The sequence below is a fragment of the Malus sylvestris genome, chromosome 3 (genome assembly GCF_916048215.2).
Source record: "Malus sylvestris chromosome 3, drMalSylv7.2, whole genome shotgun sequence".
NCBI classification, from domain to species: domain Eukaryota; kingdom Viridiplantae; phylum Streptophyta; class Magnoliopsida; order Rosales; family Rosaceae; genus Malus; species Malus sylvestris.
Window position 1 is genome coordinate 27,963,396 of NC_062262.1, and position 67,838 is coordinate 28,031,233.

At 38.6% G+C, this 67,838-nt stretch overlaps 6 protein-coding genes across 6 annotated transcripts; 2 read left to right on the plus strand and 4 right to left on the minus strand.

Moving 5' to 3' along the window:
- Nucleotides 1–4,038: 4,038 nt before the first annotated feature.
- On the minus strand, nucleotides 4,039–5,870 carry LOC126615923 (disease resistance protein At4g27190-like). The gene is made up of 2 exons (XM_050283849.1): nucleotides 4,421–5,870; nucleotides 4,039–4,226 (listed from the first exon to the last, which is right to left on the minus strand). Exon 1 carries the CDS (start codon nucleotides 5,343–5,345, stop codon nucleotides 4,425–4,427), a length of 921 nt encoding a protein of 306 aa, XP_050139806.1. The 5' UTR covers nucleotides 5,346–5,870; the 3' UTR covers nucleotides 4,039–4,226; nucleotides 4,421–4,424.
- A 21,540-nt stretch (nucleotides 5,871–27,410) lies between these two features.
- Nucleotides 27,411–32,999, plus strand: LOC126615920 (probable galacturonosyltransferase 12). The gene is made up of 6 exons (XM_050283845.1): nucleotides 27,411–27,822; nucleotides 30,922–30,974; nucleotides 31,067–31,222; nucleotides 31,396–31,986; nucleotides 32,116–32,418; nucleotides 32,533–32,999. Exons 1-6 carry the CDS (start codon nucleotides 27,612–27,614, stop codon nucleotides 32,815–32,817), a joined length of 1,599 nt encoding a protein of 532 aa, XP_050139802.1. The 5' UTR covers nucleotides 27,411–27,611; the 3' UTR covers nucleotides 32,818–32,999.
- A 2,503-nt stretch (nucleotides 33,000–35,502) lies between these two features.
- Nucleotides 35,503–38,564, minus strand: LOC126615924 (transcription factor ILR3-like). The gene is made up of 5 exons (XM_050283850.1): nucleotides 38,246–38,564; nucleotides 36,992–37,054; nucleotides 36,453–36,530; nucleotides 36,194–36,356; nucleotides 35,503–36,016 (listed from the first exon to the last, which is right to left on the minus strand). The coding sequence occupies exons 1-5, from the start codon at nucleotides 38,362–38,364 to the stop codon at nucleotides 35,750–35,752; spliced, it is 690 nt and encodes a 229-aa protein (XP_050139807.1). The 5' UTR covers nucleotides 38,365–38,564; the 3' UTR covers nucleotides 35,503–35,749.
- A 9,322-nt stretch (nucleotides 38,565–47,886) lies between these two features.
- LOC126615918 (protein SUPPRESSOR OF GENE SILENCING 3-like) lies at nucleotides 47,887–51,375 on the minus strand. Its single transcript, XM_050283844.1, has 6 exons — nucleotides 51,197–51,375; nucleotides 49,777–50,740; nucleotides 49,350–49,644; nucleotides 48,913–49,157; nucleotides 48,503–48,660; nucleotides 47,887–48,367 (listed from the first exon to the last, which is right to left on the minus strand). Exons 2-6 carry the CDS (start codon nucleotides 50,710–50,712, stop codon nucleotides 48,148–48,150), a joined length of 1,854 nt encoding a protein of 617 aa, XP_050139801.1. The 5' UTR covers nucleotides 50,713–50,740; nucleotides 51,197–51,375; the 3' UTR covers nucleotides 47,887–48,147.
- Nucleotides 51,376–54,094: 2,719 nt separating this feature from the next.
- Nucleotides 54,095–55,155, plus strand: LOC126615925 (photosynthetic NDH subunit of lumenal location 3, chloroplastic-like). The gene is made up of 3 exons (XM_050283851.1): nucleotides 54,095–54,485; nucleotides 54,564–54,850; nucleotides 54,936–55,155. Exons 1-3 carry the CDS (start codon nucleotides 54,209–54,211, stop codon nucleotides 55,032–55,034), a joined length of 663 nt encoding a protein of 220 aa, XP_050139808.1. The 5' UTR covers nucleotides 54,095–54,208; the 3' UTR covers nucleotides 55,035–55,155.
- Nucleotides 55,156–55,235: 80 nt separating this feature from the next.
- Nucleotides 55,236–60,481, minus strand: LOC126615917 (kinesin-like protein KIN-14N). The gene is made up of 16 exons (XM_050283843.1): nucleotides 59,810–60,481; nucleotides 59,517–59,661; nucleotides 59,330–59,439; nucleotides 59,127–59,246; nucleotides 58,837–59,019; nucleotides 58,347–58,556; nucleotides 58,185–58,259; nucleotides 57,903–58,049; nucleotides 57,694–57,832; nucleotides 57,495–57,604; nucleotides 56,815–56,976; nucleotides 56,471–56,685; nucleotides 56,132–56,213; nucleotides 55,907–56,011; nucleotides 55,718–55,822; nucleotides 55,236–55,629 (listed from the first exon to the last, which is right to left on the minus strand). The coding sequence occupies exons 1-16, from the start codon at nucleotides 59,999–60,001 to the stop codon at nucleotides 55,450–55,452; spliced, it is 2,280 nt and encodes a 759-aa protein (XP_050139800.1). The 5' UTR covers nucleotides 60,002–60,481; the 3' UTR covers nucleotides 55,236–55,449.
- Nucleotides 60,482–67,838: the final 7,357 nt, after the last annotated feature.

A 67,838-nucleotide genomic window follows, 5' to 3' on the forward strand; every position in this document is an offset into this window, starting at 1 on the left:
AGATTGGGAGGATGATGAGGGTAAAGTGGTTGAACTGACATGAGTGATACCCAAACCTGAACCATTACCAATAATTATTTCATCAGGACCATCATATATAGAGGCACCAGAGAGAGTGTTGACATTGGAGGTAACATGGTGAGAGGCACCGGAATCAAGCAACCATGTTGGAGAAGAGGTGGACCGGCCATGGGTGGTAGGATTGGCCACTAGTGGATTGTGAGGTCCAGATTGGAGTTGAGGGCAGCGTTTGGCACTATGACCTTGAGTGCCACACCATTGACAGAAACCACGATAACCTGTGTTGTTCATGTTGGTAAAGCGGCGACCATTGTTGGTGAAAGATTGTTGGGTGGGCTTGTAGGAACTACGAGAATTGGTGTCAATGGAAGATGTGTGAGGGTGCCCGAAGGAACTACGAGAAGGATTGCGAGAGGCAAATAACCCACGGTTGGAGTTGGAGTTGTGAGAGCGGTAGCCACGGTTTGAGGTGTGGAAGCGAGATGTCTGAGTGACATTGGCAGTGATCACTAGGGCTGCAACAACGGTATCATCACGCTTGAGAACAACTTCATGTTCAACCAGTTTGTCATGCAGGTTTTCAAAAGAGATTGAGGTGTCGCGGGAACGAACTACCGCATCAATTTCCTTGAAGTCAGAGCCAACACCATTAAGAATGTAGAGGAGGAGATCGTCATCAGAGAGGGGGACATCAATGATGGCGAGCTCATCTGTAATAACGTGGACTTCTTGCAGATACTCAGAGACAGGCTTGTTCTCACGGCGCAGGAGAGTAAGGCGTTCTTTGAGACCAAGAACGCAGGCACGGGCTTTGCTAGCAAAGAGATGGAGAAGCTTGTCCCAAGCCTCATTGGATGTCTTGGCAGAGGCAATAAGGGAGATGACCTGCGGTGAGACGGAAGCAAGAATCGCATGAAGGAGGAGTTGATCTTGCCGAATCCAAAAGGTGCGAAGCACGGTTTGAGTGGTTGATGGGCAGAGATTAGAACCATCCACATAACCCATGAGGTCGTAGCCGTAAAGGAGGGCGTTGAACTGAGCACGCTAGGATGGGTAATTGGTGGGTGTGAGTTTCACAGGTAGTTGGGCTGTAGCATTGATTGTGATCAAGGTGGGAGTAGTGGAGTTGAGCTCTGGTAGAGGGTTGGTTGTAGAGGCGTCAGTGGCCATGGATGAAGACAGGGAAGAGAGGGATAAAAAAAAAATTGCTCGTTGGAGTTTTTTGGCTCGTGATACCATATAGAATTGGTATATTTCATTGATTTGTTTATAGGTACAGGTCTGTGATTATATACACTTTGAATACAATCCTTATATGGTAAATACAATCATACTTGAATGACTGAATCAATCCTAATCAAATAGAATAGGAAAGACAGCATAGCATATATCATAGTTGACTTTCATACGGAGGAGCTGATTGTGCGGTTGATGGAGCAGATTGTGTTGTTAACGAACTGATCTCCTTTGATGTAGGAGATTCCTTAACAGTTAAAACTATAGAAGCTACAAAGCACGAAGAAACACTAGTCTAAGGACATACATCTGCACCAAGGAGCTACCAAAAAAACTAAAGACATACATATACATCTTTTTCTTGGACAGATGTCCACACACACCAACCCCCCTCCCCCCACGCGCGACAACAAGAGCAACTTAAATATCATATATAACGCAATGCATGAATAGATGAATTGTCATTAGATCAGTTTAAATTTCAAAACTCGTGTAGCAAATAGATTAAATAATACTCATCTAACAGCTATTAACATGGTGGTGAGCAAAAATGCATTGTAGAACAATTGATCCCAGATTAAGTTTCGTCTTCAAAATGGAGTTTTTAAGTGTTTCTAGTCCATACCTTATTAGAAAAACTAATTCAACCGCTTAGTTGAAACCTGAATTATTTTCAAAGAAGTTGCCCACCCGTTTTTTCTTTGACCTACTACTACGAGAAATTTTTTATTGTGACCGGAATACAGGTGGTACACTACGTCTTTTTATTTAAGGACAACCAAAAGCATATTTCGTTTTGCAGGAGCCAGCAGGCAGCAGCTAGCTACAGTTTCTTTCTTTCAACTTGCTCGAGTGAAATGGAAACAAACTCTATTACAAAGGTTCCATTTGAAGTTTTACTATTCATGCAATCTGTTTTATCGTTTTTGGACAGAGGGCTTTACTGTACGCCACTTGTTCATGCATACATGATAATTTTTTTGTCTTGGATCTCAAGTTCAATTATTGGAGAAGGATTCACATGTGAACTGGAATCTCTAAAAATGCACTTGAAGTTCAAATTTCTTACCTTTTTGTGTAATATGTGATAAATTTTGTTGGTGCAATATAGTCCACCATTAAAACATCATCGATATTGTCTTAACTTAACTATTAATTATTAAGTACTAAATTTTATCACCAAAAACCTCAGCAACCTTCAATAAGCAACTTTGACCCAGAAACTAGATTAGTATTATGAGTCACCATGGACCTTTCTTTTCTTATTTTGATCAAACATGGACCTTGAAGTTGAAATTTCTTATCTTTAGCATGAAAAAGAAGTTCATGATGCTGCTGTCACATAACCAAACATCCTCCTATCAATATCTCTCTCGTTAAGTGATGTTTTATATAATGAGAAAGATACTATGGTTTTCAATAATAGTTTGAGTGAGTGTGATGACTATATATAGAAATTAGGCAACCTGAATTTAATATCTATAATACTACTGCTATATTAGTGTGAGTTCAATATATTAGTACGACATTCATGAGTTTAATATATTAAGTTATATTCACTTTCGGATTAGTTTTCTTTATTAGGCAACCTAAATTTTAGTTTTTTTTTTTTTGGTGTGTATTTAATAAAAAGGGAAATACAGAGGAGAAACGGGCGGTATAAAAAGTGGAGGAAGAATGGTCAAAGATATGAAAAAAAATATATATATAAGAGAACAGATAGAAAAGAAATCTAAAACCAAAAAACTGTTGTAGTTGATATTATTTAATAGTGTGGTTGCGTAAATCAAGAAGTAGAATATCTATAATATCAGGGATCAAATCCCTTCATAACTTGTATCTTGTAAGGAGTCTTAATGAAACACTTATGGTACGGTTTACTTTTAGCGTTAAAGATATTTTTAAACTGAAAAATCATTTTTAATACTATTCACTTACAACACTATTTTGTCATTTTGATTAAAATTAAAATTTTTGAGGATTTTTTATTAGTTTTCCTTATAAATAAAGGCTTGCTACAAAAAAATGCAAGCAATTACAAACCACCTAAGCTCCATTTTTCTCTCTTTTCCCGTTCCCCTCCTACCCTCACTCTCTAAATTTTCCGTCAACCAAAACTATTTTAATTTTTTACTTCGTAAAAGTTATCCTTATTTCTTCTTTATTTCTTACCTCCCTTTCTTTCATAACCCTTCTCCATTCTCATTTTCCTCGTATACTCATATCTTAAGCACAAAAAGGGAAAATAAAAAACTAGTTATCAAACGTACCACATTTGTCTTTCAGACCAACTAATTAGCTAGCTAAACCAACTTCTTCTATTATCTTATTGATAATAACCTTCAAAGTCTTCAAATAATTGTGGAGACTAGTTTGAATAGGCTTGTCTTTTCCCTTATTTAAGTATCACGCTTTAAATGGCCTAAAATAAGCCCTACTAGTAAAGGTGTGATGCTAATTAATCTGGCTTTTAATTAAATTCATGTTCGGTCTAGTCTGTTCAATCAAACACCACCTAAAATTTCTTAATTTATCTGTCCGAGATAAGAACAAGGCTACAAATTAAGTTTGAATTGTCAAAACTATAGTACAATCAAAAGAACTAGTTGATATCATATGTGAGTTAGGCTAATTGATAAAATAGTGTGTCTGCTCTTTTTGCAGCCAAGTTCAAATTCCGATTTTCTTATATTAGAGTAACTAAAAGTGTTGTCTTTTCAACAAATCAAAAATGTAACATATCATCTCAAAAAGTACAACTATGGACAAGGAAAACTCTACCAGAACAAAGTTGTTAGTGTCTTAAAAAGTAAAATGCACCAACAAACAATGGAGTTATTATCTATGCATTACATTACAAACAGCTAACAGACTACTGCTACAAACAAGGAGATGAAACCCATGAACTGTTTCTGGAACTTATTCTTGGACTTGCTCACCACCTTTGTACGTATCTCACATCTTCGTGCCTACAAACAAGCAAATTTCCAAATTACGTTAAGAATCCGACAGAAAATACATTTACTATATAGCAATTTGTGCACATGAATACCATTGCAATTAAAAAAAAAATGGCATGGATTGTTGGATTCGTAGATGAAACTACGTAAACTTGAAAATAAAAAAACTACAAGAGATGATGCTAGGACACAATTATATTTACCTATTTAATCCTCCATCGGCAGCACTGCGGTGTCTGCGCATGCTTGAAATCGTTGCTGAAGACAAATCTTATCTGCATGAACTTGCCATTTAAGACTTCTCCACCACTTTAAATCTCCTCTGATCTCTTTAATAGTCACTGCATCACGGGCTGCGAAGGGAAGCTTCACCACCCTGGGGCAGTTGCTCACCACTATCCTCTCTAGAGCTGACAGTCCTGCTTCCCTTGAACAGATAGTCCTTAAGCTTTCCATATCCCTGACTTCAATGGTTTTCAACTTTGGAAGCGTTTCAAAGAAATCTTTCGTGATAACCTGCTTCATCCTCCTGCACTCACTCACCTTGATTTCTTCGAGGTTTGGAACCAGTCGAAGTATAGCAAAAGATATGAGGTTCTTTAGAAGTCGACATCCCACCACCTTGATGGTCTTTAAATTTCCAAGGCATCCTCTGGGGACTATCGTGTCCAACAAGGTTGCTAAGTTATCCAGGTGACTCAGAGTTCCGTGCTCCAAATTTGGCAATGTGCTCCGAAGAGTTGTTTCGCCGACTAACAATGTAGTTATGCAGTCACAATTTGATATGGTGAGCGACTTCAAGTTTGGCAGGCCACACAAACTCTTGTTAGTAATTATATCAGATAAACTACTTACACCTCCGCACGTGAACAGGTCCAGGGAACTTGCTGTGCACAATAGCCCCTCGAGGCCTCGTTGCAATAGGCCAACTCCTCGAAGGATGACTCTTTTCTCATCATGCTGAGTCGGTAGATAGATTGAATCGCAGCTGCTTGGACCAATCCGTATGGTGTACTCCTTCAACTTCTCAGCAAATCGAGATTGAACCTCTTTTATATCCAGGTCATTTGACACAGGGACCGAAATAACCATATCAAATAACTCTGCCAGAAGTGTCAAGCTGATCATTCAACGTTTTCACCAGCGCAGTCTTCCTAGAACCCCTTCCATAAACAGCAATCCTTGTGATCTCTTTAACAGCCAAAAGTTCCATATGATGCTTTAGGATCTCTGGTGCTTTCTGACCAACAAGAGAAGGCGCCGAAATATGCTCAACCACTATATCACTCGGCTTCCTATCTTCTATAGGTATTGGAAGATTGCATGACTCCTTGGTAACTTTTTTCATCTCATCACGCTTCTTTGCTGCAGTTTTGCTAAGGTGGTACTTGCGGCGCATGTTAGAGTCAAGTATACACCCCGGGCCAAAGGGATCATCAATGGGATCTGCCTCCAAAAGTAGCTGGGTTTCATGTTCAATCCCCTCCACCTCACATTCGATCTTCTCAACCCTTTCAAGCCACTCTATAACCTGGCAAGGGGGTGCTTCCCTTCTAATCTTGATACATCGATATTTTCTGTTATATCATACTTTCGGCGAGAGATCTTCTGCAGCTCTTCCTTCAAAGTTTGGACGTTTTTGTGGAAAAATTTCAGGGTGGCAAACAGTGACAACACGGAGTTGCCTTCACACCTACTAACTTCAACAATGGAAGCGCCCAAGGTTTCCATGGTTTCACAATATTATTACTTGGTTTTTTTTTTTTGGGGGGGGGGGGGGGGGGGGGGGGGGGGGGGGGTTCAGAAGGGACAGGACAATAGAGCGGGTGGGAGGGGATACCCTATTCGAGTTATGGGAGCTCAGATAGTTGCTTTGAGATTTGAAATTAATCGTTGTTAAGCATGTTTTTATAGGAAGCGTTACTTTGGCCATAATGTTTTAGTCTCAGAAACCTACAACCAGCAACATAAAGAAAAACGAAATCATTGAGGGACGAATGAGAAGCAAGGGAAAGAGAAGGAAACAAGAACAAGAAATAAGTTGTTTTTACTGACGTCTGATAACCTTACCTTTTTCCTGACTTCAATATTCGATGCAGTTTGCAAGCCCTGCGCTCGGTGCTCTCTTCTGCATTCAGTGCTATATTCAACCTCTCAGCAATTCGAGATTGAACGTTTTTCATATCCAGGTCATTTGAACAGGGACCCAAATGACGACATTAAATAACTCTCTGCGAGAAGAGTCAGGCCAATAATTCAAGGTTTTCACTAGCGTAATCTTCCCAGAACCGCCCCTTCCATAAACAGCAATCCTTGTGATCTCTTTAACACCCAAAAGTTCCATAAGCTGCTTTAGGATCTCTGGTGCTTTCTGACCAACAAGAGAAGGCGCCGAAATGTGCTCCACCACTATATCACTTGGCTTCCTATCTTCCGGTATTGGAAGATTGCATGACTCCCTGGTAAGTTTTATCACCTCATCACACTTCTTTTCTGCAGTTTTGCTAAGTTGGTAATTACGGCGCATGTTAGAGTCAGGCATACCACGGGCCAAAGGGAACATAAATGGGATCCAGGCTTCATGTACAATCCCCTCCACCTCACGTTCCACTCCATAACTTGCTGAGGGGGGTGCTTCCTTTCTAATCTTGATACATCGATATCTTCTGTTATATCAGCGAGAGAGCTTCTGCAGCTCCTCGTTCAAAGTTTGGATATTTTTTCTGGAAGTTTCTCAGGGTGGCAAACAGTGACGACACGGAGTTGCCTACACACCTACTAACTTCAAGATAGCACCCAAGGTTTCCATGGTTTCACAATATTAGTAGGTTTTTTTGGGGGGTTCAAAAGGGACGAAAGGACAATAGAGCGGGTGGGAGTGGATACCCTATTGGAGTTATGGGACCTCAGATAGTTGGTTTGAGATTAGAAATTAATCGTTGTTAAGCATGGTTTTATAGGCAGCGTTACTTTGGCCATAACTTGTAGTCTCAGAAACCTAAATAAGCAACATAAAGAGAAACGAAAAAAGTCTATGTATGAATAAGAAGCAAGGGAAAGAGAAGGAAACAAGAACAAGAAGAACTTGTTTTTAGTGACATCAAACATAAAGTTCAAAGTGAGGAAAGTGTGATGAAATTTCCAACTTGGCTTCATTAACTTTCCTTAGTTATTTACATCACAATGTGAAGCAGGTCTTCGATTTAGTCGGCCTTCCCGGCTCCCTGATATTCAAACAAGAACAATGCAAAGTATGTAATGACAGTCCATACTATATGGAGTGGGAGATGTGATATGATGTTCCGAGATTGTGACAGAATGATTGGCATTGCATATAAATCGAAAATTTGAGTAATTACACACCAAAATTTTCCAGGTTTCTTGGAGATGACTGAGCCATCATATTTTGAAACTATAGAAGCTACAATCACAAAGAAAGACCAGGTCTTCTTTTGTTGGACATACATCTTTTCTTAAACGGTATAAAAACTGACTGAGAATATCTTACTGAAGCTGACTGACAGTTGAGATAAGTGAGAAACTTGTTCACAGCTGAAACATGTGTTTGTTTATAACTTTTCTTTGCACCTTTTTATTTAAATAGCAGGATAAACATGTCCATCTAATCATATATTTTTTTTCAAGATATTTGAAAAAGAAAGTGTTTGGGTTTTATGGAGGTTTTTTTTTTCCCTTCCTTTTCTCTACGGGAATTTGGATGATGGTATTTTTTTGGGAACTTTAACGAAAAGCATCTGGTACTGTTCACTTTAACGAAAAACCACATTTTTACACTAAAAAGTCAATTTTGGTACTATTCACTTTACCCTTTATTTTGTCCTTATTATTAAAACTCAAAGTTTTCAAGTCTTTTTCATTAGTTTTCCTTATTTTTAGAGGTTAAAAAAATATATCCGGATATTAAAAGTTATACAATTCTATATAACCTAAGAATAATAAAAAGGAACAAATGGTGTAGATAAAACAGGATTGATTAATAAGTTTTAGTACGTCAAAACCATTTCTTGTGATAGTATATAGAGTCATGATATATATTTCAGAAATATTTGAGAAATTTACGTGAAACATGCGTTAGATTTTTGTTTTTTATATTCATCTCTACTAATTAATAAAACCCTTTCTGTCAACCAAAAGAGGGTGAAAAGACAAATTAGTCTTCTATCACACAAAAAAATGATGGGCAATAATGTAATTTTACAGGTTCAAATTTTACTATTTTTTATTGAAGCCTCACATATTAAAAAACCTCTAATATTAAAAAAAAAAACCTCCAACTCCCCTCACGTTCTCTCTCTCTCTCTCTCCTTCTCATTTTCTAAAAAAATGTGTTCATACACACAAGTGTGCAGGCAAATGCTAGTAACTATTAAAAAGGTTTAGTCAAAGTTATTTTTGTTCAACTTTTTGTTTTTTCGTGCTGGATTTTTGTGCTAGATTTTTGCTTTTTCCCCATTTATTCTATCTTTATTTTCCTAACATGTTGTCACAGCCTTCCTTGTGGGGTAAAAGCCTACGAATGTGCGGAGGCATGAATGATAAATGCAGATGGGAACAGGAAGAGAGGTACTTTTGGTTGTCATACTATAAATTAATTAGGAGAATAAGAGAAAAAATTTAAAAGCTTTGTTTATTGAGGAAGTAAAAACAAATAAAATTGTATAAATGCCGTAAAATATGAAAAAAAAACCAAGAAGTATTTGTTCGATAACGAGCGGGATGGGGTACATGGCATATTGGGCCATGAAAAATATATATATTTGGAATTGGAACGAGATTTTGTTGTAGGGAAGTAGATATAAATACGGTCAATTTGTAGAAAAAATATAGAATTTTTCGATCATGTTAAGTATTATATTATGTTTTTTGAAGTAGGGAAATTGGAAAATCCTTAAAAAACCAGGGGCGAGATTTTTTCGACTCCGTAACTTAGAGGACCTTCTAAAAATCATAGACTAAGTAAATTTTTTATTAAAAATGGCACATAACATTGTTTGAAGATTTTCGATGCGTTTCGACATGCATGTTGTGCAATTTGGCATGTCAATGAAGAATCCATGAAAATAGATATGGTTCTAGGAGAACAAACCGACTTGTCGAAATCTATAACTAAGATGGAGCTTACGGCTATCATAGGCCAAGCACCTATGCTTGGCGCCTCGAACACTTATAGCAGTTTTACTATGAAAATAATTCTCAGGGGCTTACTTAATAACCACAGATTCAAGTTCAACTCTCTCTATATATATATGACAACATTGCTAAGAAATGTAGAAAACTTAGGTATGAAGAAAGATAACGAATACCAGAGAGAGAGAGAGAGAGAGAAGACAATCTTTTGCAACAGATTTTTCTATTACTGTTAACTTAATCAATACAATGCAATCCTGCTATTTATACTCATACAAAACAAAACACCCTAGAGACAAAACTCAACAGCCACTAATACAAGGACAAGTGGCATTCTCTACATAACTCAAATGGCTTATATTCTAACAATATATACACTCTTAAAGTCCACACTTATCAGCAAAACTACTTCTACTACTTAGTTGAAACCTGAACTGTTTTCTTTGACCTACTACTGTAACCACTAAGGACACCCAAAAGCATGTTTTCGTTTTGCAGGAGCCCGCACGCAGCAGCTAGCTATAGTTTCTTTCTTTCAACTTGTTCGAGTAAAATGGAAACAAACACTCATAAGCAGCACGCGATAAGCATGTGGGATTAGCCGAAAGTTATACAAATGGACAGATCCGACTTGGGGCTTCAACGAAAGCATCTTCGGACACGGTTAATATATTTGGATCACGGATGGAACCATTTGTTAGGAGGAATGTTACTAGGGGTGTAAATTAGTTGAGGGAAACGGAATATTAAAGTACTCAAGCTCGGCCCAGATTATATTCTTCGTGCGCAAGAAAAAGGCTCGTAACCGCAAGCTTAAGCTCAGCTCGGATAATATTTTCAAGCTCGAGCTTATGTTTAGTTCGACTTAATTTATTGACATGTAATAGAATAAACATAATAAAAAACCGTTGATATTAATATTGTAGTATGTGAACAAAACAATAAGTTAAACACTTTAAAATGATTGCATATCCAACATTTACGAACTAGTCATGAGCTTTGCACTACTACAATATTAGCTTTAGCTGGCGGATGATGATGGCGGATATTAGAAAAATCTTGTCGGATAAATTATATCTGACACATCTTTTAATTTGTGGCGGATATTAGAAAAATCATGTCGGTTATATCCGACATAAATTCCTGGCGGATATTTAGTGGCGGTTATCAAAAAATATTGTCGGTTATAACCGACATAATTTTTTAATACGTTTTTTAAATATTTTTGACATATTCTGGCGGTTTTTAAGTTAATGGTGACGGTTATAACCGACAGAAATGAAAATTTTATTATTTTAAAATATTATATTCATATAAAAATAAATAAATAAATAAACAAATATTTTAAATAAATAAATAAATAGACAACCTAACATACAAAAGCAATGGGGAGGATTTGAGTTCGCAACCCTAGAGACATAGGATTCTGTCCCCTACCTTGAGCCCAGAGCCAAACAGTTCCATACCGCTTCATTTCAAAACCCCTGCTCGGGCAGATAAAGGAAGCTCTAGATTTGCACACTTGTCATGCATCCGAGTATGGAGCTCCTTAGGATTCTAAAATAATAACTAAAATATGCTCCATTTCAGAGTGTTCGTTTAGAAACCCTAAGGCCCCTCTCACATATGGCGCAGCTTTCTCTCTCTCTCTGTTCTCTCAGACCCATTTCTTTCCAAAATGAAAAATAGCTCACTTTCTCTCTATTCTCTCAGACCCTTACCCCTATGCCGCTCAGCCACACACAAGTGCGAGACCTTCTCTCTCCTAGCAACACAACCACACACACTCTCCTTTGCAAGAACCCCAAAACCAACGCCTCTGCCATGGAAATGGTAGCACATTTGAAGCTCAAATCTTCCCACAAAGGTAATCTTCGTCCCTATCCTTGTTTAATAGGTGCATAATTGTTGATTTTTTTTTTCGGAAAATAGGAACATTAACTCATGATGATCTGCTTCCTTTGCGAGGATGTGGGTTCGCCGACGAAACCCAAAGAAAATAAAGAACAACATTCAAACGGCTCAGATCCAAGACAGAAAGGGTAAAATTACTAGTCTCCATAACTGATCTCTCGCTACATGTAATTATAATGGTATGGTATGTGTGCAGAACACTCGGAACCATGACAGATCCGAGAGAAAGAACGCTTAAACTAGAGATCCCCTGGACAGAAGGCAGGACACATCTTAAAGGCCTTGATTTGTCAATTTGGAAGGTATAACCACTTGGAGAGCGAACGGGCGACGGGGATATGGAAAATGCAGAACTATTTTTTGAAATCGAGCTCCGACGAGGGTTTCGGATGGTGAATGCAGGGGATATGGAAAATGCTGAAATATTTTTTTTATTATTAATATATGTTCTGTCGGTTTTATCCGACAATTTTTTTTTTCTTATAATAAATGTTCTGTAGGTTATAGCCGATAGAAGTCCTGGCGGTCTTTTTCTTTCCTGTCGGTTTTGGAGTAGTTTCTGTTGGAAAATTCATTTCCTGACGCTGGCAAATCTGTCGGTTATTATATCTGCCACTGCATTCATTTTCTGACGGATTTTGCTTAAAATCTGATGGTAATATACGTTTTTTGTTTGTTTTTGAACTGCCAGTTATAGATAATTTTGTAGTAGTGTTGTGAGTCAAACATACCAAAGCTTGAGCTCGGTTTTTCTTCAAATGAGCCTATGTTTTGTTTAAGCTCAACTCGTTTAACTTAATAATTGAGCTTGAACGACCTACACAAGACATATGAGCACTATTCTAAAAATCTCCACCTAGCGTCGCCTAGGCACTAGGCGGCTGACCATTACCCCGATTAATGTCTAGGCATTTGAAAATTAAGAAATGGCGCCTATACCGCCTAGCCCTCCTAGACCCGCCTAGGTTGTAACAACCCAACCCAGAATTTAAGAAATAGAGGGGCATTTTGGTATTTTCACTTTGGGTTTGGACAAGGTATAATGTGCTTTTTGGGTCTTAAATGGTGTGCCCAAGGGGGCCCACCCTTGGTTTTGTTCCCCGGCCCAAACCCTTTCTTCCTCTCATTTTTCCCGTGTACAACACTAAGACCTCTCTGTTTTTCTATCTCACTCTCTCATTCTCTCTAACTTTCTCTCCTCTCTTCCCGAGCTCACTCTCACTCTGCAAGCTCTCCCTTTCTTCTCTCAGACTCACCCACAAAACTTCACACAACCCCAAACTCATCTCTTGGACCGAGAAACTTCAAAGATCCCATACCAAATGCCAAGGAACCCCACAGTGACGTTGTCACTGTTCATTGTCTTCCTCGATGTGTTTCATGATTTTCCAATGTTGGTAAGCTTCTAGAAACTCTTGGGATGTGTTTTAGGGTTAGATCGAAGCTTCTTTTAAGTTGTACATATGTGTTAATCGCAGAAAATAGCTCGGAGTAGCTTTTCCCAGTTTTCCGACGAGCACTGCCACTTTTAAGGATTTTTGGACCAAACCATGGCAAGCTAGCCGCCATGCAAGATACAATCCTCCTTGTCTCGTTGAGAAGTATAATTTTTGTTTTTGAATCACTTGATTTCGATGAGTATTGAAGAAGTTATGAGCGTTTAAAGTTTACCCAGTTTTCGACAAGCACCGCTACTTTCGAGGTGTATTCCGGCCAATTCACAGTGAGTTAGCCATCATGCAAAGTATCATTCTCTTCATCTCATTAAGTACTACAACTTTGGTTTTTGAATTACTTGATTTGGTTGAGTCTCGAAGAAGTTATTAGCGTTTGAAGTTGTGCCCAGAAACTGGCCAAACCTTGGCCTGAAACTGGGTCGACCCGACCCGATTACCTTGAAACCTAAATCCAAGATCCAATCTTGCAACCGGCCCAACCCAGACCCTTTGGGCTAGGCTGCTAAGCCCAAGCCTATAATAGTGACATAATTACCCAGCCCAATTGCCCAAGCCTAAACCCACTAAGCCTAAACCCAGGACCCAGACCTATCACTTTGACAAGACTTGTCGACTGACCGTTGACTGGTCAAGGTAGACTTTGGGTTAACTTTTTTAGGTTTCGACGGGAACCTTCATAGACTAATTTCAACGTCCTGATTCCAAATCCGTGCTCTGTTTTCCCAAATTCAATCGTTTTAGTACAATTTTATTAATTGGATCCATTATGTGCTTAGTGCAAATATTCGTGGCATCCCGTATTCACTAGTTTCATGACTCTTCACCAACGGTGTAAGGTGAGTGGACCCCTTCTAAAATGCATATTTACTACTAGAAATGCATACATGAAAAATATGATTTAATGGTTATGTTTTATGAAACGTTTATGAGTAAATTGGATTTACGCTTTATGATATTCATGCTTTATCGATTTTACGTTCTTCGTTGTATATATGATTGATGACTATATACTACGAATAGGTTTTACGATATGACGTTTTAGCTACTGAACACCGATTAAGATATATATATATATATATATATATATTAGCAATATTATGTTAATGTTTTTATGTACTTACTTAGTGGTTACTCATACGATCTGCCTACGGGCAAATGGTCCTGCCTACAGGTGAATGAAATCATTAATTGGCTTTGGTCAGGTGATGTAAGGTTTACAGGCGATTGATATTGCCTATGGGTGAATGATACTTATATTGGCTTCAGCCAGGTGTAGATTGATGGCTTCGGCCAAAAGATACTTATATTAGCTTTTACCAGGAGATGTAGTGCACACGAGCGGAAGATATATGTATGTATATGTGTGTGTGTGTGTGTGTGTGTGTGTGTGTGTGTGTGTGTGTGTGTGTGTGTGTATGCTTTGTGCTACTACTACTAAACACATTATATACGATATATGTTTTATGAAAGGTTTTATGGCATGCTAGGGTTTTCGGAAAAAACCTATTACTTATTATGATATATGAGTTTTCTAAACCTAGGGGTTAGTACTTTAAATATTAATTGTTTTTGTATTACTTATATATATCAACTTTGTCCACTCATGTTTTGTTTTGCACCCCCTCAGGACTTAGATTCGAGGCGTACAATCCCGACGTCAAGGCACTCTCGCATCGGCATCTTCGAGTCATCTCGGTGTAGGACCCATCCTTTTGTTCATTCAATATTTTATTTCATTTTTAGTGTCTCAGATTAGTTGTATGCTCTGAACACGTTCCTCAATTGCATATTCATTATATTTAAATTTTATGAGTTTTATTTATATTCGTATTTCTTCATAGTTCTCATGCATGTTAGTATGGCTTCGTCACCTTCTGGTGTCAACCAGCAGGTGCCTACCCTGGTATCAGAGCGTGGTTTGTTCAGAGCATACTTAGGATCATATCGTACTTTAGTAGTGTGTCAGTCATGACATCATTTGGATGTCACGACTTTCGGATTTCTTGTCATTCGGCATGGTTATGCAACTTTCATTTTGCGTGAATAGTCATATCCTATTGAACAAGAAGAAATTTTGTGTCGGGATTGTGCCTCATCGGTGACGTGGTGGATTATTGGACGACTTTCAACATTAGATCGTTACTCTGCAACATGTGTTCCTTAGGAATTGCGAGCAGAGTCAGTTTTTACAATTGAAGTGACGTGAATTAGAAATCTTAGTTAGAGGAAGTCTGGTTAAGACCAGCTGAAAATCTGAGATGGCGATGCCATTCTGCAACGTGCGTTCCTTAGGAATTGCGGGTAAAGTTGTATTTACACAGGAGTGTGAGGAAACGGAAAAATCTAGGTGGTTCGTGTTTGGGAATCTAAAACAGTGATGTTACTCTGCGACATGTGTTCCCTAAGAAAGGCAGGCATAGTCATATCTTTATGAAAATTATTCGAAACATTTGAAGTTTGTGTTAGAGAAAGAGAGTAAATGCGAGTTGTTACGAAGTTTAGTAAGTGGTAGTTTGGTGGGATCAGATCCATGTCCTCGGACTCGCTTCTGCTAAGGAAATTCATGCGGATCCTTAGAACAATTCTCGGTGATTGTTCTATCAATAACCCTCTTCTCGATAGATTCTTTGGTAGTGGATGTTATTCTCATCAATTTCCAAAAGAGGTTACGACCGTCGGAAATTGAAAATCCTCACATGGTGTTGTGAAATGCGAAATGCCTTTGACCTCGTCAAACCCTATCAACAGTTCTTAACTATTCCTTGTGCTTAGCCCTATTTCTTTTTTGCTAAGAAACCAATCAATGGTGTTATGATGCTGATGGTGAATGAAGTTTCTGACAACGGGGTATTGTCACATTTGATCGCAGATTTTACACTTTTTGAATTTCTATGGTGGTGTACTATTAAATGTCTGGATGCACGCTGATGGGATAGGATCGAGTCACGCGTGTGCCTCTTGACGATTTGAACCGCATGATGTGAACCATTCTATCTTTGACCTAGAGTTGGTAATTATCTTTCTTGCTGTAAAATCTGGTGACGTTTTCCCTACAATAAGAAATTTTACATCCTTTTTTGACCAAAGAGGTTGTAGTGTGTTTCACACATAAATGGCTGAGTTTGAAATGAAAGTGGTGAAATGGAAGCCACCGGGCTTATCTCAATTTCTTTCTATTCCTGTTCAAAGATGGGAATAGATTCCCATGGTTTTCCTTATTGGGTTGTCGAGGACCCACTGGGGATGCGAACGAAAATGGGTGAATGTCACTATAGATTTCCGGTACAAACCATCTTGTACACATGGAGACTGTGATGACGTTTCGGTATTTGTTGATCAACACATTTTTCATATCATCTACCAATCTAAGAGGACTATACTTCGACCGTTTGGCAAAATTCTTCATCCTAGACTTTGTTTGACTGACATCTCGATTGACATTGATTTCAACCGAAACCCCTGTTTCACCTCCTGGTCCTAAAAAACATCCTAGTCAACTTTGGGTTTGTGCTTACCCTACGATACTTCGTGTCATTTCCTTCGTATTGTTTCCAAGCAAACAGACTGTTCAGGAGAACCACTCATATACAAACTTTTGGCCAGAACCATCAGTCATTCAACCACCAATTACATCCTATCGAGTCAATAATTACCACTGGTGTTTGAATATATCTGAGGTTATTGTTGTAACAAGTTGATGTGAATATTAGAATGGGAAAAAGTTTGAGTTCCCGTCTATTAGGGTTCCTGTTGGTACCATATATTGGGCCTAATCTTTAGGCCTCATCCCTAAGCCCATGATTTATGTAAGAATGAAGGAAACCTTTATTCTATAAAAGGGGGGCCTCACCTTCACTAAGGGGGAGCCTCACAGACAGAGAGTCTCACATCTCAGAACCCTCACAACAATAGAGGGTAATACCCTCTCAGCCAAACAGAGAGCAAAATGGTAAGGGCTGCATCTACAGAGAGCTCCCTTGCCGATCTATTGTAATCCATGCATTCATATAGTAAATGGAATCAACATCAGTGTGGACGTAGCCCAAACATTGGGGTGAACCATGCTACATCTTTGTGTTCTTGAGCGTTTGTGTGATTTACGGCCGGATTTATGTTGGTCCAAGATCCTCCAGATTTTGTGCATCAACAGAGTTCTTTAGACTACCACTCAAGTCGAGTCCACACTCAACCATCTCGACTTGCCATCGCAGAATCAAGTTTTGTACTCACACATGTTTTTACTTCAAAGTTACGCTTTCCACCAAGTAATCTTGTACCCTCGACTTGACGGACTTGTTATGACCCTTAAATTCTTGAGTGTTCTTTTAGCCTTTTCGGCATAGCATTTTCGCTGAATCCGAGAGAAATTCTCAATGAATCAACTCACTTAGGTGTTGTGAATTACATTGTTTTGGTTCTCGGTGCATCTTCACTTTTGTACCTTATCGTGATGCATGTTTCACTTCTAAGTTTTTTGAAGTTTTTGTAAAGGTCTTGAGTACTAAGTTGTTTGTCCAGTATCGCATATTTATTTGCAGATTGTGGGACAGTCTTAAACAAACTATCTAGATCTTGAATGACGTGTTGCATTATTTTGATTTGTGGTTTCTGAATGATTTGATTTTGCACCGATCTCTTTTGGAGTAGTTACGACGACAATTCTTTTATTTCCAGTTTGAGTTTGGCACTATTTGAGACTTGATTGGATAGATTCTATTGGCAGCACTAGTTAGACAATAGAGTTTTGCGAAATGGTTTTCGGATGTTTGATTTTATGATTTGAGAAATTGTGTGCTTATGTTTTTGTTGACTTGAGTTTGGACAAATTGGTATGTTTGCACCCTTAGGAAATTACTACTTTCTTATCGAGATAACAATGTGTTGTCGATATCGCGGGTGGCCGACTGTGATATCGATGGCTTATTCGTTGGGTTCGTCAAGCAAGTGGACATGTAGACCCGTCTATGATAGTGAGTACTGTTAGGTTATTATTGGGGCTCGACCAAAAGATGCATCTATTCTCGGAGTACATGACGTTTCGAATGCTTGGGCGAGACCCACTTCCACGTTTGGTTTTGATTTCATTACAAGTATTTTAAATTACCTTATTTTCTCTGTTAAGTTCAGTACGAGTTTTTTGACCTCTATGTTAGTACATATCTATTTTGAAGCTATCGTATTATATGTACATACTTTTGACCTTATGTTACTATACAATTTCGACTTTATATCTTCATAAAGTATGTTGCTAGCGACGGTGTGGCATATTCTCTCTGATGCAACCACTCTGACTTGATTCCTTCTTTATACATATATTCTAACCTATCTTCAAGTATTTATGTATAGTACGTTACTTTAAATTTAGGGACGAAATTTTCTCAACGAGGGTAGATTGTAACAACCCGTCCCAGAATTTACGGAACAGAGAGGCATTTTGGTATTTTCACTTTGGGTTTGGACATGATATTTTGAAATGTGCTTTTGGGTCTTAAATGGTGTGCCCAAGGGGGCCCACCCTTGGTTTTGTTCCCTGGTCCATACCCTCTATTCCTTTTATTTTTCCCGTTTACAATACTAAAACCTCTCTCTCTTTCTATCTCACTCTCTTTTTCTCTCTAACTCTCTACCCTCTCCCCGAGCTCCCTCTCTCTATGCAAGCTCTCCTTCTCTTCTCTAAGACTCACCCACAGAACCTTACACAACCCCAAATTCATCTTCTAGACGAAGAAACTTCGAAGACCCCGTACTAAACGCCAAGGAAACCCACAATGACGTTAACACTGTTCATATTCTTCCTCAATGTGTTTCATAATTTTCCGATGTTGGTAAGCTTCTAAAAACCCTTAGGATGTGTTTTAGGGTTAGATTGAAGCTTGTTTTAAGTTGTACATACGTGTTAATCGCAGAAAATAGCTTGGAGTAGCTTTTCCCAATTTTTCGGCGAGCACCACCACTTTCGAGGTGTTTTTGGGCCAAACCACGGTGAGCTAGCCGTCATTCTCATTCTCTTTGTCTTGTTGAGAAGTATGATTTTTGTTTTTGAATCACTTGATTTTGTTGAGTATTGAAGAAGTTATGAACGTTTAAAGTTTATCTAATTTTCGGCGAGCACTGCCAATTTCGAGGCGTTTTCCGGCCAATCCACAATGAGTTATCCATCGTGCATGGTACCATTCTCATCATCTCGCTGAGTACTACAACTTTGGTTTTAAATCACTCGATTTGATTGAGTATCGAAAAAGTTATGAGCGTTTGAAGTTGTGCCCAGAAACTGGCCAAACCTTGGCTTGAAACTAGGTCTACCCAACCCGATAACCTTGAAACCTAGATCTAAGATCTAATCTTGCAGTCGGCCCAACCCAGAACCGTTGACTTTGACCCGACCTGTTGACTTTGACCGTTGACCGTTGACTTTGATCATTGATTGGTCAACGTTGACTTTGGTTGACTTTTTTGGGTTTCGACTGGGAACCCTCCAAGACTAATTTTGATGTCTTGATTCTAAATCCATGCTCTATTTTCCAAAATTCAATTGTTTTAGTATAGTTTTATTAATTGGATCCTTTATGTTCTTAGGTGTAAATATTTGTGGTGTCTCGTTTTCGCTAGTTTGCACGACTCTTCGCCAACGGTGTAAGGTGAGTGGACCCCTTCTAAAATGGATATTTTACTACTAGAAATGCATACATAAAAAGCATGATTTAATAGTTACATTTTATGAAACATTTATGAGTAAATTGGATTTACGCTTTATGATATTCATGCTTTATCGATTTTATGTTCTTCGTGGTATACATGATTGATGACTATATACTACGAATAGGTTTACGATATGACATTTTAGCTACTGAACTCCGATTAAGATATATATACATATATATACATATATATATATATATTAGAAATATTATGTTAATGTTTTTAAGTACTTAGTGGTTACTCATACGATCTGCCTAATAGCGAATGGTCTTGCCTACGAGCGAATGAAATCATTAATTGGCTTCAGTCGGGTGATGTAGGGCCTACAGATGAATAATACTGCCTACAGACGAATAATACTACATACAGACGAACAGTCCTGCCTACGGGCGAATGATACTACCTACGGGCGAATGATACTTATATTGGCTTCAGTCGGGCGTAGGTTGGTGGCTTCCGCCGAAAGATACTTATATTGGCTTCGGTCAGACATAGGTTTGTGGCTTCAGCCATAAGATACTTATATATTGGCTTCGACCGGGAGATGTAGTGCCTACAGGCGAAAGATATATGTGTGTGTGTGTGTATGTGTGTATGCCTTGTGCTACTACTACTAAGCACATTATATACGATATATGTTTTATGAAAGGTTTTATGGCGTGCTAGGGTTTTCGGAAAAAACCTATTACTTATTATAATATATGAGTTTTCTAAACCTGGTGTTAATACATTAAAGATCAACTGTTTTAGTATTAGTATTACTTATATATATATTAACTTGGTCCACTTATGTTTTACTTTGTGCCCCCTTAGGACTTAGATTCAAGGCGTACAATCTCGGCATCAAGGCACTCCTGCATCAGCATCTTCAAGTCCTCTTGGTGTAGGACCCATCCTTTTGTTCATTCAATATTTTATTTCCTTGTTAGTGTCTCGGATTAGTTGTATGTTCTGAACACGTTTCTCAATTGCATATTCATTATATTTAAATTTTATGAGTTTTATTTATATTCATATTTCTTCATAGTTCTCATGCATGTTAGTATGGCTTCGTCACCTTAGCGTGTCGGCCAGCACGTGCTTACCTTGGTGTTTGGGAGAATATCAGGGTCGGGTGTGTCATAGCTTGCAACTCACTTAGACAAAAAATAGATAACTTTCATTTTGCATTTTATTTTTTTTCAATAAATTGTAAGAGACTTGTTGCATACTTAAATGAACACACATTATATCCTTATTTCACATGTTTTCATTATTTTCCAATACTTTATAATATATATGCATTCTATTTTGTAGTTTATGATGAAATTATATAGATGTTAAGTATAAGTAGACACTTATTTACACAAAATATGATAGATTTACTTAAATCTGCCTAGTCCGCTTAGGCGCCCACCTAAGCCCCGCCTAGCCACCTAAGCGCTAGGCCTCAACCTGTCGTCCGACTAGCGCCAAGCGTCTTTTATAACCTTACATACGAGTCAAAGGTCAAGGTGATTTGTAGACCCATTATGTTACTGACTAGATTGTTAACCTCTATTACAGAGGTAGTCAGCAAGGTAGTTAGTAAATGTAATAAAAAAAACTTTTCATTGAAAAAACGAATTAGAGTTCCAAAAGCACTTGCAGTGCTTCTTGTATGAAGCACTTCAAGTGATTATCCAGGATTCACTTGCATTTTTACTAAAAATTGATCCCAATATTATTACTGTTTATACCATATTTAGGGCCTCCGTATTTAGATCTCGTATAAATACTTGGGGGACTTAAAGGTAATTATGTAATAAAGGAATGGGCAAATATGTAATAAGTGAGGAGTCCTTATTCTATAAAAGGACCCCTCACCCTCACAATTAGGGGAGGCCAATCCTAGGCCCTCTCACCCCCTCTCAAAGCTCTCACTCTCAGAGCTCTCTCTCCCTCACTTCTCAAATAAATAGATAATCAGTGTGGAAGTAGCCCAAACCTTGGGGTGAACCACGATACATCTTGTGTCATTTACATTACTTGCAGATTCACGGTCGGATTTACGTTTTTTCAAGACCTCCGGTTTTGTGCATCAACATTTGGCGCTGTCTGTGGGAAACGACACGAAAAACTATGTCGGTTCTCTTTCATTTTTTCACCTTCGCCGTGAATCTACAAAAACCCACACAGTAACCAAAACAAAAAGAAAACCTCAAAAAGTCTCTCAAACTATCTCCGAGCTTTTGTAGTCCCCCACGTGTCAACAAGTCCAATTATCTTCTTCAAATGTTTGGAGTCACGGTTTCAACCGATTTACAGAAAATAGCATTAACACAACCAAGGCAGAGAGAGAGAAATAGCAGGGGATGAAGATTGAAGGAAAACGGCAAAGACGACAAAGATGAGTCAGAAGGAAGTGAAGAGAAATAGACTGGAAGGAGCACAAAGGCCTCCCAGTCATAACCCCGGCGGTGTTCTTCACCAGTGACGCGGTCTCCTATTTGGCCCTATCACCATGACAGTTACCGGCTTCCTCACTGTCGGCACCATCGGCTACTTCATCTCTCTGCAGCTGAAACAACAAGAAAAACCCAACAACTTAGAGTTTTCCCAGAGATCTGAAACACTCACTCAAACCCTCCATTTCCTCTGGTTTTTTCTCTGCTTCTTTAACCCTGATTTCCTCTCTCCTCTCCGGCAACGCTTCTGTTTCTCTCTCTAGAATCATGCTTCTCAAAGCCTCTGCAGCATTCTCTTACTTGCTCGCTTGCGGGGACGGTTTTGGTCCTCTGTTTCCCTCTGCACCGTACCTTTCGTACTCGTTCTCGCCTCTGAACTCCTCCACATCTGTGTCTTCGATTCTCCGGTTCCCTCCAGTGAAAAATGAAAGTGGGGTCGTCGTCTGCGCGTCGAAGAGTGCGACTAACCAGCCGCTTACAGGTGTGGTTTTCGAGCCATTTGAGGAGGTGAAGAAGGAGCTCGATCTCGTTCCTACTCTCCCCTAATTCTCTCTGGCCCGTCAGAAATACACTGACGAAAGGGAGGTCGTCATTAACGAGCAGATCAATGGTTCTATCTGTATGTTCCAGAACCTCTCATATGCCATCTCCTAAAGGTCAACGATTCCCAGGGGTAGATCCGTCAAAACACGGAGTCAGCCATGGCATTCCCTGCGACGACGTTGTCGAGATCCAGCCGGGGAAGACTCCCGACGAGCAGTCCGTCCTCACCCCGAACTGCCCTGACAAAGCAGGCCTCGGCTGCGACCTCTGCAGAATCATCCTCCAGTTCGGCCTTTTCCATTACGAGCAATAAAGCAGTAGCTCAGGCGTTTTCAGAAGTTCAAAAGATTGAGTCTTTAACGAGAAAAATGGAGAATTTACAGAAGAAAATGACTGGGCCCGTCAAGTCTTCAACTGACGATGGTGGTGGAGGAAGCGAGTCGCTCATCGATTCGAGCGGTGGTGACTCGAGAGAGACTAGCAGTACGAGCCGATCCCAGTCCTCATGATTCTCAGGGCACTAATGAATCATCATCTCAATTTATGGGAAGCGGGACCTTATTTGGAAAAGAATTCAGTGAGTCTATAATCTGTCAACCTAAGTTAGCAGGGACCAAGTCTCGTGAAGAACCAGATCCTGATAATATGGATATTATGGAAAGCAGGGGGCAAGCAAGGAATAATGTGGACGAACCTGATCCTGATGTCGAGGATGCAACAAGCTGATTAGATATGGCTTTTTTTAAATCGTCCAGCTGCTTTTGAAATCTGTGAAAAGAAAAAGTGGTGCAGTCATGGATGGGTCATGTGCTCACAAAGAAGAAAATCAAAAGCACTGACAGAAGCAATGCTATTAGCAGATTTAAATCAAAATCCACTGCGCCTACGCAGAAAAAGAAAAAGAAAGTAAACAAAAGCAAAAGCAGATAATATTAATGGGGTGCATAGTGGGGTGGTGCAGTTTACAACCATGATGATGATAGGCCAACAAGCAGCTCATTCGAATTCAGATCTGACAACAGCTGTTACTCCCAGTCTCTCAAAAACCATCCAAGCCAACGAACGCTACCAACAGAAGCAACCTAGTACGCAGTAGGGGCAGTACGCACCAACGATCTGCAATTGTTGAAACCTTTATTTTTGAATGATGTAATTTATTTTTCGTATCTTTCGGAGATATATGTATAAACCTCATTAGAGGGTAATATGTATAAACCCCATCAGAGGGTAATAAAAAAATGAATAAAAAAATAAAATAAAACGGCAAAGCCCAAAATAAATGGGCTGGAATATTGTGTGGAGAGCGAATGCCCATAAGCCTAAAATAGCACCAACCAGGTCATCAAAAGTACGCCCAGTAATCCAGAATTATTTGGCAGCCCGCCGCTATTACCACCAACCAGGTGATCAAAAGTACGCCCAGTACTCCAAAATTATTCGGCAACCTGCCACTATTACCACCAACCAGGTGATGAAATGTACAACCCGTACTCTAGTATCATTTGGCAACTAGCCATTCATGCCACCAACCAGGTGATGAAATGTACAACCCGTACTCTCCTTCATGATGAAATGTACAACCTGTACTCTTCTTCATGCCACCAACCAGGTGATGAAATGTACAACCCATACTCTCCTTCATGCCACCAACCAGTTGATCAAAAGTACGCCCAGTACTTCAAATTATACATGAGCACTACTCATGTCATTCACACATAAATATTCATGAGCATCACTCATGACAATCATACATAAACATTCATGACCATCATTCATGTCAACATTCATGAGCATCACTTATGTTAACATTCATGAGCATCACTCATGACAACATCCATGAGCATCACTCATTTCAATCAACATAAACATTCATGAGCATCACTCATGTTAATCAACATAAACATTCATGAGCATCACTCATGTCAATCAGCTTCAAAAGCTTCATTTACAAAAGCTCCAGCTTCGAAAGCTCAATTTACAGAGTATACAAATACCGCCTCCGAACAACCATCACTTCGGCCCATACATGGATTCAATTTGAAGTCTTTAGCCAACAAACTTTATTGACCGAAGACTTGGGGGACTACATTATGTACCATATATTGGGCCTCAACTGGGCCTCATAAAAAATACTTGGGGGACTTAGCCCATCACTTATGTATTGAGGAGTGAGCCCTTATTCTATAAAAGGGACTCCCTCACCACCATTAGAGAGCCTCAACTCTAGCCCATCATTTATGTATTGAGAAACGAGCCCTTATTTTATAAAAGGGACTCTCTCACCATCATTAGAGAGCATCGCCGCCAGCTGAGCAACCGCCTCGCCGCGAGTATCAACTTTAACACATTATTCATGTATTGAGGAGCGAGCCCTTATTTTATAAAAGGGACTCCCTCACCATCATTAGAAGAGCATCGCCGCCAGCTGAGCAACCGCCTCGCCGCGAGCATCAACTCTTAGCCCATCACTTATGTATTGAGGAGCGAGCCCTTATTCTATAAAAGGGACTCCCTCACCTTCAACGCCACAAGCCGAGCCAACCAAGGCAACATAAGCCACGAGCCGAGCAGCCTCACAGCATGTGCTATTTCTAGTTAAGCATCATTTCAGATTGGGAACCGCCTCATATCGAGCATCAGTTCTAGACGACATCTAGTTACTTCGGCCCACACATGGACTGAATTTCAAGTCTCCAGCCAAAAGACTCTCTTGACTGAAGACTTGGGGGACTACTGTTTATACCATATTTAGGGCCTCCGTATTTAGACCTTGTATAAATACTCGGGGGACTTAAAGGTAATTATGTAATAAAGGAAGGGGCAAATATGTAATAAGTGAGGAGTCCTTATTCTATAAAAGGACCCCTCACCCTCACAATTGGGGGAAGCCAATTTCTAGGCCCTCTCACCCCCTCTCAAAGCTCTCACTCTCAAAGCTCTCTCTCCCTCACTTCTCAGATAAATAGATAATCAGTGTAGACGTAGCCCAAACCTTGGGATGAACCACGATACATCTTGTGTCATTTACATTACTTGCAGATTCACGGTCGGATTTACGTTGTTCCAAGATCTCCAGTTTTGTGCATCAACAATTACCAAAAGTGCTTTCATCAATTTTAAAAGCATTTCCAAACAAGTCCGTAGTCAACAAGATAATTAGTAAATGTAATACGAAAAAACATATTTCTTTGAAAAACGAATTTAGAGTTCGAAACACGGTTACTTTTCCTAAAGATTCTACATTATATTGAATGTATTTGAAATAATTTGATGTACTACACTTTAAATGCATTTGAAATACCCATTATGTAAGGAATCATTTCAAACCAATTTGTTTTTTAGAAAAATTTATTTGAACTTATATAACATTATTCTTCACCCAATTTAAACTTTAAATATAAATTTTCTTTTTTACCTTACTATATTATTACTATCAAGTACAATATGAAAGTAACAATAAAACAAAAATCTATTATAAACTCACTCAGTAATTAAACTCTTACTATTACACAATTTTTCTCCTGCATTCTATTTTGGCTAAAACCTTATATAAAACAAAAAGTTTTGTACCACATAGATGACCTCATGCAATCTTCCTGGCATTCGCCCTCAGTCTCTTTTCGATTCGCATAGATGATCTGTACCACATTTCCTTGTCTATGTTGAAACATTTGTGAAGCATAATCTTGAACTTGGTTTTGTTGTAATGTCTATAAACTATTGTATCATGATGTTGCCATTTTCTTGACTTCAAAACCTTTCTTTGAATGTAAGATTTCCCAGATCATAGTAAAGGCAAGAGATGTGAGGAATGTTATTGATGGCTTGAGTCCATCCTAATTTCAGCCACTTACATACTAGTATTACTCCTTCAACACAAAAATATTTGTTTCATTATCCAGCGCAACACTGTAGAGGGTGATGAAGACTCCATCAAAGCAAGTGTTTTGGTGTTAGCAGTGTCCTTCAGGCATCCTCCTTTAAACTCAAATGATAAATTAATCCTCTCCAATTCTTACTAATTTCAATTTCGATTTCTATTTCTATTTCTATTAAATAATAAATAATTGAAAGGAGAGACGAGGGACCTATTGAAAGGAGAGAACATATGCATTGATTTTGAGTTTTTATTTTTTAAATGTGCATAAAGATAAATTTACATCTTGAATTGAATTTGTGAGGATAGTGAAGACAAACAATTTAACAAATTTAGTATGTTAACTGGATTTGAAACCACACCACCCTTAACTTCTAGTGAAGGACCAAATATATAGAGTTGTTCAACCCAAGGATATCCCTACTTGGGTTTATTTGTTGTTTTGGGCCTTCTACCCTATATAACAAAAAAAAGCAGGAAAAACAAAAGGAAATAAGCATAAATACATAGCACCAAGTAGGTTTTTCCCCAAAAATTCGCGGGCATTGTCCATGTATAGGATATCATAACAACATACAACAAATACCAACCCAAAAATGTGCATAAATACCATCCATAAATTGAACTCGATATGTCGGGTGCAAATGTAAATACTTTTAACCAAAACTACTGTAGTTGAATTGAAAGTCAAAGTTCAAACAATGACAATTTGCTTGAAAAAAAAATATTAGAATCAAATGTTCCTGCAATTTTACTCCACTACCAAAAGCCCATAGAAAGAGAGAGAGAGAGAGACGAAGAGTCATTTTCCATGTAGAAGCCCTGTTGTGTCAAACACTCTCTCTCTCTTAGTCGAAGCTCTTTGAAACAAGAACCTCCTGTGGAGGCAAAGCCAAGCAAACACCAAACCAAACATTTACTGCATTATTATATTCTAATTTTTTTATTTTTATGAATTTTAATTTTGTTTTTCTCTCATCTCCCTCGTCAACTTCCCTCCTTCAAAACCAAGCCAAACTCCCCAAACCAGAAAAGCAAACATCACCAGTCCCATGTCTCTATCTCTTTAACAACCCCCCTCCTCATCTCTCTCCACATATCATAATATCCTAATACATCTCCTCCTATAGCCCAAAAACTAAGCAAGGTTAGGTAACAGATAGCTACCTTAACACCATCAAAACCCTTCCTTTTACACAACATTTCTTCTTGCAATTCTACTCTGCCCTTGTTTGCCTGATCAGGCTGGAATTTGCCGTTTCCCACCCGAAAATAACATTTTGGGTGTGTATTTGTTAGTTTTGTTGGTGTCCTGAACAAAACAATAAAAATGCAGCTTCACATATCTCCCAGCCTGAGGCATGTGACAGTGTTGCCGGGGAAAGGAGTGAGGGAATTCATCAAGGTGAAAGTTGGGTCGAGGCGGCTTTCATACCGGATGCTCTTCTACTCCATTCTGTTCTTCACTTTTCTTCTCAGGTTCGCGTTTGTGATGACTGCTGTGGACACCATTGATGGGGAAAGCAAGTGCTCCTCACTAGGTACGTGCATGTACTTTCAAACCCAATATTATTGTAGCAACTCTATATAGGTTTCAGATTATCAATGCAGTTTCATATGTTATGTTATCAAATTATTAATCTAGACAAGTGCAGACAGATTCTTGTTTAAATATATACTTTTATCTTAAAAGTTTAACAACATAATATATCGAAGTTATTTGTAATCTTGTAGATAAGAAAAGTAGTTCCTATACAAACGGAAAAGAACAAGAATTGCCAGTGTGAAGATACACACGTGAGAGACTAATCATAGATTGTTCAATATTATCTAGGTTTCATATAAAAGCATGTCGTTTCTGTCTTGACAATATCAATTGCAGGCAAATAATATTACAATAGTGATCAACCAATGAAGAGGTCGCACTTGGTGCGATGGCAAGTGCCTTCGCCCATGAGCGGTAGGTCTCGGGTTCGAGACTTGGGAGCAGCCTCTCCATAAATGGGGGTAAGGCTAGCCGACATTCACCTCTCCCAGACCCTGCGTAAAGCGGGAGCCTTGTGCACTGGGTACGACCTTTTTTTAGTGATCAACCAATGGCTTGATTAATTTATTAATTCTTTGCCAACAAACAATGATCTGCTAGGAAAAGTTGTTCAGATAACAAAAGATTCTAGTCACTGTAAGAACAAGAGGAACTTGTAACATTCAACGTTTTAGTTTTCTTTCATAAAATGGGAAAATTGGTTCTTGAAGAACTAATCTATGAGTATTGGTTCTTAAATCTGCCACAACGTTTATCAATGATCATTTTAAATAACTCAATTATAGTTTTCTTTTAAAATAAAAGAGTTTAATTAAATAAAGGACAAAAATTCTAACGAATGACTCGTTTTGAGGTACTTTTAAAATGACTAAAAATTTTTTTGGTAAAACTGATTTTTGGTTCTAAAAGCACTTTTTAGAAGGTGTACCAGAAGCACTTAAAGTGCTTTTCCGAATCTGCTTGGATTTTTACTAAGGATTAATTTCAAAAACATTTTTACCAAAAACGTTTTCAATCATTTTAAAAACACTTATAAACGAATATGAAGTTATTCAAAATAATTACTACTTCAGTACTTACAAACTTTATTTTAGAAACCACTGTTCTAAAAATCCCCGCCTAGCGCCGCCTAGACCCCAGCTAGGCACTAGGCAGTTGGTCACCGTCTCGATTAATGCCTAGACATTTGAAAATTAAGAAATGGGCCCTAAACCTGCTAAGGTGCCCGCCTAGACAGCTAGGCACCCACCTAGCCCACCCAGACCCGCCTAGGCTACGACTCATTTAGACAGAAAATAGATAATTTTCATTTTGCATTTTATTTTTTTCAATAAATTGTAAGAGACTTGTTGAATACTTATATGAATACACATGTTCCCCATGTTTTTATTATGTTCCAATACTTCCTAATATATATGTCATTCTGTTTTGTAGTTTAATGAAATTATATATATTTTAAGGATAAACATACACTTATTTACACGAAATATAATAGATTTATTTAAATCCGCTTAGGCGCTATGCCCCAGCTCGTTGTCCGACTAACTCCTAGCGTCTTTTAGAATCTTGTTAGAAACCAAAGCTTTGATTGAGCTTTAGTTTAAAAACAATACTCTAATTTCGTTTTTCTTTGCCACTTAGTACTATGGTCTAGTGATATTCATCTTCAAACGTAAGTGAGAGGTCTTAGGTTCGATTCTCGCAAATATGAACCACATTATTGTAAGCCTATTATAAGGCTATGACCATCCCCTACCGCAGATATTATCATTGTCACACCAAAAAAAAGAAAACTTTTTTTTTTTTGGGAACAAAATATATTACCTATTGAGGGTTGAGTTTAGCCTCACAATGCGCTAGCAATAATGTGGTTCAAATTTTCTTTTGGTGAGAATCGAACATAAGATCTCTCACTTATAAGTAAAAATAAATAATAGTAGACCGTAGTACTAAGTGAAGTGAATATGAATGTGAATGTGATATCCAATCATTTGAATTATATAATTAAATATGCTTAATTATTTAAAATGTGTTTTGTCATGTGTCATGTGACATCCCACATTGCCCAGAGGAATGATCCTTAAATGTATATTTCCATCCCTACCTAGCACAAGGCTTTTTGGGAGCTCACTGGCTTCAGGTTTCATCGGAACTCTGAAGTTAAGCAAGTAGCGCACGAGAGCACTCCCATGATGGATGACCCACTGGGAAGTTCTCGTGTGAGTTCCCAGAAACAAAACCGTGAGGGCGTGGTCAGGGCTCAAAGCGGACAATATCGTGCTACGGTGGTGGAGTGGGCCCGGGATGTGGTGGACCCCGGGCCGGGATGTGACAATTTGGTATCAGAGCCTAACCTTGGCCGTGGTGTGCCGACGAGGACGTCGAGCCTTTAAGGGGGTGGATTGTGACATCCCACATCGCACAAGGAAGTGATCCTTAAATGTATATTCTCATTCCTACCTAGCACGAGGCTTTTTGGGAGTTCACTGGCTTCGGGTTTCATCCGAACTCTGAAGTTAAGCGAGTAGCGCACGAGAGCACTCCCATGATGGGTGACCCACTGGGAAGTTCTCATGTGAGTTCCCAGAAACAAAACCGTGAGGGCGTGGTCGGGACCCAAAGCGGACAATATCGTGCTACGGTAGTGGAGCGGACCCGAAATGTGGTGGACCCTGGGCCGGGATGTGACATGTCAAGTGATCCAATGTATTTAAAATCTATTGAATGATATAATTAAATGTGCTTAATTATTTAAAATGTGTTTTGTCATGTGTCAAGGCTCAAAGCTCCTTTCAGGATATGATAAATGGGCTGCTTGTATTAGTTGTCTCTGCAACATCATAATTTATCCCACCATAATTTCTTTTTTTAAAACCATAAATTCTGAACCACCAGATGAATGGCATAGTACAGTAACCTGCACTCATTTTTATTAACTAGTTATAGCTTGAGCGCTTAGTACAAATACATCATTTAATTTTAACAGTTAAATATTGCTAGAAAAAAAAACTAGACGGTAAATTCAGTACAAATAAATATAATTAGACACATTACTTTAGTTATTTGTAACACCTAATTTTTGTTTCAATGGTAGGTTGCTTGGGGAAAAGATTAGGGCCAAAAATATTGGGAAGAAGAGAATCAAGGGTAATTTCTTAATGCCTACTTCTTGTTGATGAGATATTATTTAATTACTTGATTTTATTTTTGTCTATAACAATGTAATTAATTTCTGAAAGGTCCCAGAAGTAATATACCAAATATTAGAAGAACCCATCGGCAAGCATGAATTACAAGGAAGATCTGATATTCCTCAGTCCTTAGACGAGTTTATGGTTGAAATAAAGGACGGAAAATTTGACGCAAGGACTTTCGCTGTCAAGCTTAGAGAAATGGTACTTCTGTTCTCAATGTTTTGGTTTTTTGAAAAGTAATTAATAAGACATTTCTCTAATCGGCAATGAAATTCTGATAACGCCAGGGTCTGCCAAATTTCGGCTCCAAATTATGTCTCATGTATTTGGTGCAAGCGTATTTTGAGTTATAAGACATGGTGCATGTTTTTCAGGTCACACTTCTTGAGCAAAGAACCCGAAATGCCAAAATCCAAGAGTACTTATACCGGCATGTAGCGTCAAGCAGCATACCTAAACAGCTTCACTGCCTAGCCTTGAGGTTAGCCAACGAGCACGCCTCCAACGCGGCTGCACGCCTCCAGCTCCCTTCTGCTGAACTCGTCCCTGCCCTCGTTGACAACTCCTTCTACCACTTTGTCCTCGCCTCAGACAATGTGCTTGCCGCCTCTGTTGTTGCCACATCCCTTGTTCGCAACTCATTGCGCCCTCACAAAGTTGTCCTCCACATTATCACAGACAGGAAGACATTTTATCCGATGCAAGCGTGGTTTTCCCTGCATTCGTTATCACCTGCCATAATTGAGGTCAAGGCGCTGCACCATTTCGATTGGTTTACAAAGGGGAAGGTGCCGGTGTTGGAAGCAATGGAGAAAGACCAAAGGGTGAGGTCGCAATTTAGAGGCGGGTCCTCGGCCATTGTGGCAAATAATACCGAGAAGCCTAATGTTATTGCAGCAAAGTTGCAGGCACTTAGTCCCAAGTACAACTCTCTGATGAACCACATCAGAATACATCTACCAGAGGTAGCATGCTTAACAATGGTTTAATAGCGTTTACGACATCTTATAGTGCTTCCATAAGCCTATTTTGCCTAGACAAATTGCTGCATTTTCTCTGCACTTCGTGCTAATCTACACTAAATCTCAATGCAGCTGTTTCCTAGTCTTAATAAGATAGTGTTCTTGGACGACGACATAGTCGTTCAAACTGATCTTTCACCGCTGTGGGATATCGAAATGAATGGAAAGGTCAATGGAGCAGTTGAGACATGCAAGGGAGAAGATAACTTTGTGATGTCGAAGCGGTATAAGAGTTATCTGAACTTCTCTCATCCTTTGATATCCAAGAATTTCGACCCCAAGACATGTGCCTGGGCTTATGGAATGAACATCTTCGACCTAGATGCTTGGAGAAAAACCAACATAAGCCTTACATACCACCATTGGCTTGAAGAGGTGAAAGAAGTTTAAACTTTATAACTTTCAAAATTTCCCAAAAAGAATTTATCGAGAAAATGCGTTACGGTCTTCTAAAAATCATCCTATCTTATGATCCTTATCTTTATGCAGAACTTGAAATCAGACCTGAGCCTTTGGCAGCTAGGAACGTTGCCCCCCGGCCTAATAGCATTCCACGGGCATGTCCATGTTATCGATCCATTCTGGCACATGTTGGGACTGGGATATCAGGAAAACACAAGTTCTGCCGATGTTAAGAGTGCCGGTGTCATCCATTTCAACGGGAGAGCAAAGCCCTGGCTAGATATTGCATTTCCAAAACTTCGGCCATTTTGGGCAAAATATGTCAATTTCTCAGATAAATTCATCAAGGGCTGTCGTATCATGGCAACCTAAGTTTGGATTTTCAGAGGAATATATCGAAAATGTTGATGATAAGAGTGGATTGTATATGAGGCAAAGGAAAATGAGAGAGAGTTCTTCCCCAATTCACGGCGTTCAATATTTAATGCAAGAAAAAAAACAGCACGGGGCTTCTGATACGCGGAACTCCGCTTCCCTCAGTGCACATTCCTTCACCTATCACTCTGTATTCTTCTTACCTTTACGCCCTTACACGGTGATTAGAACTTCCGATCATACAGTTTTGTTTACCGACTATATGTAGAAGTAGTACATGCAATAAAATACAAGACCACATACTTCATAAGATTCAAATACATGAGACAAAGAGAGGGAAGTTTGTTTCTTTGGACAACAATTAGAAAGAGCACTGAAAGGGTCAGAAATACATTTAACTACGAATTGCTTGCCTACGGTTAATGGAAAGCACGGTGCATTCCCGGTGCCAAGTTAACACGGTGGCTGGGAGGACAGCATCAGGATTCGGGTTGTCCTACCGACTGTTAAATTTATAGAAATCATAACTAGTCCGGCCATTAATGAGTATCGAGACCCTTGAGTGAGGATGGCAGAAAGCGAAACTGCGTAATAAGAGTCTCTCTCCCTCGTACATACTCGAAAAGCAATCATTTTACGAGGACATTTGCCTCTATAGCTTACAATGAAGACAGAGAACATATATAGCAAGATTGAATGATGAATCCATAAACATAAATCCAAATTATTTCCCTTGTAATCAACAAAATACACAACCACGAGCTCAGGACATGTAAAAGTCACACAATTCAACAAACACCTCGTACACATTCAAAAATTATCAATCAGAGAGTATACAAACACAGTCCTGGAAGAAAGCTTACTTGTTTCCAGTCACATTCGACACCAAATCCCTGAAAAACTTGACTGATTTCGTCACCGGCGAATTAATGGCCACCAACTTATTCAAAACATTCTCAACATCTCCGATCGAGGACCGCCATTTAAACGTCGAAACACCTTCAATTCCCCTCCTTCCTCAACAAAAACAGTCCATTTCACTCACCACTCACAACCCCATCTCTCACGCACTTGAAAATCACGCCATTCCTTCTGCTCAAAAGCCCCTTCACCTCCAAACCCACGAACGAAAAAATCACCTCAAACGAACTCACAAACCGGCCGAGCTCTCCCTTCTCCGCCTCCTCCTCGAACGCCCACTTGGGGTTGAAGATCACCACCGGCCACGGAACAACAAATCAGTGTCCCTTTTTGTAACCGCCAGTTGGGTTCCCTCTGGCGCCAAAAACACCGCCACGTCAGCAGAATTCAAATTTCCGGTATTATCGTTGGCGATGGAGGAAATGTCTGAATGCTCAACCGGGGTGGAAGGGCAAGCCCCAAAGGCTTTCAATGCGGTTTCTGCGAAGGCGGCGTTTGACCATACGTTCAAGACGTTGACTTTGGAGGATATTCGTTTGATGGGTAGGTCTTGGAAGAGCTGGAGGGCGAGGTGGGAGAGGGATTCCGGGGAGTCGTCGGCGAGGGTGATTCAAGTCGGAATCGGGGTTGTTTGGGCTTCTTGAGCTTCGTGGTGAGGCGGAGGTTGTTGAGGGGCTAGGAGAGGGTGGTGGGGAGGCAGGTTTTGGCTTGTTTGATGGCGGATTCTTTGGAGGTTGGAGGGGTGGGGAAGGAGGACAAGGAGGAGCAGAGTGCGGATAAAGTGGTAATTTTGGGTTTTGGAAGAGGGTTGAAGGGATGGAGATGTGAGAGTTTTGGTGGTGTTTGAGAAATGGGAATGGGGGGGTTGGTGGTGGGTTTGGAGTTTTGATGGTTTTTGTGTGGATTTTGAGGAGGTTGGAAGCCATTTGAGTGTTTTAACAGAGTAGGCGAAGAAAGCCGAAACAGAAATAGGTAGTTTGCCAGAAGCGCTTCTTCATAAGGTTGCAAAAGCACTTCCACTTTTTGTTACTTTTTAACTTAGGTGTTTTTGCCAATCGTTTGTTGGTTCATATTTGTTTAGTTCATACGACAGCTGTAATATGACTCCTAATTTATAGTTCTCGGAGAACTTCGATGTAACTAGCCAATGCATCGATGGTGTTTCCCTCTTTCTTATAGATAGACTAATTATTTTATTTATATTATTTTTGTATTATTTTTATTAATTTCTCTATTTCTAAATAGAATATACTAAATAGAGTCAAAAAATATATTGATTTATAAATGGATTTTTTTTTCAATTGGAAATTTCCAATAAGAATGATACCTATTAGAATTAGGTACCCGATTTTATGTCAGGTCAGTTGCGAAATATCTCGTTTGTTGAAATACTTCCTAAAAAAAAGTTTTTCCTTTGGACTAAGAAAGTAAAGGAAGAAAGCGGGTTGGAGTGCGAAGTCAATTACGCATCGTTATGTGAGAATGTTAAAATACATAGATGTAACTAGTCAATGCATCAACAGTATTTCAAGTCAATCACGCATCGTTATGTGAGAAAGTTAAAATACGTAGGTAGTGTATAATAGACTTGTGATACCACAACCTTGGCATCACCGGTAAAAGTTGCCCATTCATTTGTAGACGAGCAACGCAGTGTACAGAATTCTGTATTATTGGGCCGCACATTGTGGTGAAGACGTTCCATATAGGTCCGAATCGATAACGTGCATAAGATGATTAACATCTAGAGCATCCTAAAAATTGGGAACGAAAAGTTGCGAGATTAACTTATTAGTTCATACGATTTACATGTAAATACCAGCACACATCCTTCATAAACGTAGCCAGGTTTGCAATTGCAGTTGCAAATACAGTCAATTCACCCACCAAATTCAGTTAGTACATTGTTAAACAAAAATACATGAACAATGACACGATAATAATACATTTGTTTGGGACAAAATGTTATCCCAAATCACCACCCCAATCATTTTAGATTAAGCCGGACTTAAGCAACCGGTGGGCGGAGTACATGATCCTGCGAAGTATCCACAGCGGCAGGTGGCATGAATTGCCACATGGCAACCCCAGGGTAACCAATGAAAGGCACCAACTTGTTGCCGTGAGCTTGGCCTTGAGCCGCAAATGCAGCAGGAATTCCAGGAGGGGGAGGCAAAAAGCCAGGCTGCGCATTCATGGATTTCAGTTGCTGTTCCAACTTCTCTTTCTCCGATTTCAGCCTCTGCTTCTCATCGCGAAGTTCATTCTTCTCTGTCTGCACAAGGGAAAACATGTTTTGCACGTTGTCACATCGGCAGTTTTTTTATGTAAGCCCGTATGCCCTATCAACTTCTACCAGGTAGAATAAAGAGTACAAACCATCTAGAATTTAAGGGTTTTTACACGTGATCCATCCTCAAATTTTGAATCAAAAGAAACAAAGGGTTTTTACCTTCAATTCCTTGATCTTCTCCTGGAGGCCTGAATTTGTGTCCTTCAACTTCTGGGCTTCACCACGTAATTGATTCACCATTCGTACAGCATCAACCAGAATGGCAGCCTTGTCCGTCTTGGGGAGCCTTCCAGGCTCCAAAATAGAGCCCAATTCCACAAACCTATTATTGGTACATGTCAAGCGATAAGACAAGCCTGCCTCAAACAAGAGGGAGAGAAGAGGAGACTAATAAACGAAAGAGAACAATAGAATGTACTTGTCATTTAGCCTGTCCCTTCGCAACTTCTCCCTACATGCCTTCGAGCTTGTTCCACTGCATGATTCAGATCTGACCCTGCAACGAGAAAAAAGCAACACACAGAGGAAGACAGCTGGAATAAGATGAATTAAAACAAACTTACTAGCTTTTGATCAACTCACTTGTAATACTAACATGTAACTTCTAGGTGGTGATTTTCAAGACAACATGATAATTTGTGAAGATATGACATGAGGTGTTTTAAAACCAAATTGAAAGAAAATAAGAAATTAAATCATCCAGGATTGAAAAACCAAAGATAGATGATGACAGTAAGCATGCATGTTAGTGATTGAAGAGATCATTATAAACTTTAGTTAGTATCCTCAACTAAGGCTGCTGTAGCACAAATTCATGATCTCTTGCACAGCAGCACATGCATTAAAGAAAATAGTCAACTATGATAAGGTATAAAGCACATAAAAGAGAATGAGAATATGCTTTTTGAAGTGGTTACACATGGTGATCTCTTTGATGAGAAAGTTCAAAGTTCGTACCTCTTTTTTGAGCCAGATTCCTTAAGTCCCTCAGCATCCCCCAATGAGCCATCAAGTTCAACACTACGAAATGCCACAGAATAAAGAAAATAAATGAGCAACCATACCACACGACCCAATCTGAAAATGAATAAACAATACAAACCCTTGCATACGACAAAGTAAACATTACACAATATAAAGAAAGATCATGATACAAACATCCAAAACATTTCTGAACTCTGTCACCTCCAACCGACCAAAAATATATAAAATTATGACCAAAGCTTTCTGACCTCATACACATAATAGATGATCACATAATGAATCCACAATATAGACCAAGCCCATGAAGCCTTCTGTAAATAGTCGTTCAAAAAATGGTCCAGCAGTCCTTGTAAAGGCCATTGCTTAAATATAACTGTAAAACCTTTATATGGAAATACATGAATATATGCATAATGTGTACCACTTGTCATCAGGAACCCTCATTGCAAAAACAGACTGTCACCCCGTTAAAGTATAAATCCCACCACCAAAGTCATCTTTTTCTCTCAGTAGAAAATAACCTCAGACCCTCACAACTCCAACCACACTAGTACTCAGCAAATCTCATACACTAAAGTTACAATTCATGGAAAAAGGTTTTGAGTGATCAAAACAAACTGACATGTTATCGCTCTCGCAGTGGCTTCCACGAAAACTTAAAGTTAGTGGACAAATTATGCTCGTCCCACAAATGTATTACACTCAAATCCTAGAGCACAAGCAGTTGGTCTGTTAAAGCCATAGATTCCCTAAACTGTTGGAAAAGTCGCTTCTTTGTTCTTAAAAAGCTACTTTTTACTTTTTATTTAGCCAAACACCCTAAAAATGTGATTGTATCGGTTAAATTCGATATTTTTTTCCCACCCGCAAAAGAACACAGTACAATTCAAGCCATTCAATCAGTGACCAGCTTGAATCCAAGCCTCTCTCATCACACATTTCCCAGTCCTAAACAGTCCCAATTAACCAAACACTCACAATCACAACCAACGCCCCAAATAACAGATTGGGAATAAGACAAAAGGATCTTAAAATCAGCAAATTCCAACCATTCAATCCCAACCCACGAACCAAAAACCACCCAATTTCGCAGAGGTTATCCAGAAACCCCAAAATTAAAGCAGAAACGAAAACTCAAAAAACCCTAATTTGTCCCAGTCGGATTAATTGCCCAAAAGCAAGAATTAATTAATCAATAGTACAAAATTACAGAAGAAATGGAAGTACCTGACGCTAGCCGAACCGGCGACGGGCTGAACGGGCCAAGTGAAGTTGCCATCCAGAACAGGGGTATCGTCGATGAGCCCGTAATCGAAGAGCCAGTTGGTGTTTTCCGGGGAGACCATGTTTGGACGCTGCCGGAAAAAAAAAATAGGAAGCGGTTTTCCGGTTGGGGACTAGTCAATCCTAGTAACCAAACAGGGGGCGTCAATTCGCCGTCTTGGGGGGTTGGTGGAGGAGGCGGGTTCGTATGCAAAGAGGGGAAGAATCTGTGTGCTGATGGTCACGTGGGGATTTGATGGCACAGCAAAGGTGGTGCGTGGTGTGTGCTGGGTGTGTGTTTCGTCATTCATCCAACTCTACACATCTCACCCCACACGCTTTTTGCTGGGTTGCTGGGTATGGACCTAGATAATAAGTCATGGGCTTGGGCTTTATCTCATCACGTTTTTATTTATTTTGTATAAAGTAAAGCCAAGTTTGAAACGCTAGCTAGGGCAGCAAAGTCACATATACAAAGATGAGTGATTTGCTATAGAAGATCCTCTTAAACAAATTCAAATTCTTCCTCGTAGTTTAGTTGAATTTAGTGTAAAATATCGTCGGTATCAAGAAAAATAATATATTATATGGATGAAATATGGTCTGATCTTCGAGTTGATATATTAAACAAAGTAGTTGAACGAGTATTTATCAAATATAGCCAAATATTAGCCCCTAATTTTATAAATGTCAGTTTTTATAAAACCTTTCAAATATATCCAAAATATCACTCAAATAGACACAAATACCCTTAATCTTTTAAACCTAATAAATTAAAAAATCAAAACCCGATTAGATTAAGAATTCTCACGACAAAACCTAAAAATGGTGGAGATCTAGTGAAGGCATCGACGGTTGGTGGAGCACCCCTAAACGAAGGTGAGCATAGATGATTAATTTCTTGCATTTTTCCTTGTCTACATTTTCTCTTTACTTTTGTAGTTTTTTCCTTTGTATTTAATTTTCCTCTACAACCTGAAGAAAAAAAAAAGAACATGAGTTTTTATGACGATTGTAACACGGTTTACACTCCATTATATATTTATTTTGAGATTAACATTTGAATAGTCATGAAGTTTGTAAACTTCGTGGTTTGCAATACTCTCCTTGGGAGATTTATCGAGTTTTCCTGCAAGGGCCAATAACAAGGTTGTTTTCCCGCAGCCATGGGGACCAAGAAATTCATGTACTGCATTTAGAAAAAATAGGGTTTACTTTATGATATAAAAAAATGTTTTTTTTTCTTTTAGTCTGCAATTGTCAATTAATTGTACCAATAATTTGGCCAATATTAAATTAATTTTTTCAATATGTATGTCACTTTCTTCTTTGCTTATTGTTTTGCTTATATTTTAGGAAAATGTCTAGTAATGTGCAATCTAATGAACCCAGCCTTAACCGATTAGATGTTCACAAAGGTAAAAATATTGTACATGAATCAGATATAGCGGACCTATGCAATTCAGATAGAGAGATAGTTATATGTCAATTGTACGAGACTAAGGAGGATTTCAAAAAAAAAGTTGGGTATTGATGCTATGAAGAACAATTATGAATTCAAAGTGAAGAGATCAAGCAAAGAAAGGTTTGAAGTTGGTTGTGTCGGCGACGCATGCAAATGGAAATTATGTGCTTCTAAATTACGACAATCATCTTATTTCAAGGTCAAGAAATACACTACTATGCACTCATGCTCATTAGACGTTATCAATCGCCATCATCGACAGGCAAGTAGTTCTTTTATTGGTCAATGCATAAAGTCTAAGTATGAGGGTGTATCATGAGTACATGGACCACGTGACATCATAGAAAATATGCGAAAGGACATGGGTGTGAGTATAAGCTATGTGAAGGCTTGGAGAGCTAAGGAACATGCAATGGAGTTGGTTAAGGGATCACCAGAAGAATCTTACGCGGTACTTCCATCTTATTTTGCTGTATTAGAAGCCAAAAATCCAGGTACGATAACAACTATTGAAACGGATGAGAATAATTGTTTTTTGTACTATTTCATGTCACTTGGACCTTGCATAAGAGGCTTTCGAAGTGCTATTAGGCCTGTAATAGCAGTCGACGGGACGTTTTTAAAGGGTAAATATTTTGGCACTCTATTTGTTGCCACATGCATGGACGACAATAAACAAATATACTCTTTAGCATTCGGAGTTGGAGATTCAGATAATGACGCATCATGGAATTGGTTTTTGACAAAATTACGGGGAGCAATTGGGGAAATTGATGACTTGGTGTTCGTTTCTGACAGACATGAAAAACATTCGAAAGGCTCTCTCAACTGTTTTTTCCCAATGCCCATCGTGGTGCACGCATATTTCATATAAGTCAAAACATTAGGCACAATTTTAAGCATGAGAGAGCACACAAATTGTATTTTACAGCTACTAAGGCATACAGAGTTCCTGAATTTCTTCGTCTCATGACAGAAATATATAAAGTCGACTCTGAGGTGGGTGATTATCTTAATTCAGCTAGATATGAAAAGTGGACTCGTGCGTGCTTTGATGGAAAGCGGTACAACATCATGACAACAAATATTGTTGAATGCCTTAATGCAATCCCTAGAGATGCTCGAAAGCTACCTATCACACGATTTCTTGAGTATTTAAGAATGAATATTCTCCATAAGTGGTTTTATAAGCATCGAACCGAGGCAGCCAAAATGAATACACATTTGACAGATTGGACAGACAAGTTGGTGCGAGAAAATAACAAGCAAAGATTATCATTCCAGGTATTTTACTTTATTCACTTAACAAGAATTTATTTTAATTTCTCTATTTAATTTTGGCACATTTTGATTTGTTCTCAAGTTTTTGAACTATTTTACTGATTCTCATATCAAATAATCTGTAACTTTATCTATCTGTACCATGTTATTCTTTATATGTATGTTTGCAATGCAAGAAAGTAAAGTTAAAAACTTGGGTTTGACCAAAAATGTAACTTCAACGTAATTTTGTTGTAGTTTTATGCAAATTGCTTTTTGTAGTTTTTATACGGATTTTTTTGTTGTTGTTGTTGTTGATTAGTTCTTCTTTTGTTTGAGTAATGTGTGTGTGTGTGTGTGTGTGAATATGTAGGTATCGCCCATAGCAACTTACTAATTTCATATATATACGATAGATTTTGTATTGAAGTTGTGAATTTAGAGGAAAAGAGTTGCACATGCCGGCAATTTTATCTTGACCAGCTACCTTTCTCACATGCTTGTGCTACATGTAGACACCGACAAATTTCATGTTATCCTATATGTTCTCATTATTATACTACAAACTTTTTGATCATTGCATATGCAGAAGCTATATGGCCAGTTCGTGATCAGACCGATTGGATAGTAACTGATGATGTGCGTGAAAGAATTGTCCTATCACCAATTACACAAAGAAGATATGGCAGTGCAAAGAAAAGAGGATCCCATCACGTGGGAAAGAAAAATCAACTCGAAAGTGTTCAAAACGTAGTTCAAATGGCCATTATAAGCAAACTTGTAGGAATCTCGTTCAACTTCATCCTACTTTGTAAAACCCTTTTAAATTTACAGTTTAATGAATACAATTTTCTTTCTATCATTTTATTATTTATATTGGCTGTACAATCCTTTAAATTTGAGACAAGTAAAAGTTAATTTATTTTTGTTTGTTCACTCTGGTATATTGCCTTCTTTATCAACTTCTTCATCTATTCCTGATTATCTTTACCACTACTTGATGTATTGTTCCATCTTCCTTGTTAACTACTAGATTTTCAAAGAGAAACTTATTTGGTTACTATTAGCCGAAAGACTAGTATAAGAGAAAACATCATTTTTAGGTTTTGCCGTGAAAACTCATTCATCTAATAGGGTTTTTTATTTTTTTTTAATGCAACGATATATTTTATTTTTAATTTATTAGGTTTAAAGTTTAAGGGTATTTGTGTCTATTTAAATGATTTTTACATTTAAAAGTTTTTATAAAAACTAACACTTTTGAAATTAGTAGCAAATATTTGACTATATTTGATAAATACTCATAATATATCTCATATCTTGATCTTTGTCACTTTTCTGCGATGTGCAAGAGTTGGCGGGCTGTTCTAGAATGGGTTCAACTGAGTGCAAACTTGCCATCATCACCATGCCTAAATAGTACGTGTGCCCTCTTGGTGCCAAGAGCGATGGTAAAACCGTGAAGGCGTTCTAGCTCTTTGATCTGTCATCCAAACGAACGTATCATCATATTGGAAGCACGCATCTGATAGAAGAAGGGAGAGGACTCATTGCCAATGCTCGACTTCATGCTTCAAAATATGGTTGGTTATTGTTCTCAGCTATAGAAAATTTATCCGGTGGCGCGAGGACAGCATTCTTTTTCTTCAATCCCTTCTGCAATCAGATTCTGGAAATGCCTCCGTTAGATTTGAACACGGGTGAAAAGGTAGGGTTTGCAATCTTTACAACCACTCCAACTTCTCCTGATTGTTTCATCCTTGTCCTAGGCGAAAACATAACATCTTATCCTTGCAGTAAAGGATATAGCTTTATATTTACATATAACTCGACAGAGAAAAGATGGAGAAGTGTACGTGGTAATTATGATTTTAATCTAACTGAAGCCAGTGACATCGCATATTTGGATGGAATTTTGTATGTGCATGGGGAATACTTCTTCATTCGCCTTGGATGCCTTGGATGTTTCACTTCAAGCTTGGAAACAATGAAGAAACTACTACATGCCAAGAGAATCTTTTCTCTACGAACCAGTGGAACGTTATTTAGTTGAGTCTGATAGGGAGCTCTTATTGGCGGTTTATTGTGTCGACAATGATCATATCTGATTAAATTTTGGTATGTTTATCGACTTGATTCTTCTCTAAATTCTTAGAGTAGAGTTGAAAGTTTGGGACATCGAGTGGTGTTTATATTTTGCTCGAGTAAACTGTTCAAAACATCAAAAGCAACTGCAAGTCCAGCAGGGGGGAAATTCCACTAAGTCTTAGCGTATAAAACTTGGTTGTTTAATCCAAAAAACCATTGAAAATGCCACATTTTTTTGTGTGAACATTAGCGAATGGATAGAGAATCAATCCATGAAGAACACACAATTGAGAATAGTCGGGCATGATATATAGATGCACATTTTATTTTATTTTGTTATTGTTAACCTAACATGGATATGTGCATACGCAAGATAATGCAGTCGAGTCGCTGTCGGGGACATTTATGCACGTTGCAGCTGCATCTGGAGCAGTATTAGGGTATTTGGAACAACATCTATCGGAGCATGGTTTACTGATGTCTGTACTTAGGCATGGAATGTCCGACTGCATTGCCTGGCGAATTTCAACTTCTTCCTTTTCTCTCTGGTTCAGTATTAAAGAAAGCTCTACACGCATCAATGACGAATTTAGCAAAGAAACAATTTTGCAATCCAAAATTGACCAAACCACTTTCAAATTTAAGCTAAACAATCATCATATCATCAAAACTATAAAAAAATTAAACATTACCCATTAAAAATAAATCAAAACAATTTTTGGATCCTCATTAGCTCACCCTCCCGTCATAGCCTTTTTGGGCTTCCAAGGACCCAGATCTGACCGACCCAGATGACGCAGACGACGAAGTAATCGTCGGAGATGAAGAAGTTGGTGTGTTCGGCGTCGGAGATAAAGTCATGCCCGAAGCCTTTGTTGTCAAAATCAAAGTCGATGAGGTGAATCTAGTAGGACAATGCGATGTGCCATTGCAATCGAGGTTGAGGAGGTGAATCAAGCAAAACGAAGCGAAGTTCTTAGCTAATCCTATGGTTTTTTGGAGGACTCATGAAGACCTGTTAGCAACGTCTCTAGCCAAAGTGAGTCTTAGTTAATCTTATTAACACTAGCCCCGCAAGGGAACAAACACTAGACTAGACTAATATTCAATTTAGTCTAGTCCAATGAGAGCTAAGGCAATTTCCAACCGAAGGGTCCAGAGGGCCAGAGAGCCGAAAATAGCCCGAAAATCGTCTTCAACCGAAGGCTAGACCAGGGGGCTCGTGGGCCCCACGAAATCTGAAAAGGCCAAATGGCCAAAGGGCTGGCCATAAATTTAAGAATTGACTTCGGATATAACCGAAAGCATCATTATTAATCCTGTCGATTATATCTGACAGCAATTCTTAAACAAGTTTTTGAATCCAACGGCTAGCTAACGTCAGTTAGCCGTTATTTTTGAATTTTTTTTTTTACAGTTTTATTTATTTATTTTATTTACAAAAAAAATTTCCTATAACTTCTATTTTTAAATTCTATTTTTTTCTATAACTTCTATTTTACAAAATTTGTTTCATATTTTTTTGAAATTCTATTTTTTTCCTATAACTTCCTAAACCATTATACAACATTAAATTAAATTAAGTAACATGAAACAACATTAAATAATATTAATGAACATAAAAATTATACAACATAAAACAAACATTTAACAACATGAAACTTAAACAATATTTTTAAAAACATTTAACAACATAAAACTTAAACGCCTACTTCATGCTTCTTTTGGCCCAAAGATGTGCAACAAGATCCTGTTATAGGTACTTGTTTGTGGCATAGGAACGTATCATTCTATAGGACCTCATGTACTCATTTATAGAGATACTACCAGTTCTTGGATTGAAAGACAAATTAGGTCCATCATATATTTTTGCACGAGCCCTTCTTGACCTATTTGGACTTCTTGGTCATCATCGGACTCTCCATCAATATACTCATCTCACTCATTCTCCACTATCATATTGTGTAATATGATGCAAGACATCATGATGGAGTCCAAATTTTCTCGACTCAACCCTCTTGCCGATTCGCTGATGATTTTCTACCATGCTTGTAGAATACCGAAAGCTCTCTCAACATCTTTCCGATATGCCACTTGGTGTAAGGTAAACAACTTTTCCGCGTCATTCTTAGGGTTTGGAATTGCTTGGACAAGTATCGCCCACTTTGGGTAGATGTCATCTGCCAAGTAATACCTCATATTGTATTGACGGTCGTTGATGTAGTAGTCAAGTTGAGGTGTTTTACCTTCCGTCAGGCGATTGAAAAGGGATGAAAGCCCAAGAACTTTAATGTCATTTTGGGATCCAGGGACTCTAAAGAAAGCATGTCAGATCCATGTGTCATATGAGGCAACTGTCTCTAACACAACAGTTGGCTTTCTCGACCTTCCGCTAAAGCCTCCTTGCCATCCAATGGGACAGTTCTTCCAATCCCAATGCATGCAGTCTAATGACCCTATCATGCCTGGAAACCCACGGTCTTTAGTTTTACGAATGAGCTGATTCAGATCTTCTTGATTTGGCTCGCGAAGGTACTCATCTTTGTAAACCTGAACAATTGTGTCACATAATTGTTCAAGAGTATCAAGGCATGTAGACTCAGACATACCATGGGTTTCATTCATCGAATCAGCTGGGGAAGCATAGGCCATCATTCGGAGTGCAACAATAACATTCTGATGAGGTGAGAAACCAGGACATCCTTCTATGTCCCGCTTCTGTCGAAAGTATAGATTGACCTGCTGGACATCACGAAGTAAACACTCGAAGACATGATGCATCATCCGGAAGCAACGTCTGAAATCCTCTTTTGTGTACATCGAGTTAGGGTTGAAGTAGTTGTTCATCAGATTGGCATGCATCATCGCTCTGTCTCGTGTTTGTAAGAGCGACCAGCAATAGAGCCACCCCATTGAGGTTGTTTCTCAGTTGGCTGACACACCATAAATGTTGTTCTGTTTTGTTTGTTGCGCCTTACTTGAACTTCTTTATCAGACTCCTCATCTTCTTGTCTAATTTGTGCCCATTTTTCTTCCAATTTGGAATTGGATGAGGACCCCCAATTGGAATCCGAAGATGATTCAAAGTTGGAATTCATTGCAAACTTGAATTGAAAGAGATTGAATTGAAATAAATTGAATTCAAAGTTGTGTGAATTATAACCCAATATCCACCCTATTTATAGCAAAAAAAAATTCAAATCCAACGGCTAGCTGACGTCACTTAGCCGTTGGATTTGAATTTAAGTTGTAGTTTTTAAATAATAAATTATGTTTGGCCCTTTGGCTCTCGGTTGGAGATGGAAACAAATATGATAATGTACTGTTCATTAAAATATTAATTTCTTGGAGGGTTAGAAGGCATAAGACCGGCAAACAAACGGACTAGGATTCTCTTCCTTCCTCTTTCCATCCCCTTCCGTCCACTCCTCTCACATTCTTTATTTTGTTTTTCTTTTTCTATAAAAAATTAATACAAGATGTTGACGTGACTTAACCGTGGCCGTTCATATAGGAGGGGAGGGAAAAAAAGAGGGAAGAGAATCCTACTCCCAAACAAACGCCCCCTAACATTATTATTTTAGAATAGAAGAAAAACTTACAAATAGTGCTCCATACTTTTGACATTGTCGTTCATGTAGTGTTGTATTTATAGAGTTGAAAGTGGGTAGGTTTAGAGTACAAGTACGGTGGTTAAGTATAAACAGAAATTAGTATCTGAACAAATCCTCTCAAATTAATGTTTGAGTTAGGCTACACGGAAATGTTAAACAAGCATCATCCCCACCAAATGCATTTCAACTTTAAAAAGGAAACGCTGCAAAAACACTGGCCCAAATTTGGTTACAAAAATAGCGACACAAATACAGACTTTGTACTTTGTCTCCTATTAACATTGCCCACTAATACTTGGATTTGTTTCCTATGGACAGACCACCAATTATTGTACCCAGATTTTTAGTAATGAAACGAACACAATCCTCTTCCCCTAAATAAACCCTCCCTTTGGATGATATCATAATTCTGAATTTCTTCTTCTCTTCCGAGCTCTTCTTGTCGAATTCACGGACCGCACCAACACCGACTTAGCAGTTTAGGATCTGGTCCTCTCTCCTTAGAGCATATCCGAAAGAGATATCAAATGTAATATGTTAAAATTTTATCTGATAACTGATGTGATAAATTAAATACAAGTGCTAAATTTTCTTCTTTTCTAATGAATGTGTCCAATATTTATTTAATTAGACCTAGAGTTATATTAACTATTAAAAAATAATCAAAACTAATTTTAGTTTTCATTCTATCAGTTGTTAATGGGAATCATGCATTGAAAAATTAAATTAAATATATTAAACTTCTTTGTTTGATCTAAAAATAGATAGCTAGAAAGTAAAAAGTCAAACTCCTCAACTGACACATCATATATAACATATATATATATATATATTAAAGAACACCTAAATATCTTATAATCATATTTAACATACTTGACATCCCCTTTGAAAATAATCTTAGACTTGTATGATACGGCACTAGCCAAACTGCATTTCTTGCACTAATTCATCCACATTAATTCACCAAAAACTAAGACTCATTTCCGTAATTTATATTCAATTTATCCTCTAGCAAAATTCGTAATTCTACTAAATTCCTGCTCAGAAATTATTTGTGCACACGCTTTTTCAGCTTCCACTCAACCGTTTTATATGATGATATGAAAGATGAGACGTTCAGATTTCATATAATATCAAACTCATTCCTCCCACTTACGAATAAAGAGAAATATCACGAATAAAAAGAAATATCGCTAGTAGCTAATATTAGCAAGCTGAAAACAGCATTTAAACCAAACTGAGATACAAAGAAACTGATGCCAAGTAACGTGACATCTCTAAAATACCACACACTCAAAACGTTTGCTTCTTTGCCTTTTCCTTCCAGGCACAATTCTTGGAATCTATGATTAACCAGACCATGAAAGAGATTAAAATACCCTAAACTTTCAGTGACTTATAGCTCATGTGCCACTCTCACTCTCTTCTAACCTCCAAAGTCATTTAGCAACTTCTTCCGGGAGGTGTGGGGAATACTTCTCCATGAGATGGGTTAATTTGGCATCAAAATCCTTCTCCAGTTCTACCTCTTCCTCCCAATGCCTCCGCTTCATTGCAGCTTTATTGTCTTCATGAGCCTTCATCAGCATGTCCCGCTCTGCCACAAATTCTTCCATCTCTTTTTCTTGAGACTTGATGAAGTTTTCAATTTCCTCCGACCTACGGCCATGAGTATGGAAGAAATATAAATCATTATCAAACCAAACCCAGAAGCACCACATGGCTAAAAGTATTGAACCCACTACTGGGGCCCTAACTTTCTCTAGTCTACGAGTATTCTTTGACACAAATTACCTGTATTTCTGTTCCTCTGCGTTTGAAGGGTTGAGATATGAGTGCTTCACCTTGTCACGTTCCTCCTGCTGCAACCTCTCAAAATTTTCTTCCTTTGCATCCCTTGATTCATGAATTATCTTGATCTGGTCTTTGAAAAATTGTTCTTGCAGATACATCTTTTCACACCAAAAAGACAAACAAACAAACCAATAAACGAAACAAAACAACAGAGCAAGTATATCTGCAAAAAAAAAAAAAACAAACAACAAATACATACGAAATATTTGGCAGCCACAAGGAAAAACAAACGGTGGTAAACCACGCAACATGGTGAAAAATACCAACTGTAGACAAGCCAAACCCTGATGCAAGTGTAAACTAGTTTCTACTCTAATATTGGGGCATAATTATCTGACAGCGAAACTTACCTCTTCTTTGTTCTCTTGGTGCTGCAATTTGGTCCTCTGTCTTACAATACGATTTTCCTCCGTCGTCTTCCTGAGCTTTTCACTCACTATACCCAGAGATTCCTCAAGGGCTTTTGCATGTCTCTGTTCCTTAGCAACCTTGTTCTTAAACCACATAAGCTGTTGGTTGTCCTCACTCATTTGCCTGATTTGGTTCACGACCATCTCCTGGTATGATCTCATCTCAAATTTCAGCTTAGATTTACCTAATTAGTAATGGGAGCATGTCAGACATCCATATACAACATTTCCAGGGATCTTAATTGCAGAATAAAATTCAATGGATCAAAGTCAGCATGTGAACTTCAGAGATTTTAAGTGAAAACTCATTATTTTATGCCCAAAATGACCATCCAAAACCAAAACACAGAGGGCAAGGGGAAGAGAGAGGAACACACCTTGAGAATGCTGGTTAAAACTGTCCATGTCTTCTTTCATTGCCATGTACCCATAGAGCTGTCGCTTCCCACCAGGATGAAATAAGACACGACGACGGTCCCATGCATCTCTATCAGTTCCTTGCTCTGTAAAATGCTTGTGAAGACGCTCAGCCTCCAAATAACCCCTTGCAGAGGCCTCAAAGATCAAAACGCTCAACCCACGGTGTCCTTGAGGACCATATGAGTGTCGAGCTCTCACAGCAGCATAAGAGCTGAAGTAGTCAAGAAGCTCCTGATTTCCCATGCCAATCCACTGAAATTCAAAGCAACAGAAAATGAGGGACTGGAAATGATAACAAGGCAAGGAACCTTGGCTTTATAAACAATCATGAAAATGTAAACCGACCGATACTTGAAATACCAATTTGAAAAACATAATTAATACCTTGTCATCTTCATCCTGCTCAAGTTTAGTGTTTAAGATGACAACCATAGGAGGCCAGACAATTTCATGATCTTTTTCCTCATCTTTCAAACCTTTCCATTTACCAAAAGCTTCACCAGCAGGTACAACTGTAGTTCCCTTCCTCCTCAACTCCTCATCCAAAAGCTCTGCAAGCTCTCTATGGAGCATTACCCTTTTTGATCCTTTTGTTTTGGCATGTGTCATCAGGGGCTGCAGGCCTCGGTACCAATCAATGGAACCAGGACCTCCTTGACATGCAGGACAGTGCCACTGCCTAGCAGGATCATTAATCTCATCAGCAGTTAAACTATCCAAAATCTCAAAGAATTTCTTGAACCATCTGCTATTTTTTCGAGTTTCATGGCTCTTTTCACTTGAATCCGAGTCAAACTCATCGCTGAACAGCTCATCGTCGGTATCACCCGCAGCATCAGAGTTGTCATCATCATCATTGGCAGCATCAGCAGCAGCCGCATCACTGTCCTTATCATCTTTTCCGTGGAAATCATCTGAACCCTTGGGTTGAGTGAAACCAGCTCTGGATTGCCAGTTCCATCCATGGTCCAGTGGAGGGGGAATCACATTTCCTCTTCCCGCTGGTTTTCTCGTATTAGAAGTTTGTGAAGGCCAGAAGTTTCCGGCACCCCTTCCTGATCCACCATTGTTCCGCATTGGCTTCTGAGCATCGACCGGTGTCCAAGCTTTAGAATTAGAACTTTGAGTACCCCATTGTCTTGCAGCACTGCTTCCAGCTCTGTTCTTTGACTTCCTGGCAATCACCTCCCACTCTCCGTCACCCTTGGCCGAACCCAGGCTAACGTCTGCAACACCATGACTCAACTCTTCAATCTTGGGGCTACTTCCTCCAGAGACATCTTTTCCCTTGAAATTTCCACCACTTCTTCTCGCACTCATCGTACCAAACAATCCCTTTTCTGCAACACTGTTTTAAGCAAAAAAATGCCATGAAAACATGGAAAATATTCACAGAATAATGTACATGCGTGTAATCTCCTCACAGCTACGTTTCCAATTTATTTTTTTTTTATAAAAATTTTGACATGATTTTAACCAAAATATAAGGAAACCCATGTCCAATTGTCCTTTGAATTTTTTTTTACCTCTCTTCATTTTCCCATCAACCAAACAGAGCGCAAAAAACAAGTTTTTTAGGTCAACGCTAAACACATAATAATAAAAGCAAAAACCCAAAAACATTTCAGTAAGCTTCCATTCCATTCACAGAAATGTGGCAGATCTAACGCTCTGGACACAGAAAATCAAAACACAAGTTCAACTCCGATCCACATTGGCACGCCCAAAAGTTGAATATTCACAACAAAAACCCTCAAAACCCCTCTTATAAGTAGACGGTAGAGAGAGAAAAGTGAGCGATTACCTGATGAACAACGCTGATCGTCGTCGGAAAAGGAGTAATGTGCGCCGGAGGGAGAGATTCCCGATGGGTGGTGTGTATCACGCGCTCTCCAAGTGTAAGCGAGGTCGAGGAAGTGAGAGTGAGAGTGAGAGTGAGTCGTAGCAGAAGAAATGGCGTGGAAGGGTAGCCTCTTTTATCGTGAGTCAAGTCTGCACCTCTGTTGGGTCCGGATTCCAAACCATTATTAAATCTCGTTTGTTTTATATCTTTTCTTTTTCTTCTAATGGCGTGAGAAGGAAGTCTTAACCATTAAGACAATGCCTTTTTAACATAATATGTTAAGTCGACTCGAAACGTCATAAAAATAACGAGATCAACAATTCAACATTATAACTTATTAGATTGTTATACAAGATTACGAGTGGATACCCATTTCAACCTGATAAGTTAAAAATTAGTTTGATAATTTTAAACTACTAAAAACATTTCTACAATGTATTTAATATCACATAAAATTTCGAAGCACATTACGAAAACCTTACTATAAGTGAGATTAAAAATTTTCAAAGCAAATTAAAAATACTAAAGCAATTTGAAAAGAATCCGGATCACTTTTGTGAGGATTATGTGGATCCGTGAATTATATTTGTTCATCGTACATCGTGTGGTCAGAAATCATTTTTAATATTTTTTAGGGTAAATTACATTGTACCACCTCAGGTTTGCAGTCTATTACAACCTCATACAACAACTTCAAAACATTTCACTTTTATACCTCAAATATTATTTTGTTTCAATATAAAACATCTGTTACATTTTTCATTCATTGTTCAGTTAAGAGTTGACGTGCCTGCCACATTTGTTCCACATAGCAAAAAAAGATTTTTTTATGAATTTAAAAATAAATAATTAAAGAAAAGTTTTATATATATAAAAAAATTAAAATAAATAACCCTAAAACCCATATTCCCTGACCCACTTCTCCACAACTCTCTTCATCTCCCCTCCCTTCTCTCTCCCACTCCTCCCTCTTCACCTCCCGCCACACCCACCGCCGCCTCCTTTCCCTCCCACTCCACCAAACCCACTCTCCAATTCCCCTTCAACCCCTAAACCCCTACCCTCACCCACCGCACCACCCACATCCGCCCCCTCACCGTCGTCGAAGCCCTAGAAAAGATCAAGAAGCTCGGCACCAACATCTCCAGCCTCACCCTCAAGGAAGCTCGCATCCTCGTCGACTACTTCCAGGACAAGCTCGACGTCTCCACTGCTGCCCTCGCTTCAGTCGCCATTGTGGCCATTGCACCAGGAGTGGCCGAGGCCTCGCTGTTGTGGAGGAGAGGACGGAGTTCGATGTGGAGGAGAAAGTGGAGAGGAGGGTGGGGTAATGGACTAGGAGTTGTTTGGCATTGGGTCTAGATTTGTTAAGTTTTCATCTTTATGCAAAAATTTGAATTTTCTGCATTTTTGTTCTTGGGTTCGGATTCTGGAAAATTGGGGTTGGAATCCATTGAATTTTTGAAGTTATTTACTGTTTGGTTGCCTAGAAAACAAGGGAAAATTGATGGGAAAGCTGGGTAATCTGTTTTAGAACAAATTTGGGTAATCTAGGTGGGGTGGGGGGTTGCAGGGGAGGTGGGATAGGGGGGTTTGGGTTGCGGGGAAGGGGAAGGGATCGGTTGGGGGAGGTGAAGGGATCGGTTGGGGGAGGTGAAGAGAGTGGAGGAGAGGGGTGAGGGGGGTTGCGGGGAAGGGGAAGGAATGGGTTTCTAGGATTTTTTTTTCACTTTTCTTTAATTAATTATTTTTAAATGCATAAATTTTTTTTTGCCACGTGGCATAAATGTGGCAGTCACATCAACTCTTAACGGAACAATGGATGAAAAATATAACGGATATATTATATTGAAATAAAATAGTACTTGAGGTATGAAAGTGAAATGTTTTGAAGATGTTGTATGAGGTTGTAATAGACCTCAAATCTGAGGTGGTACAGTGTAATTTACCCTATTTTTTATTTAAAATTAAATACAAACAGTACCTGACAAAAATTGACCGCATTGATGTATGATAAACGGACATGATTTATGGATTTCCAGGATACTCACTAAAAAGATCCGGTTGGATTTAAAAATACCAAAGCATATTAAAAAATTCATAATATTTAATTTACAATTGTAAAAATGTGAAGAAAAAAAAACATGCAAAAGCTCGTGAACATATTATCTATGCTTTGACGATCAATACATAGTCGTTTAGATTTTTAAACCTTACAAACTCTTGTGAACTGGGTTTTTAGGGGAAGTTCAAAATAAACAAAAATTCATAATAATTAATGTAAAGGTGTGAAAAGAATATACAAAATGCATGTGATTGCATCCTCTGTGCTTAGAAGATGGTTACATTGTCGTTTAGATTTTTAAAACCCACCAAATCATCATGAATAGAGTTTATTATTTTAGTGTATAATTAATAATAATTCATAATAATTAACATAAACATATGGAAAATGTAAAAAAAAAAAAATGCAATCACTCGAAACAACAAGCTTTATAATTGTGGTGAAGGGATCAACTCCGAAATTCTTTACTATAATCTATAACCCCTCTATTTATATTTAACCGTCAATTATCGTTTATGTTATATTATTCTCATCGGATCTTATTTTTCACATTTTGTTTTTAAAACATGATCTTTTAGTGAATGCAGAAAAATGAACAGTTGGATATTCATGGTTGTAAAGAAGAAAAACAGAGGTGAAAAAGAAAGCAATGGTTAATGGTTTTCCTGAGGGCAAACTTCACAAACACAGGCCAATAACTTGTTTGTAAAATCTTCTGATATGGGCCCATATGGGCTTATGCATATATCACTGTGCCTTGTTACAATGACCAATTTATCCCATATGAGGATATCCTTCTGGTGGTCAGTAGTAAACCTGCAATTTGGAAAAGGATATAGCTCAAATTCTTGCCAATCCACTCTCTCTGTTTGTTCAAGACTGCCAATTTCCCAGCCAATTCTTCTGCAATGGCTCGCTTGGCAAACTTAAATGGAGTCTCCGAAACGCTGCCGGTCCTTCCAAGGTTTCCGAGCGTACAAACAACCCGAAAGAAAGCGAGCTTTATTTGCTTTACGGGCAAGAAAAGCAATGATTTTCAGGAACAGCCACTACAAACTACAAGAAGAATTGCATTGGGCCTGGCCTCTGTTGCACTTGTTGGCAACCCCTGCAATGGTGTCTCTCTTGCTGAGGGCAATGGGTTCTGGCTCGACGGCCCTCTGCCCGTGCCTTCTGCTCAAAACAGTAAGTTTTGTACCGAGAAGTTTAGTGGTACAGCATTTGCTACATTGTCACTCACTCGAACCATGTGTTTTGATGCAGAAATTGCAAATGAGAAGACGGGAACGCGGTCTTTTCTGAAGAGGGGACTCTACATGGCAAATATCGGAACCAAAGGGAGGAAGTTCAGGCTTAAGAAGTATGCATTTGATCTCCTGGCAATGGCGGATTTGATTACGAAAGATACACTAAACTATGTCCGAAGGTATCTGCGGCTGAAATCCACATTCATGTACTTTGATTTCGACCAAGTTATCTCTGCAGCACCAGTCGACGAGAAACAACCACTCACAAATCTTGCTAACAGATTGTTTGACACCGTCGAAAAGGTAACGATAAAACGAACACATAACTTCTTAGATCCTATGCAGCTGCTTGAAAAAGTTTAACTTGTTTCTTCCAATTTGTCAACAGCTTGATGGCGCCGTGAAGCAACGCGACCTCCCTCAGACAGAAACATACTACAAAGACACAACAGTTGTTCTCCAAGAGGTCATGGATCGAATGGCGTGAATTCTTAAAATCTGTTCATCTGATAGAGAAAAATTAGTCTTTCCTACCGATGTGTAAGTCTCCTTCAAAGCATATAACTTGTACACGACGAATGAGTTAAGATTTTCCGATATTATGACTATGAGCGCGGACTATTTTTCGCTTCTAGTCAGTTTTTCTTCATCGACGTTCAACAAGCAATCAAGCATTACTACAGAAGACTCGAGAGGAAAAAGATTATCGAGTAATGAAGCTCAATCAAATCACTCGTTAGAACAGAGAGTTCTCCGAATTTACTGACACGCATACCCTATTTCTTCACTATACAGATAAGCCTACGTTAGAACAACTCTTGAATTTCGCTTCATGGTACTACTGGTACACAATACAAACCAGTGGTTACTTTTAAATCAAAAAAGAAGTCTTGGATCAAAGATCAACCATAGCTCATACGTGAATCTGGAGGCCGCATGCTGGTCTGACGCCGTGGAACCCCAATATCGCAAGCATTTACCCGTGAGGCAAAACGAAGGGAACAGAGTGATTCACCTGCTGAGAAGGGCTCGGGAGAAATGTTTACGAACATCAATGTCTTTGAGTCTCCTCCTAGACATGGCTGGTCAAAATTTCGTTAAGAGTTTAGAATATGATAGGATGTTTAAACTTAAAATTGTTTTCACATATCACTTAAACAAGTAAACAACCTGAAGAAGATATGTAAGCTTTGAGTTCCTAAATGGTACGTGGTCCTCCTTCTTTGCCAAGGCAAATATCACGTCGCTTAAAGATGATAGACTTTTGTTGATGGCCTGATTTCAGGGGAAAAACGATTACTACAAAAGAAAAATAAGAAACATATAAACAAATAGACTACGAAGGTTAACATAAAATACCTGAGTTTCTTTCAGTCGGTCTCCCGTTGACCCACTCTTGGAAAGTCGTTCACTCCCAGCAAGATCAATAAGATTCAGAACACCTTGTACTTGTTGTTCAGTGCTCTAAGATGAGATGATAAGTTAAGAAGTAAGCACAGTAACGAAAATATGAAAAAAGATAAGACCAAGAAAATAATTTTTTCAATCAGAAGAGAATCTGCAGAGAAAATGGAAGTCGCTTACCTCATTAACACCAGATATCCGTAGTGTGAAAACAAAATGGCTTCTTGAAGATTGCTCGTTCATTTGAGTTTTGCCTACAGACCTAAAAGGAACCAAGTGGAACATAAGTAAGCACCTTTCTTTCAATAGCAATTTTCATCCTTTAAACAAAATCAGCAAATCCAATTTTCATTGAGTTAGAGTTAGATCCCCACCGTCAAGCATTGGTACTGCTGGCGAAAGTTAAGAAGGATTTAGAAACATGCATTGGAATACTAGTTATATGTTGTAGTCTTGTAGACAACTAAATTTCTCCAACGAAACAAAACTAAAAAAAGGCACACAGTTAGATTTAGAAACCTGCTATGTTCAGCCCGTTCTAAGAGATATGAGACCTCTTTAGCAGTGCACACATCCACAATGGTAAGATCAGAGACATGAGTGTTCCCATTTGCATCGTGTTTGATTGTATATTGCTTTCCACCAATACCATTTTCTCGCAACATATCTGAAGATGATCGATTGGGTGCTAACAGATCACGAATAGTTTCATTGTATATTTCCAACATCGACACCTACATATATTTGTCAAACAAAAAAGAAAATTACATATGAAATGAATATATTCATTAATGCATTAACAGCAAAATAACTGTTTGTGTGAGTGTGAGTCAGAGAGAGAGAGAGAGAGAGATTCCCCTCACCTGCATTTCATATTTCCAACCTTGTGGTTGAAGAGACTGTATGGTTTTAAAAATTTGTTCTAATGAACGAGGAACCAACCCTTTTTGGTCTCGATCTCCTGGCTTACCCATCATGGTATAGGTTTTCCCTGATCCTGTCTGACCATAGGCAAAAATGCAAACCTGAAACAAGAAGCCACCATCATTAGGCTAAGAGTGTACAATTCAATCGCTGAATGGATATATAAAACCAATAAAGTGAATGCAAAAGAATATGCATGTTACCAAATTCCTAACCAAATACAATACACACTCCTAGAGACAGACAAGCACATAATATGTGTGTGCTTATGCACCAGATACATATATATGTTCCACTGCCCATACAACTTTCAGGTTATCAATTTGTAAAAAAGGAAACAAAAATTTGATAACATTCTAACAAATATACAGCATGCATCTATAAATATCTTCACATATTGCATGAAAAAAATAATAATAATAAATTAAAGATCCTAGATGAAGCATATAGTATAACATGGATATAAAGTTAAATGTTGATACGAAATTACGAATCGAAAGCTTTTCTACCGAAACTAATAAGACAAATTTGGAATGAAATTGATAAAACTAGATGATAAAGGCATTGCTTCGATGAAATGCAAAGAGTAACTTAAACAAGGTAACAGGCTTTTAATCACCTTATAACCATCAAGAGCACTTTGTACGAGCTGTGAAATGTCTTCAAACACATCTTCTTGTGATATTTCAGGCATAAAAACTTTGTCAAATGTGAAAGAATGTTTTTGCCCTGATGACAAATACAGGCAATATGTGAATTTGAATAGCACAGAATAGGACAGCCTACAAGAGAAAGCTATCTACTATTGCTTAACATACCAGGTTGCACTAAATCAATGCCCCGTCCAAGAGCATCCATTGATGTTGGATAAGAGATAACCTTCCCTTCAGTGCTTACGTCTTCATCCGCCAACAAAGGTCGCACTCGACAGAATACACGGATGTTCCCTTTTAGTTCCTATAGAACGAGAGAATTTACAAGCTGATAGCAGAAGTAGCAGATAAAAAAGCAAAGGCAAAAGATTTACCAAGATAGTGTTGTGCAACTTTTTACGCAGCATTTCTCCTTCAATAAGTTTGAATTCTGCATCTGCCAGGCGAGTTTGTAACTCACTTATAAGTTTCTTTTGCCCTTCATAGTCAGTTCTTGTTTCCAGTGTAGTTAAGTTGGACATCTAGAAGAAAACATATCTATACTTAAAAATTTTTTATCAACATGATGAATAACACGTTAAACATTGCATTCCACAACACGAACAATGTAGATAACCCGTATTATCCTTAGTCAAAAAAGAACCAGATATTATCACCTGTACTTTCTCCTCTGCAATCATTAGTTGGTCCTTCAATGTCTTTATCTGGTCAGTCTGAGACAGACATCTTACCTGAAGAATACCCGCCACTATAGTATGTTAACAAATGCTATTAGAAACAAAACCCACAGAACTACCAGAAAAGAATTATAAAATGACCTCCAGTTCGGTATATTTTGATTTGAGGTTATCCACCTCAAAACTAGATTTCTCGGTGGATTCTTTGTATGTTGTATATTCAGCTGTTAGGGTCTGCACTTGGAGTTTATGACGATCCCGATCATCTCTCACTTGCTGCAACTCCATCCTAAGGGATGCAACTTCATTTACCAAAGCATCCCTCTGCTTTATAGCATCATCTTGAGTTTGCTGTATGTCATCCATCAAATAAAGGTTTGAAACAGTTCATTTTCAGAAGCAAAAATCTAAAATGCACTGAAGAAACAAAAGTCAGGACTACAGAACATGGTAAGAACTTTTTCAAGATTATTTCATCATAATGTGAGTCATAAAACATACTAATAACAACACCCTTCGTAGAATATTTTCAATACATGCCTACTTAGGAGAACACAGAAGTCAGATTTATAGATACATAATAAGAGAAATTCCTTATGCAATTAGAAACAATTCAAGATAATAAACTCACTTTGGACACTGAAAGTTGACCCCTTAGCATGCTCAGGTTCTCCACCATACAAACTTTTTCCTTCTCTACGCGCTTAAAGTCTTCCTCAACTGTAGAGAGGTCGTTGTGCAGTTTACTATTGTACTGTTGCAAGCTTGCAATGTATTCTTGCAATCGTTTGTACATATCATTCAGTGAAGTTATCTGCGGAGCTCATAAAAGAATATCATTCAGATTAAAACATTTGTAAGGAATTCCATACCTGTCAACATGGAAGCAAAAGAAGGAAAGGAATGCACATTCTACTTTACCTTCTGCGTAGCACTTGAAAGCTCTCTTTGAACTCTCCCATGCTCATCCGATAGGGAATTTTGTGATCGCTCAATTTCAAGTCTAGTCTCTCTTTCCCTCGCGAGAGATTCCATTGCAGCCTGATAGACATATCAAAACATTTAATAATCTACAGAAATTAACCAAACTCAGCCAGATTGGATATCAAACCCACCCTACTTACCATCTTATCCAACTCTTCTTTCGTAAATTTTTCTTGTAAAGAAGCATAGTTTTTCCTCAGCTCCGCAATAATCGAATTCAGTTCTTCTTCCTTGTTTTTCAGTAAGATCCCTACAATAAAACAAATATAATTACTCTAGTAAACAACTTCATTGAGAATTCAACGACACAAAAGACGTTATTCATACCCATTTCATCCCGCTGCCGCTCTGAAACTTCCACATCATTCTCTAACTTCTTGCGCTCAATTAAGTAGCTTTCTTCAAGCTCTTGAAACCACTTTATGCAAAGTTTCAGCCTTTTAATATACTCACTCATAGTCTCACATTTTTCCTAGAAAATCATTCAACATACAATTGAAAAATATCCAAAACCCGTCTCAGGTAAACTAATCCAAATAAAAATTCAAAAAATTCATACATACAAATTTCAAAGAGAAAAATATTATAATTAAATTAAATTAATAAGTGAAAGCTAATACCTTGAGACTGAACCTGTCCTTCCTTTTGGGTCTCTCATTCAACAATGCGTCAACATCCTCTCTGGTAAACTCAATACCACCGCTCTCCGAACCGGCATTACTCACCGGAGCGCTGCTCGGACCCAACTCTTGGCCCCCGTTCACAACCGAGAACGCGTGCCGGACCCTCCCATTTTTCGCAGGGCCCACCATTTTTGCCCTCTCGAAAATTTCGACACTTGTCAAAAACCTCACTTCAATACTTCATCATCTCACCGACCCAACACTTGTAAAAAGAAAAAGCAAACAATTTTCAAGAACAACCCAGAAAAGAATGGCGAAGACAAAAGCAACCCATTCGTGAGAATGTGAAAACTTGGTGCCCTAGCTACGTTTCTCCAGAAACCCAGGAGGGAAAATCCCCCAAGTATACAAATTGGGCACGGATTTCAAAAACCCAAATGTGAAAAATCAAAACGAACCCTTGAAAAACTAGTGGATGGGGCTGTATTGTAATCTTGTGAGCAATGAAGACTACTAAATCTGTCTCTTGAAAACTATTTGAATAAGCAGAGGGAGAGGAGAGAGAGTTCAGAAAGTGTTGTTGTGTGTGGGGCCATGAATTGCATTCAAAGCTAACAGTGAAATCTCAGCCGTTGGTTCAACGAGCAGGAAGATGGATGATCTACAAGCAAGAAACCCAGAGACTGAAATTCTTTAAATATTTATACATTTGTTTCTCAGAAATAAATCTTATTTAAAAATAATAATTAAAAACAGTTAAATTTCTTTTGTTTTTTTGGTGATTGTTTCATTATTTTATTCATTGGCTGTTGCCCGGGTAAGGCTTGATTTTGAATTTTGGGATCAGGTGGTGCCCTACAAGGCTCCAAGTTTGTCTTCATTCATTTTATTTCCTAATTTGATTTTTAAGTTTCGTACGTTTTTATTGAATTTTTATCACGGCTGGCCTCTTGAATTCGACCTTCCGCTCAAAATGATCATTGGAATTGAAAATTCATCAACTTGATTTCTGAAAATGCCAAAATGGGTCTTGCAATCAATTTGATCATTCCGTTAATTTTTCATGAATCTTTTTGTTAGTGTGCTAACGTTGTAAGAAACATTGAAATTCTAGTGTGATAATTATATGGGTAAATGATTCTGAATTGAATTTTTACATAGATGATCTATAAATTAAGAATTACAAAATAAATAATTCAAATCGTTGAATTTCGATGTGAAATGAGTTACACACTAGTTCTTATCTTTATTTTTTTCAACCAGATAAAAATTAGTGATGATCTCCTTTGCTGGAGCTGAAGCAACCAAAAGCCAGATCCGGCTCCCCAACTTTCCAACCAGATAAAAATTAAAGAATTAAAAAACTGTACATCTCTTTCCCTTGCGTCAAATGGAGGTCAAGTATTTTTACTTTTATAAATTTTCCCGGAAAAGTTCCCATCATGCATGGTGGTGGTGGTGCAGCTGGTAGCTGTGTTGGTAATATTGCCTTTTCGTTTCTTGGTGCTCGGCTGCATTCTTGATGACGTCACTTTCTGATAATAATTATATGATCCTTTTCTGGAAAGCTTCCTCATTAGCCATTCATCCATTTTATTGTGTTATTGTGGTGTTTGATCCAATAATGTAATATTATGTGCTTCGTGTGATTATCGTCACCATGACGTTTTAGTTCAATAAATATAATATTATGTGTTTCATTGGTTTACCGTCACTAGAGTGTTTGGGTCTAATAATACATTACATTGTTCTCGTAAACTAGACCTCTCTCTCTCAAGATATATGCCAAACGTGTAAGCTGTGCTTATGTAAATTAAAAGAAAAAGAGATTATAATCAAGGTGATAGATGAGCTATCAAGATTCATGATGATCACTTTTCCTGCTGAGAAGATGCTGATTAATATGGATTAGTGACTTTATTTAACAAATGGAATAAAGAGCTAAGTTCGTCCTGTCTATTTTGATGCTCATAGCTTGCCTTTCTATTTTGATGTTCATAGCTTGCCTTTCTATTTTGATGTGCACATCTATCAAATTTAAAATATATATACACACGTCCTTGGAGATTATGATAATTTATTTACGTGGTTTAATTTGGATTGTTTAAACGAAGCACTTTTTTGTTCAAACAAACAAAAGCGAAAGTATATCGTGCAAAAAAAAAAACCGAATACATAACTAACTCATTATGAGGCGCAGTATTGATAATATCGTTTGTTAAAAAAAAAAGTTTTTATCACAAATGGTCCCTGAAATTGACCAAACTCATCATTTATCACTTTCAAAATCAACCAATGTCGTCCTTGACATTCACTACCACATATCAATTAGTCATTCTGTTTAGATTTCGTCAATTATTCTGTTAATTTGTATGTGGGACCCAAAAACCCGATAAAATGGTGACATGTGGATTATACAAAAGAAAGATTTTTATCGCAAATGGTTCCTGACATTGATCAAACTCCTCATTCTAGTCCCTGAGTTTCAAAAATCGATAAATTTAGTCACTGACTTTCACTATCGCACATCAATAGAGTCCTTCCATTGAAATTTCGTCAATATTTTTTGTTAGTGTGCTGATGTGGTCCCACTAATCCAATCATATGGCGCCAAGTGGATTAACTGTAAAAAACTATTTTTTTTAGAGTGAACCGACTGGCAAGTATTTGCGCTGACATTTCTCTCGCATCCCCCAATCCCATTTGGAAAATAAAATTCAATCTAAATTCGATAAAATCGAATCCAAATTATTCAAATTTGATAGGATTATAACCAACTATAGAGAATAAGGAGTGAGTTCACAGAGGACAAGAACTAATTGTTATGGTGCCTTTCTTTTCTTTTTGAGCATACCTAGATGAAGATGATGATGTCTTTTTTTTTTCTTTTAGTTTTTTTTTAAATTTCTTATAGTACTTTTAGTTTTAAATGTTAAAAAATAAATTATAGTTAATCCATGTGGCATCATATGATTGGACTAGTGGGACCATATTATCACATTAACAAAAAAAATTGACGAAATTTTAACGAAATGAATAAATTGATGTGCAGTAGTGAAAGTCAAGAACCTAATTGATTGATTTTTGAAACTCAAGGACCAAAATGAGGAGTTTAATCAATGTCAATGATTATTTGTGATAAAAACCTTTCTTTTATGCAATTCACGTGTCACCATTTTATTGGATTTGTGGGTCCAACATACAAACTAACAGAAATAATTGACAGAATCTAAATGGAATGACCAAATTGATGTGTTGTGAATGTTAGGGACCACATTGATTGATTTTAAAAGTGAGGGACCAAAATGATGAGTTTGGTCAATCTTAAGGATCATTGGTGATAAAAACCTAAAAAAAAATCGATTACTTTATATGTTTAGTTACTTACTTGAAACGAGAAAATGAATATCTTGCTTTGACAATGGTAAATCACACACACTTAACCAACTAGTAAAGAATTAATTAAAAATGGTGACATATCTAAGTTGGTAATGGAAAACCAAAATAAACGCATCCAAGTAGATTAAGTTTGTTTATACCATATTTAGGGCCTCCGTATTTAGACCTCGTACAAATACTTAGGGGACTTAAATGTAATTATGTAATAAAGGAATGGGCAAATATGTAATAAGTGAGGAGCCCTTATTCTATAAAAGGACTCCTCACCCTCACAATTGGAGGAGGCCAATTCCTAGGCCTTAAGTTCTCATCCTCTCACATGTAATTATGTAATAAAGGAATGGGCAAATATGTAATAAGTGAGGAGCCCTTATTCTATAAGGGCACGTTTGTTTGACAGGATTAGCAAGGCTTGGACTGGACTAGACTATAGTCCTGTGTTTGGTGTGCAACCGGATTAGCTTTAATGGGCTTAGGTGGGACTCGCTCGGATTACACGCCTCCTTACGAGTTCTTAACGAAGAACCCCAATTTTGGGCGGACTCGTAAGCCCGGAGAGAAAACCGCGAGGATCCCCAACGTCCTGCTCGTCCTCATCTCTGCGAGGATCCCCAACGTCCCTCGTCCTGCTCGTCGCTCGTCGTCGACCTTGCCCTGCTTCCTCGTCGTCGTCCTCCTCACCCTCATCTCTGCGTCTTCTCGCCCTCATCTGGTTGGAGACAGTCTGGTAAGCTTCAAATCTTCGATTGATTTCGTCGAATTGAGATTAGAATTTAGGGTTTTCATATTTTTAGTTCAAATTGAGATTAGAATTTGGGGTTTTCGTATTTCAACTTTTCTGGTAAACTTCAAAATCAATTTTTAGGTCAAATTGAGATTAGAATCTGTGTGTGTAATCTCTGTGTGTGTCTGTGTGTGTGTGCGTGTGTGTGTATACTATGTGTGTGTGTACTCTGGTTTGTCTGTGTGTGTGTGTATACTCTCTGTGTGCGTGTAATCTCTGTTTGTGTATACTCTGTGTGTGTGTGTGTGTAATATGTGTGTGTGTAAGTGTAATATGTGTGTGTATGTAATCTGTGTGTGTGTGTGTAATCTGTGTGCGTGTGTGTGTATGTAATCTCTCTCTCTCTCTGTGTGTAATCTGTGTGTGTGTGTAATCTTTGTGTGTGTGTGTGTAATCTTTGTGTGTGTAAGTGTAATATGTGTGTGTGTGTGTGTGTATGTAATATGTGTGTGTGTAAGTGTAATATGTGTGTGTGTGTGTGTTTGTGTAGTGTGTGTGCGTATTGTGTGTGTGGGTGTGTGTGTTTGTGTATTGTGTCCGTGTGTGTGTGTGTGTGTGTGTGTGTGTATTGTGTGTGTGTGTGTGTTTGTGTAGTGTGTGTGTGTATTGTGTGTGTATGTGTGTGTGTGTTTGTGTAGTGTGTGTGTGTATTGTGTGTAAGTTTGAACCAACTTAAGTTGTACAATTTGATTATCTTATTCCTCGAATTAGACATTATGCGAGACTGAAGCTTTACACCGTGTTTTAGGTGCAGGATTTGAACGTTCATGTTGATGTAGAGTTTCAATACAGATGAATAACTAGTATTAGGACTATACTTGAAGCTTTGCATTTGTAGTAATCGAGAATCCTTTAGTTTCACATACACTCGGGTGGTTCTAAGGTGATTTAGGATACTTTCGTACTTTTTTTCTTCTCTGATTTTTTAGCATGCTTTGGCGCTCTGTCACTTTGTCACATGGATAGAGGCCCATCACTTTGCTTTCTTAATTTCTATGAACACTGTGTTGTACTTTTTATAAGAAAATGGAATTGGGGATCACATGATTTATCTTGGCGTGGTATGTGTGGTGGATTGTGTTCATGTTTGGCTCGTTTTATTATCCTGCTTTTATTATTCTGCTTCTTAGTCCGACACTGCACCAAACGCTTCACTAAGTTAGTCCAACTTAGTATAGTCTAAGCCAGTCCAGCTTAGTCCCTGCAGTTAGTCCAGTCCGAGACAGTCCGGCGCAACAAACGCACCCTAAAAGGACTCCTCACCCTCACAATTGGAGGAGGCCAATTCCTAGGCCTTAAGTTCTCATCCTCTCACATCCCCTCTCACATTACAGAGGTTCTCTCTCCCTCAGAAATACATAATCAGTGTGGACGTAGCCAAAACCTTGGGGTGAACCACGATACATCTTATGTTATTTACATTTCATGCAGATTCACGGTCGGATTTACGTTGTTCCAAGACCTCCGGTTTTGTGCATCAACATTTGGCGCCGTCTGTGGGAATCGACACGAAAAATTATGTCGGCTCTCTCTCAATTTTTCACCTCCGCCGTGAATCTGCAAAATCACAAAAACCTAAGAAACCAAAACTCCTATTTCCACTCTCCAGCTCTCTCTCTCTCTGCAACTTTTGCTTTTTGAATTTTATTCTATTAAAGAAAACAATTTGGGAAATAAGGAGGAGGATGTACGACCCGCAACATTTCCTGGAATCGCAAGAGAAGTCCAGTAATTTCAGGACCCAAAATCCTGGCTTTCCGTGGATGCCAACTCGTCCCCGATCCACCACTCGACTCAGTCCTCACTTGCTCACTCCTCCACTGCCACCAACAGCAATCTCTATCGCGTTTTCTCCCAATACCTCGTTGAGATCGTCCTTCTCGTCTAGTCCCTCATCGATTGGAAAAGTTGCATAAAAAGGGAGGAATGCAACTCAATCCATCCCTGCAAGACAGAAGAGAGATTAGAGAGACAAGGGCTCAAGCAAAAATGATGGCTGCTTCGATGCTGACAGCTTTTCAAGTTTTTCCTCAAGGGCTGCGACAATGGAAAAAGTGCACCGCTTCCAACTTGTTAGCTACGCCGAGTCAAAGCGTCCTCGACTAGAGGAAGAGCATCCCTACCGCCAACCCAGCCGCCGTCACCTGCAAAGCTGACGCCGTCGCTCTCTACGTCAGCTGCAATGTCGACCTCCACACGGATAACCCACACGGCTAATCCACTGAGGTAGGGTATTCGAAGAAGAGGGCTTGAAGCCCAGAAAGATCATATAGATCTTGATTCACGGACGAAGAAGCGAGACACGTAATCAACTACATGTCGTCGGGCCCCCCACCGCAAGATCTTGATTCACTTGCACGCTGTGATGAATCAGCAAAGGGCAATGGGCAATGAGAGGTTCCAACCAATGATGTATGCTAGGCCACCACCTGCTGTCAACTCCATGTCGCCCGGCCCCCCACCGCCATACCCATACCCATACGTTCCTCCCCCAGCTGGTGAACCATACACTCACTTCTTCAGTGATGAGAACACCTCAAGTTGCAATGTGATGTGACTGAAATTGGTCATGCTGCTGCTGATTTGGGTTAATTTGCTGAGTTTGTCAACAGCTTGATCTCCAAGGTTGATTCTGATGGAGACGGTGTCATCAACTTCAAAGAGTGGATAGAGGAACCTCGTGCTTTCGTCCTGTGATGGGTTCAGTGGGGACATCTTGCCTCCAAATAAAGCCCAACCATCATCTGATAACTTCAGGCCGGATAACATTCTTGGGGAAGGCAGATTGGGATACGTGTTCAAAGGGTGGAGAGAGGAAAATGGGACAGGGCCAACGAAACCCGGGTCAGGAAAATGTTTTTTGGTACCACGATGTGGAAATCTGACCTGGTTGGTGCATCAATTCACGTGGAGGTGACGATGAAGCTACAACTTTTGGTGCGATGGGGTCTCTGATCTAACTCCATTGGTTCCACTAATTCCTCTCGGTGCAGAGATACTGTAAAGATTAATTAGGTGCACTTGCATGACAGCAGCACACAGACAGACAAAAAAAGAGATGCGGGGGAAAAGAGAAAAGAAGAAACAGAAACAAAAGAAAAAGCAGAGATAAGATTCTTTTCTTATTATTAAATCTATTATCATTCCTTGTCTGCCATATTCATCAGGGTCAAGAAACAGAAAGGAAAAGCAGAAAGACCATCCAGAAAGGAAAAGAAAAAGCAAAAGCAAGGAATAAATACCCCACCAGAATGATGTGATTTACTTTCCTTATTTTTTAATGATGTAATTTATTTTTCGTCTCATTCGGAGACATCTGTATAAACCCCATCAGAGGGTAAAAAAAAAAAAAAAAGGGCAAAGCCCAAAATAAATGGGCTGGAATGTTGTGTGGAGGGCGAAAGCCCATATGCCTAAAAAAGCCAGGCCCTATGGCTCTAAAATTATCCTGCAACCTACCACTATTACCACCAACCAGGTGATCAAAAGTACGCCCAGTACTTCAAATTATACGTGAGCATTACTCATGTAAATCATACATGAGCATTACTCATGTCAATCATACATAAACATTCATGAGCATCACTCATATCAATCATACATAAACATGTATGAGCATCACTCATATCAATCAAACATTCATGAGCATCACTCATGTCAATCAGCTTCAAAAGCTTCATTTACAAAGCTCTAGCTTCAAAAGCTTCATTTGCAGAGCTCCAGCTTCAAAAACTTCATTTACAAAAGCTCTAGCTTCAAAAGCTTCATTTACAGAGCTCTAGCTTCAAAAGCTTCATGTACAAAAGCTCTAGCTTCAAAAGCTTCATTTACAGAGCTACAGCT

Excerpts from the sequence above, each read along its gene's own strand:
- LOC126615924 (XM_050283850.1), bottom strand. The coding sequence starts at position 38,364 with ATGGTCTCCCCGGAAAACACCAACTGGCTCTTCGATTACGGGCTCATC. Across the intron at positions 37,055-38,245 it reads GCCGGTTCGGCTAGCGTCAG|TGTTGAACTTGATGGCTCAT; the intron begins GTACTTCCATTT and ends GGCATTTCGTAG. Across the intron at positions 36,531-36,991 it reads GAATCTGGCTCAAAAAAGAG|GGTCAGATCTGAATCATGCA; the intron begins GTACGAACTTTG and ends TTCTCGTTGCAG.
- LOC126615918 (XM_050283844.1), bottom strand. The coding sequence starts at position 50,712 with ATGAGTGCGAGAAGAAGTGGTGGAAATTTCAAGGGAAAAGATGTCTCT. Across the intron at positions 49,158-49,349 it reads TTTTAACCAGCATTCTCAAG|GTAAATCTAAGCTGAAATTT; the intron begins GTGTGTTCCTCT and ends ATTACTAATTAG. Across the intron at positions 48,661-48,912 it reads ACCAAGAGAACAAAGAAGAG|ATGTATCTGCAAGAACAATT; the intron begins GTAAGTTTCGCT and ends TGGTGTGAAAAG.
- LOC126615917 (XM_050283843.1), bottom strand. The coding sequence starts at position 60,001 with ATGGTGGGCCCTGCGAAAAATGGGAGGGTCCGGCACGCGTTCTCGGTT. Across the intron at positions 56,686-56,814 it reads GTTGGAAATATGAAATGCAG|GTGTCGATGTTGGAAATATA; the intron begins GTGAGGGGAATC and ends AAATATATGTAG. Across the intron at positions 56,012-56,131 it reads GGATATCTGGTGTTAATGAG|AGCACTGAACAACAAGTACA; the intron begins GTAAGCGACTTC and ends ATCTCATCTTAG.
- LOC126615923 (XM_050283849.1), bottom strand. The coding sequence starts at position 5,345 with ATGATCAGCTTGACACTTCTGGCAGAGTTATTTGATATGGTTATTTCG.
- LOC126615920 (XM_050283845.1), top strand. The coding sequence starts at position 27,612 with ATGCAGCTTCACATATCTCCCAGCCTGAGGCATGTGACAGTGTTGCCG. Across the intron at positions 30,975-31,066 it reads TGGGAAGAAGAGAATCAAGG|GTCCCAGAAGTAATATACCA; the intron begins GTAATTTCTTAA and ends AATTTCTGAAAG. Across the intron at positions 31,987-32,115 it reads TCAGAATACATCTACCAGAG|CTGTTTCCTAGTCTTAATAA; the intron begins GTAGCATGCTTA and ends ATCTCAATGCAG.
- LOC126615925 (XM_050283851.1), top strand. The coding sequence starts at position 54,209 with ATGGCTCGCTTGGCAAACTTAAATGGAGTCTCCGAAACGCTGCCGGTC. Across the intron at positions 54,486-54,563 it reads CGTGCCTTCTGCTCAAAACA|AAATTGCAAATGAGAAGACG; the intron begins GTAAGTTTTGTA and ends GTTTTGATGCAG. Across the intron at positions 54,851-54,935 it reads TGTTTGACACCGTCGAAAAG|CTTGATGGCGCCGTGAAGCA; the intron begins GTAACGATAAAA and ends ATTTGTCAACAG.